We start from the raw sequence: 60,948 nt of genomic DNA, 5'->3' as shown, positions 1-60,948 counted from the left end.
AAAAGCTGGCGCTTGATATCTCCTGGTCTCTAAGAGAAGGACAGTGAGAAGCAGGGGCCCAGGGGAACTATGCAGGTGGCAGGGGTCCCTCTGCCCCTCCTTGGCCCCCTGCACAACCCAGCAGACCCCAGAGTAGCTGCTGTGCCCGAGCTAATGAAGAGCATCTCGTGAATGCTCAGCAGAAGCTCATTAAGACCATGAGCTGCGTATCAGCGGCAAAGGAAGGTCAAGACTCTCTTTATGGGAGTTAATGCTTCAGGGACCCTGTGTGCAAGATGGAGGGGCATTTACTTGTAGGCAGGTAGGCAGCCAGGTGTGTGGCCAGAGTTCCCCAGAGTTCCCAAACAGTTGCCCCGCCCTTCCCTCCAGCCTTGCCTGGGCCCCTGCACCTGGGAGGAGAGAATTACCTGCTGGGAGCTGGACCAAGCCATCACCTCACAGGGCCTAAGGGACCAGGACAGGCCAGTTTCGAGGAGGAGAGAATGTTCTGAGGTTGAGAATGCCATCTGCAGAGGGTGAGCCTGGCAGGTGGGCGGAGTGGGGCAGGAGCCCTGGGCCAGAGTCCCTGGTGGTGTGCTGTGCCAACTTGTCTGCCCCTCCGGGGGGCCCCAGGGGGCTGATCTGCAAGATGGGAGCCAGCTTGCACGAGAGTTATGAGAGTCATGCCGATGCGGGGCAGCCCTGGGGGGGGCAGGGGACAGTGACACCAGGGCCTGGCTTCTTCCGCCCTTGACCTGCTGGCCTAACAACCCCATAGCACTCCGGAAAGATCGAGGCCAAGGGGAAGGAAGGGGGAGGAAGAGGAGCCTTTCTCTGAAGCAAGGACAAGGGCTCAGTGAGGGCTCTACAAACGGGCATGGTTTGGACTGCACACAAGTGACATGCACACGCTGGTGCCTCCGCAGCGAGCCTGGGTCACTGGGAAGGTCTCAGGATGAGGACCTGGAGACAGCAGTCCTTTCCTCATCACCTCCTACAAATTTTGTCCACTTGCCAGCCCCTCCCCTTCCCCACTCCTCCCACCTGGCCACACCCATAAGCTTCCTGTACCTCCCACAAGGGTCATGGGAAGGTGCAGGGAAAAGGGAGGGGCTCCGTTTTCCCGAGATCCTCTGGTTGTGCCCCCTACCTGAGGGGGCTGCCAGAGCCCTGGGTGGGACCACCTGAACCCCTGGCCAGCCCCCAGGTCTGTCATCCTGAGCTCGACCCTGCCCCTCAGCCACCGTGCTCTTTGCCGGACCTCCCCTCTAAGGGCTCAGGTTCATGCAAGGCTGACGGGAAAATGCTGAAGTGTGAAGCAGTGTGCAAGTTCAAAGGCTTCATTCCAGATTTTCTAAGAACAGGCCTCCTGACTTCGCTACCATCCTTGAGCACTCTTGTGACCACCACCCCGCCACCAGCCTGAGTTACAACCCCCGGGAGGCTGTGCACCCCGGGGCAGGTGGGCCGGGCTCAGTCTGGCTCCCCTGTCACCTCCGGCGGGACGGCCAGTCCGTTTCTTGGAGTCTTGGTTTGTCCACGTGTGAAACCGGCATGACAGCACCTGCTCCTTCAGGTTGACAAGTGAGCTGACCCACGCTCCATCCTGTTACGGGTTGCGTTGTGTCCCCTACTCTCAGGAACGTATTTTGAGCCCTGATACCTGTGAACGTGAGCTTATCTGGAAATAGGGTCTTTGCAGGTGACTGAGTTAAGATGAGGTCATTAGGTGGGTCCTAATCCAGTATGACTGGTGTCCTAATGAAAGGGGACGTGACATGAATGGGACAGAGGGTGGAGGCAGAGGTGTGTCTGCACACCAGGGCACACCACAGACGCTGGCTGTCACCAGAAAGCAGGCATGGTATAGACGTCCTCTCCGAGCCTCCAGAAGGAACCAGTGCCGCCCACACCTTGACTTTGGACTTCCAGCCTCCAGAAGTGTGAGGGCATTTCTGTTCTTGCAAGCTGTCCAGTGTCTGGGGCTGTGTCAGGGCGGCCCAGGCCAACTAACTCAAACCCTGGCACAATCACTTGTATGTGTCGGTGTGTACCGTTAGTTGCTGGTTTGCTGTCTCACCACAGATGGTGGGTCCGAAAGCCTGATATTCCCTCAGCAAATACAGAGCCTCTACTCGGTGCCAGGCAAGCACCAGGCAGGGGACTTGGCGTTACACATCTGGTGCCCTCAGCCCCTTCATATACAGATGACCAGGTGAGCTGGCTGGAGACCACCCTTGATGTCATCTTTCCCATCCACAGGGCTCAGTCCCAGCACAGTCCGTGTCCAGCTTCCTAATGTCCAGGGGACAATGTCTGTCCCAAGGCAGGTCAGTGCCCAGTGCAATGCCAGGCACACCAATGGCATGTGAAAGTGTCCCAGTTGGGGAGCCAGATGAGCTCCTTAAAGAGAGGGGCAGCCAGTGAGCCCCCAAGGCCCCCAGTCTTGCCCTGGGCCAGCAAAGCCCCGCATGGCCCTGGGCCCCAGCGGCTCGGGCACCCTTCTCCCCACCTCCGTGTCCTTCTGGCTGGGCGGCACGTGAACACTTATCTCCATTTTAAGAATATGATAGAGCCAGCGATGCTTAAAATTCTTGTGTTAATGGCGGCGGTCTGTAGTTTCATTTCATTTTAATAGGAACCATCTGCTGTGAGCAGGCAGCAGGCTCGGCCAGCTCGCCTCCCCGGGGCTGCCCCCCCCCAAGTCCCACCCCCAGAGTCAGGTCGGGGAGATGGTGGCTCCATAAGGAAGGTTGTGCTGGGGCCCCCAAGCCCTCAGGAGAGGGTCTTAGAAGGGTCCCTTGAGGCTGCGGCAGAGGGTAGGACATGCAGAACCCCAGGCTGGTCCCTCTGTCCTCTCTGGCCAGGACCAAAAGGCCCAGGGAGGGTCATGGGACCACCTGGCAATGGCCATAGTAAAGCTGAGGGGAGGGGAGGAGGGGCAGGGGTGCGAGGCCCCTGCCCTTGAACCCACTGTGCTTGCCCATCCTGCCAAGTCCCCACGGGAGGCGTGGGGCTCAGGCAGTAAGTAGCTCTGGCTCTGCCACTGACCCAGCGACAGGCCCGTCACTTTGACCCCTGGTGCCTCAGTTTTCACATCTGTCGAACAGGCGCCCTGGAACACCCACATCAGAGAGCTGGTGTGAGCACTGCAGCAGTGTGAGAGGGACACCCTTGTCAAAGTGACCTGACCTCCATGGTGACTGGGCCCGGGAGGAGGGCAGGCCTCTTCCGCTGTTGGGGGGAACCCAGTGTGGGGTGGCCCTGGCGTCACCCCCCAGCTCTGGCTGGGCATGGTGATGAGGCCGTGCAGGCCGAGGCCACCTTCCTGCCCAGGCTTGGGAACAAAACGAGTAGGAGCCAAGCGGGAAGAGAAAGTGCTTCTGGGGTCATAGAACAAGCGTCTCGTCCCCACCTGCTGGATCAAAGTGAGCAGGTCGGGACCCAGTGCCGGGGCTATAAGGAGGTCCCGTTGGGCAGGGGGATCTTGTAGCCACTCTGGAGCAGCGCGAGGCAGGCGCCCAGCCCCAGGGCCCCCGCCAGGAGCACAGCGCCCAGGGCCTTGAGGAAGGAAGTCCTGGTGCGTGTGAAGGAGCCGGGGGCCATGATGGCGAGCAGGGCTGTGCTGACCGTGAGTGTGTACAGGATGGAGACGCCTGTGTTGAGTGCGACGATCTTGCCGAATTTGGCAAAAGGGGCGATGATGCAGAAGAAGAGGGGCACTGTGGCGATGACGGTGGTGAGGGCGCTGGAGACGATGGCCACACCCACGTGCCGCACGGCCTCCAGAGTCCGCCACTGGCGCTGGGAGTGGGCGTCCTGGGAGTGGGTGAGAGCAGAGGCTGGGGTGCAGGACCTGACACAACAGCAGGGTCCCTCCCTCCCTGGGGCTTGGGTGCTGGGTAAATATGCAGCCCCTGCCAAGGCTGGCTCTGCCTCGGGGAGCCCCCAGTTCTGCCTCAGTAAAAGTGGGATGATTCCAGCACCGGCCCCACAGGCTTGCGGGGAGATGAGATGGTTTCCCTAAAGCAGTGCACAGTGGGGTCCCTCGACCCCTGTCTGCACTAATGTTGCTATGACAACCAGGATGCGGATGATCTGCATAGTAGGTCCTCATAAATGAGAGCCCTAATTGGAACTGACTTCCTTCTTTTGACTACAAGCAGCTAAGTGTCTAAATAATTTAATTTACATATTTATGAATGTTTTCACACCAATACAATTGCAAACTAGGAGAAAACAGAATCTTTATGAGACCCAGGGCTGGTTTTGGTATTGAGCAAAGAGCATGTTCTTACTGAGCTCCTGAGGGCCAGCTGGTAGCCTCGGAGTCATGAATGAAGGGCCCAGCCCTGCTCCCCAGGCTGGAGAGTGACAGTCGGATTCAGGGGACCGGAAGCAGGAAAGGCCCTTGGGTGTCGCCTGGTCCAGCGCCTGGGGCTCACTTAGGAAGGCCGGGGAAGTGGACCCACCGGGGCCCAGAGAGCTGTTTTGGGGGAGCTGCTGTGGAATTGAGTCCCCTGGGAGATTAGCCCTGGACACCATGCTTCTAGAACACACTGTGGTTGGGGGGTCAGGCGCGAAGGTGTCTAGCTGTCCTTGGATGCCTCTCAGCTGTACTGGGGCGGGACAGGGCAGCCTGGGGGCTCACCTCGGCCTGGTGGGGGGGCAGGCTCTCCCCGGCCAGCAGGTAGCCCTCGACCAGATGGACGCAGTAGTCTACAGAGGAGCCGACGAGGATGGACAGGGAGATGGCCTCCACGGCGCCCATCTCCCAGCCGCTCCAGTACATGATGGTCACCACGAGGCAGACAATGCCTGCAGGGGCGGGGCAGCAGGGAGGCGGCTGGCACCTGGTCCTTCCGCACGGTCCCAGAGGGGTTCTGGGGGAACTCAGAAGGCCCTGGGAAATGTGGGGGGGCAGTCTAGAGTGGAGCCCCCACCTCCAGCAGCAGGAGGGTCAGGGCCAGACCCGTGGGGCACAGTCCTACGAATGACTGTCACCGAGGCAGCACCGTGCAGGGGACAGGGGGCAGCCGGAAGGCCATCACTGAGGAGATGGGACAGTGAAGGGCTGGGAGGAAGCTGCTGACGGATGGCTACCAGCGGGGCCCTTGGCCGCAGCCCACGTACCCAAGATGCTCAGGAGCACGGGCAGCAGGAGCAGCACGTGGGTGGTGAACACGGCCACCGCGGCCACGCAGATGAGCAAGGATAGGGCCAGGCCATACAGGGCGCTCTGCACCCCTGCCGGTGAGAGAAAAGGGTCCTCAGCCGGGCTGCATGGGCAGGGGCGCCCACAACCTTCCCTCACCCCACAGTTTGAAGGTCACTGGGGTCAATCAATGGGCACAGTCACAGCTGGCCGGGAAAGCCATTGACCTCTCTGCGCCTCCATTTCTTCATCTGTAAAATGGGGCAAGAGCAGTCCCCACCCCACAGGCCCTGTCTGGAGTTTAAAGAGATAACACAGGTCAGGCCCTCAGCACAGGGCCTGGCCCGGGGAAGGGCTCAGAGTGACAGCATTGCTTTTCCTTTGTAGGTGGCCAAATTCGGGATCAGAGAATGCTGATCCGTGACCAGATGCCCCTGGAGGAGAGCAGGAAGGACTCAAACTCTGGCTGCCGATCAGTGTTCCCAGCCACTGGGTCATTCCCATGTCTCTGGGGCTCTGGGCCAGGACTGAGAAGAAGACAAGTGTGGCTCAGGCAGGCCATGGCTTGCCCTCTCTGCCCATCACCTCCCAGTCCCCTGCCGCTACCATCCATCCCACGGGAGCCAGGGTGGGGGAGGGGAGGGGAGGGGAGGGGAGGGGAGGGGAGGGGAGGGGAGGGGAGGGGAGGGGAGGGCTGGCTGCTGCTTGCCTATGATCTCCATGAAGATCTGCTTCCAGTGCTCGCAGGTCTGGAAGCCTCGGCGCAGGGCGGAGCCCTCGGGGAACGTCAGCAGCTGCTGCCGCAGGAAGCCCTCCCAGCGCAGGTAGTCCGAGTAGGTTTGGAAAGAGGACTTGCCCTTGTACGTGGTCTGTGGGGACATGGGCCAGTGAGACGGGCAGGTGGCTGTGGCCCCCTTGCCCTTCCCAGGGCACGGCTGGTCTCTTCTGGGGCAGATGCAGCCAGTCCTTGGCCGCCTGTGAGTGGAGCACGTTGTGTGTGGGGAGGGAAGGGTGAGCCAGTCCAAGACAGCCACCCACCAGCTTCTGGGGACACGTTTCCAGCAGCAGCAGGTTCCAATGCAACCAAAGTCCCTGCCCCTTTCCAACAGAGCCACCTTCAGCTCCCAGAACCTCTCTGCTCTTGTGTCCCACCTTCTGCCTGCAAAGCCAGCTCCCACTCATCCTTCAAGGCTCACTACAGTTCTGTCTCCTCCAGGAAGCCTTCCTTGATGCCCCAAGATGGGCATCCTCTTGGCTCAGCAAGAAACCTATAGAGACAAACCTACTACTTTTTAAGTGGCCAAATTCAGAGAATGGCTAGATGTCCCAGAGCAGGAAGGGACCCAAACTCTGGCCTGGGAATCACAGTTGTTGTTACTGCCCAGCAACCTCTAGTCTGCTGGCCAGACTAGGAGTCCAGGAAAGCAGGGAGTGGCCCATCCAGTTTTCAGTGTCCAGCTGGAGGAGCTGTTCAGGGGGCGGCGGGGGCGGGGGGGTGCATGGCACTCATCCTGCCCTGCACCTTCCACCCAAGTTATCTCCCTGGTCCGCTCCCCGTGGGTTCAGCTCCCTGAGGGTTCTGCTCCCCGTGTCCGAGGGAGTCACAGCGTGTCTGTGTGCATGCGTGCGGTGGAGTGTGGGTGGGGTCAGCTTGGAAGCGACATCCTGTCACGCAGAGAAGCCTGAGCAGGGGCTCTTCTCGTCTCCGAAACTGTGTGTGGCATCGGCCTTACAAAGGGAGGACATTCCGACACCTGCTATGACAGGGGCCAACCTGGAGGACACCGCGCCGAGGAGATGAGCCGCACACACACACACGCTGTGTGATGCCACGCAGGGCGGCTCCCAGAGGAGTCAAAGTCATGGGAACAGAAAGAAGAGCAGTGGTTGCGGGGCCAGGGGGAGGGGACAGAGTCCCGGTTTTGCACGGTGTGAAGTGAAGAGGCAGGTGGTGGTAATGGTTGTACAACAGTGTGGACATACTCAGCGTGGCCGAACTGCACACCCCCAAATGGTCAGGACGGTCAATTCCACTATATTTTACCACAGTTACAAAACTTCTTGGGCTGTGAACGAGTGTCTGCGTTGGCCTGGGGCTCACTGAGGGTTGGGTGGGTCCCCGGGCCCCCTGGCTGGTGGCCAGTGGTTTGGCTGCCTGTGCCGTGAGTGGGCACATGAGGTGGGAAGGAAAGCGGGGCTGGGGCCACCTGTACTCTCGTCACATCACTGTCATTCCCCAGCATCCTCATGTGATCTCCTTGTGGCTTCTCAACGACCATCAGAGGGCGGACAGGGACTGGGACCCTGTTCTTTGGGGCCTGAGGGGACAAGCTCCTTGCTTGAGGCCACAGAGCATAGCAGGGTCAGGGCAGGGCTGGGCCCCGGTCGCAGCTTGGAGGCCGCAGGGACGGACTCGGTGAGCCTCAAACAGTGATGGGCCAGGGCCCCGAGACCGGCAGACGCCCAGGGCAGGGCGCGCATGCCGGTGCACACATGGACGCATGTGTGCACGCATGGACACACGTGTGTGTGGCAGAGCCTGGAGAGCATTGGGGTGAGAGCGGGAGCAGTGAGGTATGGGATGGCCAGTCCCCTGGCTTTCAAGTTCCTCTGGGGCTGGCCCAGCATGGAGGTCTGTGGCCCCACACCAGCCCCCCACAGTGGCAAAGACAGCATCCTGTTCTGTCACCAGTCCCTAACCCCAACTGCCCCTGCAGCCCAGAGGCTGCAAGAGGACGCAGACCCCAGGCAGGTGGGAGGGAGGGTTGTGGGAGTGGCTGGCAGCCTGGTGGTACCAGGGCAGAGCCCCGAGGGCTGGTTTAGCACTCCGTGCTGATGAAGCTCACTAACCAGGTGACCTTGGATGAGCAATTCCACCTCTCTGGGCCTTGTATCCCCCTCTGAAGAGCAACCCCTTTGATCTGGGACAAGGGCCAGGGGTCAGAGGTGACGCATGCGAGGCCGCCAGGGGCTCACCGACTCAAAGGCCATGGAGATCCACTGCACGCGTCCCTCCTTGACACCCACAGCCCCGTGTGACAGCTGCCCGGGGAGCAGGTTGGGCTCGGGTAGCTCCTTGCACTCAGGGTGCAGCATCTGCAGGAAGGAGGAGATGCTGTAGCCTGCGGGGAGGAGAGAGATAGTGGGGGGTTACCTGGGAGAGCGCCCTTCCCCAACATGCACGTGTGTCCACCCACCAGGGTGGGAGTGTGGGAGGGGCACGAGCCCTCCCACTAACCTCAGGTTTAAAGTGTGTGTGACCATGGCAACGCCACTGGGAATCTACAACACCCGTCTGCCGTCCGTGTGGAGAACAGCGGCTTGTGCCGTCTCAGGGAGAGAGAATCTAGGGTGCGTACGGGCTGGCCCCAATTTTGGAAAAGCTCCTCCTGCAGGTGTGCCCACACACACTGCACGTGTTGCCACACACAGGTGCCTCTGGGCCAATTCACATTCATGCCAAGCCCACTTTCTTCCAGAAGACACGCCAATGGCTGCACCCCCCGGCCCCAGCGTGGCCACTCACACGCAGAAACACACCTGCAGGTCCCCTGGCCCCCCAGCCCCTCCTGCCTCAGAGGACCTGGCTCCCCCACACACCTGAGGGCAGGCACTGGGCGCCGCCTGGCTTCACCAGCTCTGCATTCCCCGCGATGGCCTTGCAGAGGCGACACAGGTGCCCGATTTCTTTGAAGAGGTCAAAGCTGCCATCGTAGATGACGCTGCCCTTTCCCAAGGAGACACAAGCCAGCACAGGCCACTCAGTGAGTCGGAAACTCAGTCCTGGGTCCCCGCTACCATTGTCACCACCGATCTGGAGCCCTGGGCATGGTGCCCTGAGGTCCCCACCCAAGCCCACTCCCAGGGGCACTGTTTGCTCCCCTACTGCCCACCCTGCACAGGCCCCTTTGGTCTCACCTCTTGCTTTCACTCACAACCCTCTCCCCTGGGCTTCCTGCTCTCCCCTGCCTCTGCATAACCAAACCCTCTCCATTCTCCCTGGGAGGACACCTGGCCTCTCCCAGCCCCCCAGCCCTCCTCCAAACATCTGCAGACTTCCCTGTCTAGACCAAGTAGGCTGAGGTCCTCCGATCCCACCTGCCCCCGGATCACTTCATGTCTGACCCCGGGCTCCCCGCTGGACTGACTTCTCAAGGCAGCAGCACCTTCATGCCCAGTCCAGTCCCTCCCAGCACGTGCCCAGCTCCCATCACGGGTCAGGCACACCCCTTGTCACAGGCCCTCCAGTGCCTCTCCCTTACAACACCCGAAAGCCAGCATGGACCACAGACATGCACAAGGGGAGGAAGGCCCCACGGGGCGGCGCCTGCAGCAGGCAGGGCGGCGGTTTCACACACGTGTTGCCCTCACCTCCATCCCAGCTCCAAATAGGGAGGGACGGCCAGCTCAGGCCCCTGCATGTGTTCAGATTCGTGGGTGATTCTGAGAGCTCAGCTGTCTCAGTCCTCAAGAGAAATGACACCCAGGGGCCTGCGGGGGTCCTGTGGGGGTCCTGTGCAGCCTAGGGAAGGTGTGGGGGGGCCTGGGAGGGTGGCCTCCAGGCTGGTCCTTGTTTGTAAGCCTTGCTGGAGGGGACCTTTGGCATCTGCTCCAAGTGGGCCCACGTACCGGGTCCCCGATGACGTGGTTGTCCACCTGCCGCGTGCGGTTGATGCCCACAATGCCGAAGACCACGAAGACCATGGCGCCTGTGTCCACCAGCGGCCGCACTGCCGGCTTTCCGCAGCCTGTGTTCACGCAGGGGTTGAAGCCGAAGGTGGCCGAGAGGCGGGCCCTGGGCCCTGCGGGGGGAGTCGCTGTTGCAGTGGAGGTGGTGCCCAGCCCCCCAACCCCCCACCCCCAGTCCCTGCTGCTGCCTCCCCGTGTGTACCTTTCTCACTGGGCACATAGAAGAAGCCTTTGGTGGGCCCATCGGGGCTGGAGCTGAGCAGGCAGCCGGGAGGCGTGGCACACACGCGCCCGTGGAAGGGCGGCTTGTGGGACTGCGAGAAGTACAGTTTCCTGTGGAGACGCGGAGGCGGGACTGAGGTCGGGCGGCCAGGAGGACCGAGGGAGGTGAAGCAAGAGGGGTCACATGCAGGGGTGGGAAGAGTGTGGGGGACGGCCTCGGACTTGCCTAGCACGGGGGCCTGGTCTCCGGTTAGGGGCTAAGGTCTGCAGGCTGGTTCTAGTCCAGCCCCTGACAACACCCACTGTGGGGAACTGCTCAAGGCCCTCCCCATACAAGATTGTCTCCCCACTGGTGGCATGAGGGCTGGAGAGCTGCAGTTCCCAAACTGCCCTCTAGAGGTGCAAGAATTCACACAGGGGCCCCAGGGCAGCCTTGGGGGTCCCTGCTCAGAAGCTCTGCCAGGCTCCCCAACCTCAACCTCTACAGTTATGGAGACTCGAGATTCTGTTCTGAAGAAAGGGTTCTGTGGTCAGCTTGCTCACCACTGGACTTGATGGAGCTCAAGGTTCTTTCTAGAATGTTCTAAGCTCATCCAGGAAGCCTGACCCCAGTCACTGTTGTGTATGTGCAGAGCAAGCCCAGCCCTGGGCTCAGGGGAGGGTGGGCAGAGGGTGCACTGGGCTGGAAGGGCCCAGCAGGCCCATCCTGGTCATCCCTCTGCCTCCATGCCTCAGCCCTGGGCCCCCAGCATCATTCAGCCTTGTGCGGGTGCTGGTGGTCCGGAGGCCAGGCCCTGTCAGGGACCCGGCCCCAAGGGCCCACCAGTGCAGGGCCCCACACTGTCCTCGGAGCTTGTACGTAATTTGTAATGGCATTGTGGTTGACGTGCTGGCAGCTGTCTCCCGCCTGTCGGCCCGAGGGCAGTGGCAAGCTGTCTTGTCCGCTACTGTATCCCCAGCGCCGGCACACGGGCAGTGCTCAGGGTTTGTGGAATGAATAAAGGGAGGAGAGCAAAGACCCTGGGCCACTAACAGCCTCAATGGAAAAATGCACATAGGACCCTGGCCCAAGACACGGGGATGGGACCCCAGGAAAGATACCCCAGCTGGCTCGAAATGCACCGAGGCACAGAACTCAGTAAAGTACTATTCTGGGTCCTTACTTCATGCCAGGCATAGGCAGGCCTGAGCGTACCATAGAGTAGGTGCACATGACAGAGTCCCTCCTGTCACCTTACAGTCTGAGGAGGGATATTCCGTACCTTCTGAATTAATTACCTACGCTGAGAGTGAAATGAGTGCCTTGGAGAGGAAGTGCGGGGTGCGCTCGCTCACTCACTCCTTCAGCGGGTGTTTACGGAGCACCGGCTCTGAGCCAGACCCTGTGCTAGGTGCTGGGGACACTGCCGACGTGCCCAAGCTCCCGAGGGAAGACAGGCGATCCGCCGGTAGATCGGAATGCAGGTGGTGATGGGGCCAGAAAGAGGTGGTGTCGGGGAGAGACGAGGTGTGACTATTTTACATTGGGCACAGCCTCTCCTGGGGGGGACGGTGGGCCAAGGCCTGAATCTTGAGAAGTCAACCACAGGGAAAGTGGGGGAAGAACATTCTAGGCACAGGGAGCAGCAAATGCAAAGGCCCTGAGCTGAGAACTGCTGGGCATGCCGAGGAGCAGTGAGGTGGCCAGTGTGACCCAGCGAGAGAGGCAGACAGGGGAGCAGATCACTGGCCGCCATCTTTGCTGGTATCCCCACCCCTGTGTCTTGGGCAGAGAAATAGCTGAACTGACGTGTGGAAAGGGACACGGTTTATTCAAGGCACCTGCTGGCATCGGGGCAGCAGGGCGGGGGAAGGGAGGGGCCGGGCTGGAGGAAGCAGGCTTCTCAGCAGCTGTTACCGGGTGTGCTGCTGCTCCTTGGCGGCCACATAGAAGCTGAAGTCAAACTTCCAGCCCCGCTTGGTGTCGCAGGCCAAGGTCGTCACCAGCCACTTGCGGGCGGGGCTCGCCGCCTGGAGCTGCCCTACTGTAGACATACAAGCGGTCAGCTTCTTGGTGAAGTTACCAAAAGGCGCTCTATACACCTAAGCAGTGGATCGACAGAGACAAGACACGTGACTCCAGGAGGCCGCCTCCGCCAGGGCCTGGATTCAGGCGCTGTCCCCTCCCTCCGCTGCCTGTCCCACCCAGTCCCGGCCCCCAGGGTGCAGGAGAGAGCCCTGGGCAGGGGTGCAGGAGGCCTGGGTTCGAGTGGGATCATCAGGCAAACCCTTCCTCTCCTCTCTGAGCCTCAGTCTTTCCTTCACCTGAGCACCGATCTCGTGCCAGGCCCTGAGCGGGGCTCACGGCAGTGAACGAGCTGGGTTTGGTCCCTGCCCTCGTGGGCCACCAGGTACCGTGGCTTTAGATTCTTTCAGGGGCCAGGAATTAAACAGCCATGAGGATAAGACATAGGATAGATGGGCAGGGGAGAGGAGGGCCAGCCATGGAGGACGGGCTCTATGGGAGGTGACGTGTGCTGAGATCAGAGTATGACGTTGGAGGGAAAGCTTCCCTGGTGGTGGGAACAGCAACGTGAAGGCTACGAGTCAGGAAATGCCCCAGACCCCTCATCTTTCAAGTGGACAAATGTGCTGGCACACATGTTAAGTGTCACACTGGAGGCTGTGACGTGTTAAGGAAGCACAAACGATTCCCGTGAAGGAAAACCCGGAGGCCTGGTGTGGCCTTTGTGGGCCCTGCTCTGGGTGCTGGAGCAGCTGCCGGGAGCAGCGCCCTCTCGGACAGCGACCTGGGATTGAGCCAGCGTGGCCCTCAGGGGCTCTGTGATGCACAGGCCTTACCTCACGAGCCTCCCACAACCTGGCTGGTACTTTTCATAGCCCATGTCACAGAGGAGGAGGCTGAGGCTCAGAGAGACTAAGTCATCTGCCCAAAGGCACACAGGCTAGAAATGGCAGAGCTAAGACTCGAACCCAGGACTGGCTGACTTGGAAGCCCGTGCTCTCACCCCTCCGCAGGGCCCCACCACAGACCTGGCCAGGGGCGGGACAGGGCCCCCATCTGCCTGCAGCTGCTCCCACGTCACAGACCCGGCCTCCCCCTCCCCACATGGCCAGTGCCCTACAGCATGGCATTGAGGGCCCCTTCCCCTGGTCATGGTGGCTCGCTTCACAACAGCCCAGGCTTACCTGGAAGGAGGGCACCTCCCCGTCCCCAGGAGACACGACCTGCCATGGGGCAGGCAGGCTGGCGTTGAGGGAGAACCTGTAGACAGCAAGGTGGCCTCTACTCATCACCTTGGAGACGTACACGGTGCCTGGGGAGTCTGGGGGACAAACGAGGAGTGGGAGGGGGCACACAGTTACCTTGGCTGTGTCCCCTGACCCCAGGGCAGTCCCCTGACCTTGGTGGTGGTGGTCACCAGGATGGGGTGGCTGCGTGAATACTGGGGGACGAGGTGGTGGTCCCTGGTTCAGGGTGGAGGCAGGGTTTGGGGGAGTGACAGCAATAGCAACTTGCTGGTGACTGTGTCAGCACAGACTAGGGAAGTGGCAGCTGTGGGAGCAGTGTGAACAGTGGGGCTGGGGCTGGGAATGACGACAGTAGACACAGATGGGTGACCATGGTCATACAGAACTGCCCCCCCAGGGCAGTTAATTCCTACACGGGTCAAAGCACCCCACCTCTGATGGAGACCCCAGTGTCTGGACACCCCTGCCCTCCCCCCACTCAGGGTGGATCTGGCACACAGGGGAGGTTCACGGGGCACACAGGGTGGGGACAGCTGGTGGGACAGTGGTAGGGGGCCCAGTTCACCCCAAGTTCAGCAGCCATCCACCCACTCACAGTGACCCAAGAACACAGGCTCTCATCTCCCAGGAGACCTTAGCCTGCTCTCCTCACAGGGCCCCTGCACCCTGGCACCAGGCAGGGTCCCCTGATACCCCCGCCCCAGGCAGGCCACTGACCCTGCGGGGTGGTCTCGGGCCGGCCGGCCCACAGGACCCCAGAGCCCCTCTTCTTCTTCTCCAGGGATGTCCGGATGTTGTTTTGCAGGCTGTGGGGCTTCTCCTGGAACAGACCTGCCCCCCACCGAGCTGGGTCAGGGGCTGCAGGACCATCCCTGCTGGGCCTGGTGGGGGAGGGCAGAGGCTGGGACTGGGGACAACCCCAGGGACACAGTGCCCAGGGCCCTCAGCTTGAGGAGGGGGAGTGTCAGAGGTCTGAAAGAAATCAAATGGAACTGAAAAAAACACCAAATATTGAATTTACAGGGATCTTAAGCAAGAGAAAGGCATGTGCCATCCAGAGACACTCTGAAGCTTTCCCTACTCCCACTCGCAGGCCTCGCTCCCCTCCTGTCAAATGGGACACCGCCACCCATCCAGCCGGTGGCTGAGGACCGAGTGGGATGCTGCTTCTCGTGCTCGTAGCTCGTGACAGATGCTCAATTAGAGCACTGGTCAGGGCCGGTCAGAAACGGAACGTTACCAGCTAGCAGAGGTGGTCAGGGACGTTCCTCTTTTGCCCAAACATTGTGGATGTTTTGTTTTTTAATGAGAGGAATTTTACACCTTCAAAAATTTAATCCTCACAATAATCCTAGGAGGTCACTGTTGTTAACCCCATTTGACAGGGAAGACAGCAGAAGGTCAGGGAGGTCACGGGACCTGCAGAGGATGTGAGAGGCAGAGCCCCATCAGGACCGGATCTGGTCTGCCCCTTAGGCCGAAGCTCTCTTTGCCACAATCTGAAGGGGTCCCTTTAAGAGGCAGTCCAGAGTGCTAAGAGATAAAAAGAGGCTGGACTCTGACTGAGGCCCTGGCCCTTCCCCAGATGCTCCCAGGAACTTCAGGGTCACCCTGTGATTTGTCCATCTGTGAAATGGGAATGGACATGGCTTCTGGCCTCCGGGCCCTGAGGGGCAGCAGGAGCCCTTGTAGCGGCAGTGATAATGGAGTTGAATTTGTATGCCCAGGCGGGCAGGAGGGGAGCCGGGGGCGCTGCCCGGGCTGGCTCCAATTTAGGAGGGGCTCCTCGGGCACCTCTCTGAGCCGCAGTCAATTACCATGCGTTTGGCTAATGCCATTACCAAGGGGAAGGCCAAGTTAATCTGAGCACCACCCTAATTAGATGAAGGCAATTACAGCAGTCAGTGGATCTTCTCCCAGGAGCTGAGCGCATTCACCCAAGCATCTTCTCATTTGGTTTCTAACTGCCCTGGCAAAGCTGTACGACCTTGGGTCGACTTGCTTCCCTCTGTAAAATGAGGGCCCAGCCCAGGTTTCCTCTAAGGCAGGGAGACATCTTCATTTCATTTCCTTGCTCCTCCCCAACATGCCCTGTCACTAAGTTCTGGGGAATGTCTCTCGACCCCACTGCCACCACCAGTATGCTGGTCCCAGCCCCCACCATCTTCCCTCCCAGCCAGGCTAACCACTTCCCATTCTTTGAATCTCTGCTTAGACATGGCCTCTTCCAGGAAGCCTTCCATGATGCCGAGCTCCTGGGCACCCTGTTCTTCCTCCATCACAGCTCACGTCTACTATTTCAATGGCTGGTCCCTAGAAGTGGAATGAACTCCCTGAGCTTGGGAAGCCTGTCCCACCCACTGCAGTGTCCCCAGTGCCAGGCAGCAGACACCCAGTAAATATTTGTTTAACGAAATGCAGAAGCGCTGAGTGTGGGTCTCACATCTTTCAGGCCAACAGCCATTGAGACCTGGACTCCAGAGAGAGCCGGGGCCCACAGAGGACCCCCAGATGGAAACCCTCACCTGAACAGGTGATACAGGAGATGCCCTCAGCGCTCAGGTTGTACTTGAGGTCCAGCAGCACCTGAATGTTGGTATCAGGCCGGAAGAGCAGGGGGGCACGGCTGGCGGGGCGGAGCCGGCTGGCAAACACCAGGGACAGGATGAGGATGGAGACAAAGAGCCCTGTGAGGAAAGGACACCGAGCGAGACGGGGCTGGGGCCCAGGTGGTACCTCGGAGCCTTGGTGCAGAGCTGCTCCCTTGATGCGGGAGCAGGGGGGAGGGCTGCCACAGGAGTGGGCAGGCCCCAGCCTGCAAGCCTGTGGGTGAAGCTGGCTAGGGATTGGTCCAAGGGTTGAGGTTGGTTGCTGGGTGTCACTTGGGAGTCAGATAGGCTCCAAGCTCACACTTCTGGACAAGAAGCAGCCACTATCTTAGAGCGTTTAGTTTATAAAGAGCTGGCTCATTCAGTTGTTTGTACACAACCCTAAATACTGTTGCCAACAATACCAGCAGCACTTACAGTTTATGAAGCCGTGTTGCGTACTGTGCATTGGGCTAAATTCGTCACATGCGCTGTGGCATCCCTTCCACAGTCTGCCTGACTTCACCCCAATCACAGGACAGGAAACTGAGGCTCAGGCTGACAGGCACAGCCAAGGTTGCTCAGCTAGCGCCTGGTAGGGTTTGGAGTCCAAACTCAGCCAAGCTGGTCTATCCCCAGACCCCAAGCACTGAGTGCTCTGCTGTATGGCCCAGCATGATGACTGGCACGTAGTAGGTGCTCAATAAACAAAAGCTATTGTGGGCCAGCTACATTTCACAAAGGGAGGAAGTGAGGCTGAGAGCAAGGGAGGGATGCCAGCCCAGGTCTCTGACCTTCAGCTCATTTGCAGGATGGGGCGGGCTCCCAACGCCTACATGTTCTTTGGGGGAGTCTGCCCCCCCACACTCTGACACTGGAGAGAAGCTACAAGACAGAGAGGAAGGAGGGTGCAGAGCCCACTTACCCACAATTACCCAGCGGCTCTTGACGGCTGACCACAGCACCCAGTGGTGCAGCAGCTCCTGCAGGTGAGCGATGAGCTGCCCCTGGCTGCCCCTGCCGGGGGCAGGCTGCAGGCCCTCGGGGGGCACAGGCACCAGAGACACGTCACCCAGCTCCAGAGACACTGCCAGTGCAGAGCAGTGGCCTGTGAGAGGCCTGGCCCAGACCCGAGTCAAAGCCCACCCTGCTCTCCCCCGTCTCTCCACCCAGACCACCTAGTGCAGCCCCCTGCCTCAGGCCCAGCCTGTCCTCAAACCGTCTTGCCAAGAGTCATTTCCCTTGGCAGAGGCCACGCCCAGGCCTCATGGGGTGGGGGCAGGCCTGCTCTACCTCTTACCTGGCTCCTCCTCCACACTCAGCAAGGGGATATCGTCGTCCAGGTAGGGCATGGGGCCCTGGGCCGGGCTGCCCCCAGCCCGCTCAGGAGTGGCAAACATGTCCCCGGGGAAGTGCAGGGAGCTCTTGCAGCCACACTTCTGGTGGCAGCTATGGAGACAGTGGGGGGAAAGGGTGAGCCCTGATGGTCCTGGGTGTCCAGGGAGGGTGGGGCAGGGTCCCAGATCTCACACTGCAGCAGACATCTCACTTGGGACATTCCAGAAACCCGTGCCTGATTTCTTCCCAGTGCCATCTCCCCCAGTCCCAGGGCCCCCAGGAGGCACTATTCCTCTGGGGAGACAAATAATGACAGCAGTAGATCCCCACTTATCAAGGTGACCAACGCAGGGAGCCCTGCCTTTGCTGGCAGGCGGCCCCGGGGCTCCGAGCCAGGAGGAGGAGGAAGTGGGGCTGTGCTGGGCATGTCGGCTGCGGCCAAGGCCACGGCTGGAGTGAATGTGAGTGGGATGGGGCTCGCCCCAGGAACAAGAATAAGCAAGCGGCCAACATAATGAGTGCCACGTGCCAGGCAGCAGGCTACGTGTCCCTTGTGACTCTCTCAATCCTCACAGGAACCCTACACAGGAGTTACACTAGTTTTGCAGAAAAGGAAACTGAGACGCAGGGAGGTTGAGGAATAAGCCCAGGGCCCCGCAGCTGCTGGGCAGAGAGGCCAAGGCTGGAGCCCAGGCCTGGGAAGACTGTCCACTGTGTCCTCTGCGGCCGCTGCCCCAGACTGGGGTTGGGGATAGGGATGGAGTGGGGCTTATTTGCTATGCCCGTAGAGATTAGAAAAAGGCACCCTCCCCCAAGACATTTCGCCTCCATGTCACACAAATGCCCACAGGCAGGGCCCGGCTGTACCACCACCCGGTGGGGAGGGTGTGAGTGGAAGAGCCGAGAAGTCAGTCGAGGGCCCGAGTCTGAGCTCCCTGCTGGGCTTCCTGCTCCCCCCGCCGCTCCTTGGCTCACGTGATCAGATGAACATTGCTGTGGACACCTGACATTCCTGCCTTTGTGTGCTCTGTCCCGAGGCCAGAGACCCTCCATCATTCCTCAGTCCTCCCAAGCCCAGGCAGCCGCCCAGGCCGGACCCCATTTCCTTTTTCCTGTTGCCCTCCCTCCCATGACCACCTGGGCCCACGAGATCCTGACCCCTCCACCTCCAGCAGCAGCTCTGGCCTGGCCTGTTCAACTTTGCTCCTGTGTCTAAATATTGTTTCTCCACCAAGAGGAGGAACTTGAGAACGTTTCACATGGTGGCTAATAGCATAGGATTCGGAGTCAGATATTCCTCAGTTAATCCAGGCTCTGTTGCCCACTAATGGAAACTTGCTTAGCCTCCCCAAGCCCTTGTTTCCTCATCTGTAAAATGGGCAGAATGAGAGGACCCAGTTCCATGGCTCCTGGGGGGAAGGGTGTCAATATAATCGGTACCAAATTGCAGCAGGTGATCACAAATGGTAACCACCCAACAGGGTTCTCTTCCCCTTCCCTTGCCCCCTCAGTAGTGCCCAGCAGAGGACTGGCTACACAAAAGGTGTTCAATAATGAATCGACAGGGCCTGTTATAGATATTCAGGGGGAGGACATGCCCCCACCCCGGCCCCCACCGCTGCCTGCCCAGCTCACCTGGTCTGGCAGGCGCCCTCTAGTGGCGCCATGTAGAGGCTCCAGATGCCCAGGGCGGCAGGCATGGTGAAGAGCACAGCCAGCCAGCAGCAGGACACGATAAGAGACATAAACAGGCCAAAGTCGTGGACAGCCGGAATCTGGCGAGGGAGAGGTAGAAGGATGTGGGGCTGGTCAGGCCTGCAGCCCAGGGAGCCCGTGGACTCTGTAGCTAAAGGCACTCGGGGGCCCAGACCGCTCCCTAAGGCAGGACGAGGCAGCCCACGCTGCTGGGAAGACAGCCGCTGGCCCGGGAGGACACTGGAGGGCAAGGGCTGGTGTCAGGGGACATGACAGGGGAGGAAGAGCCCCACCTCCAGGGTGAAGGCTCTTGTCTGTGCTGCCGCCCACTGCCTGGAACAAGCCTGGCGCAGAGCAAGTGCTGGGTCACTGTCATCACGGCAACGGCTGGGTCAGTCATACCCAGTCAGACCAGGCTGTGTGTCCATGAGTGGGAAGGGAGGGAATGCTGCCCCGTGAGGGGACTAGGGAGCCTGTGGCCATGGGGCAATGGGCGTGCTCCAGAGGTGTGGCGGGGACCTGCACAGGCGTGTGGCCGTCAGAAGAAAACGAGTCAACAAGCAGACAGGCCTTCACTGTTTGTGAAGTACTTTCCCAACCTTCTCATTTCAGTCCCTGCATAATCCACGTATGAGGAAAGGGAGGCTCAGAGAGGTTAAACAACCTGCCTCGGGTCACACAGCCAGTAAATGGCAGAGGTGGGATTTGAACTCAGCTCTGCCTGTCTCCTGGATGTGGTTCTCTAGGAGACCTGGATAATCCTAAAGCATCCAGTGGTTTCTAGATGGGCTATTCAGCCCCGGTGATAAAATCTCTCAAAGCCTTGGGCAGGCTCATTGCCTTTCAGGTCCTATCAGCACCAACGAGCCGGCCAGACCCAGTCCTTCTGAGCCTGACTCAGAAGCCTGAAGGAGCCTGGGGTCAGCGAGTGGTGACAACGCAGAATGAAGCCGGGGGGTGGGAAGAGTGCAGGGGTCGGGAGACTTGGTCAGGCTCACCACTTACCAGCTGTGTGACTTTGGGGAAGTCACTTTACCTCTCTGGGCCTAAGTTTATGGATATCAGGAAAATAGGGATGTAATGATACCTCTTGTCATAAGTTTATCACAAGGACTAATTGCAAAAGGGCTTTGGAAACTGCCAAATGCTCTTCAGGGCAGATGCTGGGTTACTATTAATGAGCATCCCTAATAAATACTATTTGTATTATCATAATTTTTCCATTTGTTAAGTTCTGGTGATGGTGATAAGTAACAAAAATGAATCTACAGATGTGGCAAGTGTCTGAGGCAAAGGCTGTGTGGCCATAAGAGAAGGGGCGGTGGCGAGAGCAGAGGCCAGGGGCCAGGTACGTATGGGAAACACGGGGAGAACAGGACAGTATGGACAGTGGTCCCCCACCTGGGAGAAGACGTTAGCTGCATAGGCGGCGGCCGTGGTCAGGGAGGTGAAGAAGGTGGCTTTTCCTGCCGTCTGGATGGTGTGGATCATCCGAAGCTGTGGGTCTTCCAGGTGGGTGGCCTGGCGGTAGGTGTTGATGAACACAAAGACGTCGTCCACACCTGCAGGAGGGAGCCCCGGGCCAGCAGGGACAAGCTCAGGATCACTCTGTTGTGTCCAGGATCAGACCCCGGCTGGGCCTAGACCAACCCTGAGAGGATCCCTGGGTCCGAGAGTTCAGGCTCCAGGGGAACCATGCTTCTCAGAGTGGAGTTTGGGGAGACCCACCTGACATTGGCTCCACCCGCCAAGAATCCAAGCCCCATCCTCCACACTCTTTGGCCCCACCCCAGCCCCAGAACTAAGTTCCTTCTTCCAAATCTTTGCCTCCTTCCCACTTTCCCTGGATTTCCCCCCCCATTCTTAACCTCTACTCAGCATACTCACCTGCTCCTTCCACCCCGTGGGGGTTCACCATATACAGGGATCTGCCTATCACTCATACTCTACCCCTTACCATGCTCTGAGGCTCTGAGGTCTGAGAGGGACTTTCTGGAGACTCCATGGAAACCAGCTTTTGCATCTAGGGAGAAGCCCCTTTCTGGGGCAGAGTTCTCAGCCCATCACTATGGCAATGGAGGCAACTCACCAATGCCCACTATCACGAAGGCAGCCACGCCATTGAGTATGCCCAAGTACTGGACACCAAAGACCACGTGGTACAGGAAGAGGGCCACCAGGCAGCTGAGGCCAATGCTGGCGATCCCAAAGAAGGACAGAAACACTGGTGGAACAAGGGGACAGGGAAGACAGTGGGGGGACCTCTTGGAACATACATTCCCCCTTAGTGTCCCTAACCCTGCTGGTCTTGCCTCTCCCCCCGGAACTGCAGAGTACCCTTCGCCACCCTGTTTTTGTCTTCCACAGTTCACGCTCAAGAAGGAGCCAAGCCAGAGGCCTGAGTGGCAGAGGGAGCGATCTCTGAGTAAGGCAGTTTGCTCATGGCCCTTCATCTTTGCAGAACTTATTCAAGGGTGACTAGGAAATTACAAACATTATATATTCATTTAATGCCTGCCACCCCAGTAGACAAAGGTTCTGTGGGAGTAGAAAGTCTACCTGTGATGTTTATCACTGGATCCCTGGCACTTTAGAGCACAGGTGGCAAACACAAGGCCTGTGGGCTGATTCCAGTCCTCCACCTTGTTTTATCCAGCCCGGCACCTTGTTTCTACCCGGTGGCAGCACCAAGCTCCTTGCCCCTAGTTAAGGAGTAGTTACATGTATACAGTCCTAAAATTATATTTGGCCCTTTGAAGGCAACCATGAGGCTGATGTGGCCCCCAGTGAAAATGAGTTTGACACCCTGATAGAACATCAGGCACAGAGTTGGTGCCCAATTACTATTTGTTGCATGGATGAATGAGTGTCTTTTTAAAAATATTTAAAACATTTAAAAAAATATTACCAATCTTTCATTCATGTGGGCAACAGAAGGTTCCTACTGGCTATGCAGTAAGAAGCAGCTAGGGCGCTCGGGACGGCGACACTGGAAAAGTACTGTAAAACTGGCTACAGAATAATCTGTAACGAGGGTCCAATTCTCCAGACTCAGCAAGAAAAGATGGTCAAGGGGCAAAACATGAAACTGTGTGAGGTCCTAGGGGTGAGAGGGCCCTCAGGTAAGGCCCACCTACCTCTGGACCTCAGTCTACCTGCCTGAAGTCAGAAAGTGATTTCTGAGCACCCCTCCCCACCAGCTCTGACATAGTGGATTGAAGACTATTTCTGGCATTCTTGAGAAGGGGGGCTTTGTCCAGATAGGAGCACACTGGGAAGAGACAAGACCTTCAGAGAAGCCCTACCTGAGCAGGAGGTGAGGATGTAAACAAGGGCGGCAATGCAGCTGCTGCTGATAAAGGCCAGGAGCATGTCGTTGTTGAAGGTTCTGCGCACTTCATAATCAAAGAGGTCTGTCCCCCCATAAAGAACCTGGACTTTGCTGGGAGAAGGGAGGAGCATGGAGAGAGAAAGATGGAAGTGGATTAGAAATGGCTGTCAACACTTGGAGGAGGACCAGGAGCTATCCACGCAAGTGGCAGGTTAGATCCAACAGAAGACAGGTCAGTGAACTGGAATGCCAAACTACAGGAAAAAAAATAGAAAAGAAAAACCTAGAGAAGAGCATTTGAAACACGTGAAACTCAGTGAGGAGAGCTAACATTTGTGTAGTTAGCATCCTAAAAGGAAAAGGGACAGAAAGGGAGGTAGAGGCAACATTCAAAGAGACAATAGCCAGGAAATTGCTAACACTGATGAAAGCTGTCGATCCATTCAAGAAGTTCTGTGCACCCCAAGCAGAACAAAGAAAACCATGCCAACATAAATCTTAGTAAGACTGGTGAAATCAAAGATGAAGAGAAAGCTTAAAAGTAGCCACAGGGGAAAAAAAAGACAATCATTCAAAGGGGCAACAAAAAGATTGACAGCTGACTATTCCATAGAAACGACTGAAGTCGTGGCACAATGGATCAATGACTTAAAAGTATTGAAAGAAAGTAACTGCCAAATTATAATTCTATACCAGCAGAAACACTTCAAATAAAATACTTTATTTTACTTCAAAAATAGAAGTAAAATAAAGATATTTTCTAGGCAAACAAAAGAGAATTTATCACCAGCAAACCTGCACTAAAAAAAAACAAAAACAAAACTAATGAGAGTTCTTCAGGTACAAGGAAAACGATCCCAGAGGGAAACATAAAATTGTAAAGTAATGAAGAGCAACAAAAAAGGTAAACATGTGAGTAAATATAAATAAATACTGACATAGTAAAATAATACTATAATATCTTATGAGTTTAAAAATATATATAGAATTAAAATGCATGCAATAAAAATGTAAAAGGCTAAAGGGTTATAAATGCAGTGAACTGTGTTCTAAGATTCTAGTATTAACAGGAAAGTAGTAAAAGTGATAATTTGTATTATTTTGTAATAAATCCAGGTGCATGAGGCCATCTCTTAGGTAACCGATAATAGAATAATAGAAAAGATTTTATTAATGCAAAAGAAGGTACTCAGGCAAGTCTGCAAGGGGCCTGGTTGCCACCACTCCTAAGAAGCTCTGGGAACACAGAAAGGGAGAGAGAGGCTTTTCACTCAGGGTAGGGGTTTTGCCTCAGCAGCTGAACATACTAGGCAGAGGTAATTGCTGGTATCCGAAACCCTGGAGATCCTTCTACAGCCAGCCCCTCCCCGCTCTCCACCTGAGGCAAGTACCTTTCCCCAGGGCTCCTCCCTCCCTCCACACTTCCATCCATCCGTCCATCCCCCCAGACAAATCCTTTAATAGCTGTTCTTGGCACAACGCAAGGTGCTAGGCCTATAGAAATGAGCCAAGAACAATCCCAACCCTCAACGGACTTATACTCTGTTAAGACATAATTAAACCAAACTTCCTCAAACTTTAATGTGAAATCCTTTAATGTGTCACCGGGAAATCCTGTAGATCTAGGACAGGCCTGGAGATTCTGAGATTCTGCATTTCTAACAAGCCCCCAGGTGTGGCAGGTGCTGCTGATTTGAGGACTGTGCCTTGACTGACGAGGAATTTAACTATAATACAGGTGGACAAGGGCTACGATGAAACTGTAGCTCACAGGGGTGAAATAACTCACTGAAACTCCCACAGCTAAGTGGAGTCACTGGGATCTGACCCCAGAAATATCTGATTCCAGAGCCTGGGTAGGCTCTTCTCTGCCTCCCTCAGGGAGAAGGAAGGGGACTGCGGCAGTGGATAGAAAGGCAGTTAACCAGCCTCAGGGAAAAGCCTCCCAGGTTGGATCTCAGTGGATAAACAGGGCTTTTCCTGGCACAGCAGGGCTGGGGGCAGCTCCTAATGCAGCAACTGGCACAGGAAACACAAAGGGTGGGGGCTTTGTATTAGAAAACCCGGATTTTAATCCCATTCCACTTCTTCAGGGGTTTATCATTTTGAACAGCTTAATGGTGGTGTGCCTCAATTTCCTCACTTTGGAAACAGAGATAATCATAACAGCACCTACTTCATTGGGCTGGTGTGAGGATTAAATGAGGCAGTGCGTGTAAAGGGCTTAGGTCAGTGCGTGGCACAGAGCAAGCGCTCGATAAATGTTAGCTCTGATTACTACAGCAGGGGCTCAATGTACTGGGTGAGGCACGGAAAGCACGTGTGCGGGGCTAACCGGGCAGGGCAGGGTGCTGCAGGGCAGTGGAGTTGTTGGCCAGAGGGCTGACAGATGAACGATCTAATGCCCTTTGCTGGTCAAAAGCAGCCAGCTGTATTCTCAGACACGTAGCCCAAGGCTCGGAGGGTACCCAAAGCACCCACCGCCCAAAGCATCCACCGTTCAATCTCTTAGCTCATTTCCTCCTGACTCCAGAAGGGTAGCAGGACTCACCCCCTCTTTATACAAGTAGGAAAACTGAGGAGAAACCAAGTGTCTGGTCAACTACCTCCCTGGATATTAGAGGAAGAGAGGAGCTCCTTAATCCCTGGTTAACACTCTTTCCAGAAAGCCCTCAACAAGCACCATTGCAGGAGAAAATCAATACCCAAGAACTCCAGGGCAAGAGTTCCGGGACTTCCTACCTCCTCCAGAGTTATGTTCACTAACCATTAGTGATGATCAAGAAACAGGACCAGCCTGTCAGAGGGATGGCAAGGAGGTAGCTGGCTCTGCCCCTGACTTGGGAAGAAAGACTTCCCAGGAAAAAAGTTGCAGGGAAGGGGATCTGGTGCTTATGAGAAAGAAGCACCTGGAAACCAATTCCCTACCCTAGTAAAGCCCTTTACTGGTACACACGGACAGGCACACACCGGCGTGGCCGGACCGCCTACCTAGTAGACTGCTTGGCCAGCATGGCCACATAGGTGACCACGAAGCTCTGAAACTTGGCGCGCTGCTCCTCCCAGCGATCATCTACAGAGTAGTAGTTGGGCAGGGGTGCTCCAAACAGGATCTCGCTGCGCAGGAGGGAGCTCTTGAGGTTTTCTGCAGAGAGGCCCTCGTCCACATACCAGTAGAACTCGGGGTGAGTCATGGCCAGCTCCAGGGAACCTGTAGGTGCAGGGGTTGGGGAGGGGGTCAAGGAACTCAGTGGGTCAACTTCCACCAGCCCTCCATCAGGGCCATCCTACCCTCCTCCACACCTCACCCCTTCTAAGGAACTGAGAAACTCCCCCTCAAGCTGCCTTGAACTGTTCCTAACAGCACAGAGGGATGGTTTAGAGAAGTCCCAGACCTGCCCTCCCGGCAGCTCCCACTAAATTGATGTATTCATTTTTGTTTGAATCTCAGCTAATTCCAAGGCTCAATCTCTGCAGCCCCGCCTTCATCTGCCTGGAACCCCGCCCACGGCCCCCTTAAAAGGCACACCCAAGCCCCATCCCTACACCTGGCTTTGCTCCTTCCTTCAAGTCCCATCCTTAACTCACAGCCAACTAACACCACCTTGGATTTCCTTCAGCTCCAGCCACTCCCCTATCTTCCTCTGATTAGATGCCTGGCTCTCTGTAACCCCACCCAGGCTTCCTGCTAACCAACCTCAAGCCCAAACCCCATTCCAGGCTGTCTCTGATTTGTCACAGCGAAACTCCCAATATCTCTCAATCCAGGGTGTGCCCACCCAAACCTCCTTCTTCGCCTGCCTGGGATCTCATCTCACACCCAACCCTGCTACCAATCCTTCCTCACGGGACCCTCAGGCCTGCCCAGCCCTCAGTTCCAGCCTGACTCCGCTGCCCAGCCAAGTCCCTCCCCATCCTCCTACCTGCCTCTAAAGTACTGAACCGAGAGTCACATCTCCCAATTACCCCAGTGAGGCCTGTCCCCAGTCGCATTCAGGCCTCGCCCTTTACAAGCAGCTTCAAACCCCGCCCCGTGCAGGCCCCGCCCCAAGCACACCCTGCTCTACTCACCCCGGATGTCTGCCAGGTCCTGGCCCATGCCGTCGTAATAGATCTTGCCACCCCTCTCCGTGGGGAAGAAGTAAGTCATGAGTGAGCTGGGCGGGGAGCAGTAGGAGTAGGAGCCGAGTGGCAGGTCCTTGAGCACTTCATGGGGCTTCCAGCAGAACTCCCTGAAGCCTGGATGGTCCATGATTTTGCGCTCAATTTCGTGGATTGTGACCAGGCGCTCACTGGTGAAAATGTTCCGTTCTGTATCACCACGTGCCAAGAAGATAAGCTCGATGCGCCAGTGCGCGTGAGTCTGGGTGTTGGTGCTCATGTAGGAGCGAGAATAGTCCCAACGCGAGGCGCCCCGACGTGCACGGCTCTGATTGGCTATGGTGGGCGGAGTATCCACTTGGCGCCGCCCATCCCTGTCCCGCCCCTGGTCCATCGGACCTTCACTTTGGTTGGCTGCCAGGTCCACCAGGGTCGACTCTCGTCGAAGACGCCTGCCCCGATTGGTCACTGATTTCCCGGAGGCGGAGAGGTCCCACCAGTGGCCTGGGCCAGACCCTGGGACAGCAGCGACCGAACGTGGGGCCCTGGCGGCCCTTCGCGAGCGGTTGCTAAGATGCAGCTGCTGCAGCTGCTCTGAGATGAGGCGCTGGAGTGTCTCAGAGGTGAAGTCAGCCAAGTCACGCCGGTTACGCCCCCAGGACCCAAACTGGGACTTAAGTGCCAGTGCAAGGGCATCAAAACGCTGGGAGGCCTCGTGGTTTCGTATCTCAAAGGCGTTGTAGGAGATGTCAATGTCCAGCGGCGGGTAGTAGAGGAACATGAAGGCTGACAGGGCCATGGGGATGCTGCAGCCCAGGAAGAGCACTAGCCCCGCACAGCACGGATTGGTGAAGGCCCAACCCAAGGTACTCCAGAAGCCCGAGGCTGGGGGCCGGGAGGGCAAGTTCCAGTGCCGCCAGCAACACTGCCCCCCTGCCCCAGCTTGGGGCCCTGCCTTCTGGGCTCTCCTAAAGGCCTCTCCCGTTGCTTCCTCCTCTTCCTGCTCCTCCTCTAGCCACACATCCTGCAACAATGGGTCATCCTCCGAGTCCATAGCCTACAGAAGAAGGAGAGTGTCAGCAGGCTGCGAGAGGGAGAGGATGATACCAGGGCTACAGTCAGTTGCCCAGCGGTGGGCACTAACCCTGCCCAAGCATAACCAAGTACAAACACTACAATGGAATCGCATCAAGCAGGCATTTAACTCAACTGAACTCAACCACATGCACATAAAACAAAAGGGAAAATCCTGTTTGCCCAGCACTCCCCTCAACTAGATGCGGCTTTCAAGGCCACAGAAGGAGAGTCCCAGCCCAAGTGTCAACAGAAGAGATATTCCTCCCTGTGCAAGGGATATCTGAGGGAAATTTGGGCCATGCATGATTTCCCAATTTTTGCTGCATTCTGATTTTAGAACTCAAGGCCAATTTAATGACTTTTATTTGGGGAGCAACTATAAAGTAACTTCTAGAAGCATCGAGGTAGAAGGGAAAGAACATGATGTTTGGAACACGAAGGACCGTAGTTTTGGTCCTGATGGTGTGAGTGTCGGCAAGACGGCGAACCTCTCTGAACCTCAGAGTCTTTGTCTGTGAGACAGAGGTGGCCATTCCCGCCTCACACGATTGTGGGGAAGGCCGCGGTGGAAGCGCCCTGCAGCCTGTGCAGTGCATTAGTTATTTTCTGTCACATAAACCGATTTCTTTCGCTCCCCTTTGGGGATTGGGACGTGCTCAGCAACGGCCCACGCAGCTGCGCCAGGGCTAGATGCAGGCCATACTTCTCCTCAAGAACTCTCAGTGCCTCCCCACCCCTTCTGTGGGATGCTGCAGCTGTGGCCACTGTTTGTCAGGCTCGGGCCGCTTAACGTGCAGCTCTGGCAACGTCAGACCTTTGGGCACGGGCAGGGGCCGGGCGTCTGTCTCCCCAAGACTTGGGAACAAGCAGCAGGAGGGCCCAGCAGGAAAGGGCAGGGCTGGGCAGCCTGAGGACTCCAGCAGGGTGGCCTGAAGGCAGGAGGCCTTCTGGCATCGCTGGGCATGGCCTGTCCCCCTGTCCTGCCTGCCCTCTGTTTGGATGGAGAGAGACTCATTATCCAGTTAGATGCCAGGCAGCAAGAGAAGGAAGCTAATTATGCCAGCGCTGGCTAATTAATGCTGCCTTTCCTATTAACATTCTCTAGAGTGCTCCATTTCAATTAGACAGTCTGTCCAGGAAGAGAGGGGGCTGCCGTTAGCCCGGAGAAAGTGAGGAAGAGAGGGTGAGGGGAAGGAGGGAAACAGAGACAAAGAGACAAGACATGGGAGAGTACAGGGGCAGAGACAAAGAAGAGGGGAATTTGGTGCGGAAGACAGAGACCCAAATAGGGAAACAAAGAGAGATCATCAGAGTGTGCAAGGGGGTAGGGTGGTGGGAGGGGAAGGAAGAGTGCGCGGCAGATGACTGAAGGGAGAGAGGCCTGGAAGAGGCGGGCACAGCTCCTGTAATATGCACGATTCCTATCAATGAAATAATTAAACTTTACCCTTTGCGGCTCCCTAAAGCGAGCCCGATGAAGAGATAACTGCGTCGAGGCTGATTTGTATTAGCAGAGACTCCTGAGTGAGCCAGAGGTGGCTCCGACTCACTCCATCTCCAAAGAGTGAAACCAAGTCTGCACGTGGAAGTGGGAGGAGGGGGCCTGTGGGAGGCTGGGCGCCCCACTCCCAGCCTACAAAGGAAGCCAATGGTAATATAGTGGAGAGGGACAGGGGCCACTTTGGCACTTTTTCTGGGCTAAGTCCATCCACCCCATCCCCAGTCTCAGCCTGCCTTTTAGGGTGGAACAGTTTACAATGTGTTGGTGTGTTACAGGGTCAAAGGCCAAGATTCTGGGTTGGTTACAGTAGCATCCCTTGGTGATTTAGGGGCCCCTCTACCCCACTGCTACTCCACTAGGAATGCCACTCCCTTCCTTAGGTGTCCAAATCTAAAGCATCTTTAAAGGCCTTACTCAATGTCGCCTCTGCCAAGCCTTCTCAGATCTGAACACTCCATTCCCCAGCTGCTTGTCTAAGCTCCTCACCACACTTGGGGGGCGGGGGTAAAGATCGCTGAGGGACGGAGAAGGAGAGGCAGTGTAGCAGTCAGTGTTAAGAGCTTTAGAGGCAGAGAGACTAGGGTGCAAATCCCAGCTGCACGATTCAGGGCAGGCAGCGCTGCCCTATCTGAGCCTCACTCGTCCCATCTGCAAAATGGGGCTAATGAGAGTCACCAGAGGTGTCGGAAGGAAGGCGTACACAGCAGGCTGAGCATAGTGCCTGCTAGGTACACATGCTTGGGAAATGAGAGCTCCCTAAAGGCCGTGACTCCTAAAAATCCACGTGGCCCCTTGTATTTGCTAAAGGTGGCCTCAACAATGCCCCCCTTGCATGTGGACTCCTCCCCCTTAAATCTGGGTGAGCCACGGCAGAAGTGTTACTCTGTGACTGTTGAGGCTTCTACCAGGCTCTCCTGGGACGTGTCCTTGGGACCCAGCTGCCATGCTGTGAGGAAGGCCAAACTAGCCCACACAGAGAGACTACAGGTAGGAGCTCCTGCTGTTGACCCAGCTGATAGCCAGCATCCACCACCGGACCTGTGAGTGAAGATGCCTCCAGGTGATTCCAGGTCCCGGTCATGGAGCAACCCCCAGCCTTCAAGTCCTCTCAGGTGAGGCCCCCATACCATGGGGTAGAGCTAAGCCACCAGCTCCTGCTCCATCCTTGCTCAGAGTCCATGAGCATGATGCACTGGCTGTCCTACATCACTAAGCCTTAGGACGGTTGCTTACGCAGAGTAGTAACCGCACTGATGCAGCGCAGCCCTGTCTGACACATGTGACTCCGTGCCCTGGGAACAGCCTTTGCTGGACTGAAATGACCAGATGATTGGGCACAGCCATTCTGCCTTCCTGTGAGAGCCCCCTAGCTGGGTGGACATGAACATGGACAGGGACTTGGCTGTTACATTCCCTGCTGGGCTCCCATGGCCTAAGATCGGTGCTCAGCAGGGATTTGTTGAATGAAGGAAGGAAACGGCATCTCTGAAGACTCTGGGTTATGTATTAGGTAGCACTTTCCCCCAGATAGAGGACAGTCAGGCGTCAATCAACATAAGCAGATGGCAGAGTTTCTTCTGCCCAGGGGGGAAGGATCCTGTAGAGTATGAAATGGACTTAAGTTCTTTGCCTCTCATTCCACGCCCCTCTTCCCACCCAAATGCCCACCTTCTCTGTCCACTTCTGAAAAAAAGCTGCCGTGTGGTAACCACACCAGACCGGTGGTCAAGCTCCATGGCTCCAGACCTAGCTCAGCCACCAACTTTCTGCGTGGCCTTAGACATGTCCCATTCCCTCTTGGGGCCCCGCCTCCCCTTCCGGGTAAAGGCCTAGGTCCCTCCAGCTGTGATGCTCCCAGAATCTCCAAGAAGCCCCAGTCTGCAGACCAAGGAGGATAGGTAGCACCTGAGAGGCCCCACCCACACAACGAAGGCCCAGCTGGGCGGGGGGGGGGGGGGGGGGGGGTCTGGCTCTGGCGCCACAACCACCTCCATCAGGCCCCTCCATGGGGTGGGCTGCAAATCTTAAATTTGTTTTCCTTTCTCAAGTGATGGGAATTGATTAGCTTAGCAAGGAGCCCCAGCTGCTGTATGGAAAGATGCCAAGGGTGGCTCCTTCGGTTCCTGTCATTGGCTCAGACAAAGAGCCTAAAGTAGGACTGATCACGAGGGACTGTGATCACGAGGGACTGTGATCACGCCGTATGATCTCCTGTTAGGGTGGGCCCTTGGCGTAGGCTCCTGCTTAGTGACCAACACACTTCTTCTGCTGTCTGTCCCTTTGCCTCTGTCACACACACACTCAGAGGTGGTCACAATGAAACTGGGCCTCCCAGGGGCCCACGTACCAAGGTGGAGACATCCACAGAACAAGGTCCCCTCCTCTTGGGAAAAGCAGCCACGTAAAGGGGAACAGCAGGCCCTGGGGGGGCCTTGCATGGAAGAACCTGGCCCAGTTTCAAAGGCCAGGCTTGGGCAACCCAAAAGCCACGTATGTAGCATAATCCCAATTTTATAACAGAAAGACTAAACTAAATCCACCTTCATAGGTATTAAAACAAAAAACCCATTAACAGTGGTTATCTCTGGGAAGATTCTGGGTGGTTTTTATTTTCTCTTTTATACCTATCTCCAATTTTCTGCAATGACCAGGTACGTTCTCACTTTTAAGATCAGAAATAAATGTTATTTAAAAATAGAATGTGTGAATACGTGAGTGGAAGAGATTTTGCTTACCAGCCTTCAATTCTTTGAGGAGTTCCTAGAATAGGCCTGGGAGGGCAGACAAGAAGCCGGGTTGGTTCGGGTGGGGGCAGGAAGGATCCTGGTTAGAAAGCAGAAGCACCTGGGGGGTGGGGGGGAAGCTGCTGGCAGATGCCCAGCGGGTGAGTGAGAGTGGTGTCTCCCATTCCCCGGATGGAGAGAGGGGTCTTTAAAATGAGCAGGAAACAGATCACGGCCCGTCGGACCCAGAAGAGACACCGGGGCACATCCGGTCTGACTCCTTCATCTTGCAGATGGGGACACTGAGATTTGCAAGGAGGAGGGACTTGCCCAAGGTCATATTTCAGTGGCAGAGCCAGGACTCTTGGCTCCAAGGAGTATTCGACCTGCTCCATCGCCAGAATCTGGGAGGACTTTGTGGCAGCCCCAGGGAACAGCCAGACCTAGAGAAGATGACATGTGGACCCAACGAGCCAAAATAGGAAAGCTATTTTATTTCTTTTTAAAATGTTTATTGAATTTATTGGGACAATGTTGGTAAATAAAATTACAGGCTCCGGGTGTGCAATTCTATAATAACATCATCTGTATATTGTATTGTCTGTTCACCACCCCAAGGGAAGCTATTTTTAAGGTCTAAGGAAGAAGGTATTCTTCAAGTCACAAGCCAGATGGACTTCCCATCTGGACCCAATGGGGCTTTGGGAGCCGCAGTGTTGCCTCGAGCCACCCCCAGCTTCCCACCTGGCCTCGTTCTGTCCCCAGTGGCCCCCTGGGGACGTGGCCAAACACCACAGCCTGCCTGCAGCCCTGTTGACAACTTCCCTCCTGCGGAAGGCTGACAGACCCTTCCTTCTTTATTCCCCATCCCAGCCAGACTGTTAACATGTAATCAAAAAATCACATTAGACATGCAGATTCGACTTAAAATATGTACCGTATATGCATATACAATTTAATGGCAATTAGGAGCTAATCAGCTTTTTCTTCCAGTCTCCAGGCGTTTTTCCCCCTGGTTCAGCTCTGCTCCTGGGAAACATCTTGGGGTCTCTGGTTCTCGGACCCCTGGGCTGAGAGATTCGGGTAGAAGTCCACAATGCGGTATTTTTAGTTGAACAGCTCTGTTTACCCCGAACATGCTGAAGTGGGGGCATTGTGCCCTCGTCTACTTCCTGGTGACGGGTCTTTCCCGCCACTTTGGTGAGTTCAGCTCGTCTGTGGTGGAGAAGGCAGGAACGGGACGAGGAGGGCTCTGTCCTTCCTAGTCCTGAGTCCTACTGCCTGTCTTCCTAGGGTCTGCCACCACTCGGGTGCCTGGGCTATGTGTCCGCCCTCCAGAACCCCCATTTCTTCTCGGACACCTGGGCACTCTGTCTCAGGGCAGGAGGCTGCAGAGCACCAGAGACATAGTGGCAAAATTGGGGCAAATTCACACAAATGGGGTGAAGCCAAAAGTTCAACTAGCTCGATGCAGACACCCTGACACCTTTCGAGACAATCCTAACATACTAATGAGCTGCGTGTCCACCATGTGCAAGCACTCTACCCACCCTCTCTCATACTCACATAGGGCTCCTGCAAGGGAGCGCTATGAGCACCCTTGTTTTACAGAGGAATAAACAACCAGAGAGGTTAAGTGACCCCCTTGTGGTCAAACAGCAAATAGGGGTGGAACTAGCCTTTGAACCTCAGGCCCCCCTGAGGCTGAAGGCCACGCTCTTTTGCCACCCTGAGCAGCCCTTGAGTTCCCTGAGAGCTGAGATGTCGGTTGTCAGTCCTCACTGAAGAAGCCCACGGTTTGTGGGCAAGCCCGCACCAGCCCCATTAGATCCAAAATCATGCAGGTTGGCCATTCTGCTTGTAGTAGTTGACAGCTCGGGGCGTGAGGCGAAGGGGTCTCTGCCAGTCACAGAGGCCTGGCCTTCCCTTCCTGGGGGCTGTGATGGCTCACTTTGCATGTCAGCCTGACCGGGCCAGAGGTGCCCAGACATCTGACCAAACGCAACTGTGGGTGTGCAGACAAGCGAAGTGGCTTTTCCTCCCTAACGTGGGTGGGGCTCCTCCTGCCAATGAAAGACCTGAATGGAATGAAAAGGCTGAGTAAGAGGGAACTCCTTCTGCTGAGTCTGGGAGCAGGGATGTTGGTCTTTTCCGTGGGCCCTTGCTGGCTTCCCCATAGGAGCTTACGCTGTCTGCTCTCCTGGTGGACAGACCTTCGGACGCGGACTATAACTATACCTTCAGCCCTCTTGGTCCCCGACTGGCCACCTGCAGAATGTGGACGTCTTGGCCTCCACGATCATGTGAGCCAATTCCTTGTCAGCTGTCTGTCTACCTAGCTATCCACCCATTCATCCCCCCAGCTTTCTACATCTTATTGGTTGTGTTTCTGTGGAGAACTCTGACTGATACAACGGGGCACAAAGCACCCTAGAGGAAAGTGGGGGTGAAGCAGGGAGCCCCCTCCTGGCAGCTGGGTCCTAGGACCCTCCTAGGGTTTTATACCAAGAAGCTCAAAGTCCTACTTGGACAGGAAGGGGCGTGGCCAGGGGAGTGTCAGCGCAGGCCTGAGCCCTTCCCCCAGCAAGAATATCCCTTCTCCCCTACACCTCCTCCCATCAGACCTGTGGTCTCAAGACCACGTAACATTCTTGTGGCCTAAATTTGCCAGCAGAGGGCAGGAAATTCAGAGGGACGCTCCTCCTGGCCCCCAGAGAAAATCTGGGCTTACTTATTGGGAGGCCGGGTGGGGGTGGAGAGAGGAGGGAGCTGCGCAGGGGCTCTGCAGCTGTCCTGCTCAGGACCCTCATTTCTTCGGGAGGGCAGGCTGCAGGGATGGAGCGTTTGAAGGACAGCTGGCCACCCCGGGCTGACAGCTGGTGAGAAAGCTGTGGGCACTGACTCGTAAGCCCAACAGCTCCATATATATCAGGCAAACGAGCTTTGCTCCCGTCAATATATCACCCGGGGGACCGTCCCAGCCAGCACCAGAGGAACCAGCATTAATGACCACAACAGCCACTCTCACCGTCCCCTGTTCCATGTGTTCTCTGGCTGGTGGGCTCAGTGGAGCAGAACTGGTCCCTCAACACTCAGAGGGTAGCAGGTACTGAGAGCACCAGGGCCTGGTTTCTAGGGGGAGGGGGGACCTAACGTGGGTTTTGCGGTCAGACCCACCTGGGTTCAAACCCTGGCTCTGCCACTAGCTGGGAGCGTCAGGCAAGTCTCTGTTTCCTCATCTGTCAAACAGGGGTGGTGGGACCCCACCTGCTGAGTCACAGCAGCTAATGTGATCATTATGAGTGTCGCAGTTGGGAAGAGGCCCCAGCTCACAGCAGGTGTGCAGGGTGGCCAGCGCTGACTCTCATTCTCTACCACATCGGCCCTCAGGCTTGAATGTGGCTCTGTCACCTGTGTACTTGTTCAAATGCAAACACCTGGGCCAGACACCAGATCTAGCCAATCAGACCAGGGAAGGGGGGAATCTATATTTATACCATCTCCCCAGGTAACTCTGATGCAGGTGGCCCAGGACCACTCTCTGCAGTTCTCAGGGGCTTCCTCCAGTAGGCAACGGAGCCTTTGACCTCTGCCACACTGGGGCTGGCTCACACTGACTGCCCCCAGGCGCTGGGGATGGCCTCAGCCCCCTGGATCTGAGTCCAGGGCTTACTCCTTGAACTGCTTCTTCCTCTAGCCAAGGGGAGGAAGACATGATGATATCTGGGCCAGGAACAGAACTTTATGTTCTCGGGGGAGAATGGGTGGTAGACACACAAACAGGCCACCCAGCTCTGCCAACCAGCTCCTCCTAGTGGGGCCAGGCAGGGAAAGGAAATGGAAGGCAAAGGGCTCACTACCTGTCAGGCCCATGCGAGGGACTTGGGAGGGAAGCTGCCCACCCTGTGAGCCCTGCTGTGGGCCCACCTGGCACTGGGCACTTCCCTTAATGTCGCCTCCGTTCCAGTTTCAGCTCTGTGAGGCAGCCTGCAGGAGCAGGGCTGGGGTCTGAGCCTCTGCAGCCCAGAGTCGGAGCCCCCCTCCCTTTAGCCACTGTGCGCTACTGGTAAGAGGAACTCCATCCAACTGACCTGCTCTTGCCCTCCCTCCCCACCTCTTTCTGCCTGCTCAGCTCAGCTGCATGGCCCACACCTACCAGGTCTGGCTCCTGGCACCTGCCAAGCAGCCTGGCATCTTGGAGGAAAAGGCAATAAAAGCTTAATAAAACCACCAGCACTTACAGAATCTGTGAAAGACAGCCAGCTAGCTCCTCAAATACACTGCATGCCTTGGCCAGCCCATCCAGGCCGCCCTCTCCCACTCCCTCTCTCTCAGCCCTGGTTGCTCCAAGTCCCGGCTGCCGACTACAGTTCCCTGCGAGCCCAGAGGACCCACGGGGCCCAGCAGCCAATCAGCTCCTCAGCCCCCGGATCTCTGTGTTAATAAAAAATAAAAAGATCGCCGCAAAATAAGACCAATAACCATGGCCATAAAAGCCAAATTGGATTCCTTCCTGGTTGATGAGCTCAGGGCCCTCCTCTCTCTCTGAGACCCGATTAACAAATATGTAAAACAATCCCCCTGGCACCTCTGCAGCAAGACTCCAGCCAGCTCTTCCTCGGAGCTCAAGCTCAGGGGCAAGGGAGGAGGCGGAAGCAGGGGATGGTGCCTGGGGCAGCACAAGTGGCCCCTGGAGGCTGAGCACAGGAACCTGCCCTGCCACCAGTCTGCTGTGTGACCCCGAGCAAGTCACTTAACATCTCTGGATGAGTGGTCCTCCATCTCGGGAGGAGCGATGCTCTCTAAAGTGGGCTCTCCTTCACCCCTCATCAGAAGCTACTGTATAACGAGGTGGGACACACAGGAGGGTCCTGCTGCACGGGAGGGTCCTGCTGTATCGTCACTCCATCACTCCAAGTGTCGGGAACCGCTGAATAGTGTGTGCTGGAGACCATCAGCCTCTCTGGGGCACAGAGGCGGCCCCTGCCAGGTCTTCACTCAGGGGAAAGCTTGGAGACCACGATCCCTCCCCTCCCCGCAGCACACCCAAGCCGCATCTATGGGTCTGGGGTTGCTGCGGGACTCTCCTGGGTCCCAGGCGCAGAAGAGAAGCTGGGGGTAAGCCGGAAGTAAAAAGACAGACACACAATGCGAAGTGCTCATGCCCCCCCAAGGGGCCACCATGACAGGTTTGGGGTGGTGGTTTGGGAAAGGACTGTACCCTCAGCCTCACAGCCTGGAAAGATTTTAGGAAGACTTAGGACAAACCTCCTCCTCTGAGAACTCTGGGCCCCCTGAGCCCCTGCTGCCTGGGCTTGTGGGCGGGGGGGGGGGGGGGGGGGGGGGGCGGGCAGCGAAGGCAGCCAGGCCCACGGGAAAGCAGCACAGCAAGGAGGTGCTGGAGGCACCCAGGCCCTCTAGTCCCTAGGACAGGGCCGCTTCTCTCCCTGTCCTTGACCCCCACATCCTGGGGGATCGGGTGACATTGTAGGTCATTTTCCTATAGGCTTTCTAGTCTTAGGAATTATTGCCAATTTGCAAACAAGAAAACCGAAGCTAAGAGAAGTAAAGGAATTTTTTTTGAACCCAATTTCTGATAAGCTCTGTATTCTTCTCACTCGAATAAAGTAAGATTTTATTTGAATCTTGCATGCTTGAAAATTCCCAGAGTTCTAGAGCCAGCTCTCCCAAACCCTGCTGGCATGCACAGGCGTGCACACACACACATACACACTCACACTCACTCACTGTCTGCCCCCTGAGTCATCCTGGTCACATCCAGGCACAGCCCTGGAGGCACGGCAGGTTCCGGGGAAGAGAGGAGAGAAGCAGCATCGGGAACTGACACCCAACGTCAGCATCCTGGGTGTCCAGGCAGAAATGCACCTGCCCAGTGGCTCTGGAGGAGGGCTTCCTGGCCTACTGTTAACTGACAGCTCAGGTGTGAGTAATGGGAGGAGGGGGACAGGGGTCTTCAGAGGGCCCTGCCAGGGTGGGGGTTTAAGACTGGCCCTCAGCCCCAGCCTACCCTCCGTGACAGTGCAGTTGCCTATGGAAACAGAGGTGGAGGGTGGGAGCTGAGCAGCCGCAACGGAGACCCTGGAGATGGGGAGGAGACCCCCCAGGCCCACTCCCCAGCTCTGCTGCCTTTCCCATGAACTCCTTGGGAAATTCAGGACCCTGGGAACTAAGAACTGCTGTCTCTGGCCCTGGAGGCCAGGAGAGACCCAAGAAAGCTACCTGGGCCCAGGAATCCCAGGCCCCCTTGCCCCACCCCCACCCTGCTCAGTGGTGCAGCGTTATTGTAAGTCTAGTGGGAACCTCTTTAATCCTTCCACCATAATGGGGCTCTGTCTCCCATTTGTGAGTCTTTCCTCCTCCCTGGGCCTCAGTTTGCCTTTCTGTCCTATGGGAGAGCTGGATTCAAGGAGCTTTCAGGTACTTCCCAGTTCTGTCATTTGTAGTTCCCAAGGGGTCAGACACAGAAGTGTGACAAGAGGTGACTTAGGGCTATGGGAGCAGCTGAGATGGTGGAGGGTTGCAGGGGGTGGAGGCTGCAGCCTCCATTGGCCTTTCAGCCCCACCACGGCTAGGAGCCCAAGGAGCCCCGTGACCAGATGTCCCGCAGAATGGGGTGGGATTAGGTGGGGTGGGGTGCACAGTGAGGAGGCAAGGTGCAGGGATTCAGTCCATTTCTCCCTGACCCTGAGCTGAAAGACATTTGGGGGACAGGAACAGGACCCTTCCTTTTGTCAGTACTTAGAGTCAGGCCAGGCCTCACCCAATCAAGGCCCTGGCCATGAAGCTCCATCAGCCCCATTCACCAATTCATACACCTACCAATCCATTCATTCACTCAGTCATTCATTCGTAGTCTTAACTCATTCATGGTTGGTGCTTGCTATATGAAATAAGGACTTCCTGTAAAACCTTCATTAACTTAACTCTGCCATGTCTTGAACTCCTTTCCTCCCGGAGGTTCTGTGAACCTTCCCGCCCCAGATCTATTCTCATGCTCATTAATGCCCAAGAATGCCTCTTGGCTGACATGTCCCTTTTCACCACCAATTCCTGGCTCTGTTACTCTGGAACCATCTGCTCAAGGCCTCTGGAGGATGGGGTCGGGGAGGCACACACGCCTGTCTGGACGTGCAGCGGCTGCCTGCAATGCTCCTCGCTGGCCAGCTCATCCCAGCTTGCTGGGTGGAGGCAGGGAAGGGAAGGAGAGCTTCCTCCTTTACCTGCAGACACTTTCCCCAACCCGCTTTTCCTCCAGCTTAGCCTAATGTCCCTCAGGCCCGGGTCACAGAGAGGAACCCAAGTTGATATCCTGCCTTTGTGAAGTCACACGGTGATGCTTTAAGACCAGCAGATACGTTCAAGCGGGAATTTGTCACAAACAGGCATGCGTGGAGAGAGGCAAGTCCCAGCTGTGTCTACATGGAGAAGGGGAAACATCTGGATGACGGCCAGGAAGGTCCTGCCAGTCTGCCAGATGTGGCCCACATCTGGACATCTGAGAAGGGATCTGCTTGGTTGCTTGGCGGTCAAGAGGCAAATGGTCAACTCACATCACCCTGCCAACTGGGACGCAGCTCAAGTCCCTGGGTACACATTACCCAGGTTGCTGAAGGAGCCAAAAGGTATTTTGGTTTCAGTCACGCTCATCTTTAAAGACCCAAATCAAGTCCATACAAAGGTCAAAGCGGGAGCTTCGATTGTCTTATGGTGGGTGTGGTCACAGCACCCGGGCCTGCTTGCCTACGGGACTTGAGTCCTATTTCCATTGCTTGCTAGCCATCTGCGCAGTCTCCTTCTCCCATTTCTCATCCTTAAAATGAAATAATAATGGTAACTCTCTAATAGGGCCGGGATTAGGATAGAAGGGTAATATCTACAAAGCTCTAAGCCCAGTGCTTCGCAGGTAGTAAACATTCAAAATATGTTGGCAGTTATTATAATCATTATCTTTGGGAAGTCTCCCGGCAGGACTTCGCAGTTAAGGACGTGAGAACCCCCAGGACTGTGCCAAGGCCAGCATGGGAGGGGAAGCAGTGGCACTCTCCCCAAACATTGCAGGAACTCCAGTTTGCTGCAGTGGCCCCAGGCCCCGGGCCCTCCGTGCTGCCCTCCCCAGAGACAAGGAGAGCAGCATGTTCTCCTCCACGACAGGAGTGGCTTCAAGCTGGCAGTCACGTCCCCTTTATTAACGTGGTTTGGCAAAGGCTGTGTCGTCCAGTCATATGTGTGCGGGATGCTTCGGGCAGATGGCTGGGCGGGAATGAATCTTCTCTACTGCACCCCTCTCCCATCAGGACATCAAGCTGGGGAGAACCCCCGGTGTCCTGCAGGCTCCACCCATGGGAAGCTTATTTCCTGACCCTGGAATGACCACTGGCCTGGATCATGTCCTCTGAGTCTGAGGGGACACAGGGGTCTCTTGGCTACTTCTGGTGGGGGACCTGGGTGAGCCATCACCCATCATCTCTCACCTGCGCTCGGGCAGGAGGTACCGGGGTGGGGATGGGAGGCTCTGCTGAGCTCTACAAGGACAGAGACAGAGGCTGCCTCCCTTCTGCACATCTGGTGCCTGGCGCACAGTGGGGCTGCTCAGGCAGACGCCTGGGATGAGGGATGATGGAGGAGGCTTTTTAAACCTCTGGACACTGTCTCCTGGGACATCTCTCCCTGGTTCCAAAGAGTGCCCCCCCCAAAAAAAAAAACCTGTGTGTCTCCCACAGGAATCTAAATCCAAGTCAATCCTTCCCATTGTCCCCATCACCTCCTCATTCCTGACAGTCAAGCTCACTGCATACAGCAAGACCCTGATCTGCCACCCAATGGCCCTTTCCAAATTGTCCAGGTGCCCACTCTGGTTCCCTCAGAGGGAGGAACAAAGGGAAGAAGCAGATGACAGAGGCGAAAGCACGGCTGGGGTTCTGTATGCCTAGTGTGGTCCCTCCCGAGTTCAAGGAGAGATTCTCAGACCCTACGTCCCCCTGGGGCTGGCCCCAGGACCCTGCACTGGGCTTTTTCCTTCCAGGTTTTGGCAGAGACACAGCCTCTGCCGGCACAAACGCCAGCGAGCGTGCTGAGGACCGGAGGTGCGATATAAAGAGCCTGCTGCTGTCCATCAGCCCCTCCTTCCCTTGGCTTTGCTTCCAAACCTCTCTTTGCCCCCAGAGCAGACCTGCTAGTGGGGGCTCCGCACAGCCCCACCTGCCTCTTTACTAGCTGTGTGACCTTAGGCAGGTGAGCCAACCTCTCCAGCCTCAGGTCCTTCAATTGTGGAGTGGAGTAAGAACACTTCGGGCCCTGGCTTGATGTGGCTCAGCGGATTGTGTGCCGGCCTGTGAACCGAAAGCGTGCAGGTTCAATTCCCAGTCAGGGCACACGCCTGGGTTATGGGCCAGGTCCCTAGCTGGGGGCACACGAGAGGTGACTGATTGATGTTTCTGTCACACATCGATGTTTATCCCTTTTTTCTTCCCTTTCCCTCTCTTTAAAAATAAATTTTTAAGAATACTTTGGGCTGTACATCAATCAATGCACATAAAGCACTGAGCACAGCGCCCGGCACACGGTAAATGTTCTGTGTTTGCCAGTGTCGCTTGTGATGAAGATGTGGGGGCCTGAGGCCGGTCAGCAGGGTCAGGCTGGATGCTGGCGGGTGCGGAGAAGGGGACCCAGGCAGGGGAGGCTGCATCTCCCCTCTGTGCTTGGAAGGGGCGTGTTACATTGACTGCCTGCAGTGGTCCACCCCCCCCCGCCCCCACTGGAGCTGTTTCGATGCTTCTCACACACTCAGGGAAGCTGGTCTGGCTCCATGGCACGCCAGTCTGTGCTTCTGAGATTCAACCAATGTGCTGCGTGATGCCAGGCAACTCACCTGCCCTCTCTGGAATCCCTTCCCCGACTGCAGAGGCCTTGTGCAGCCCTGACCTCTTAGGGAGTTAACTGATCTGTCCTAGTCCAAGCCTCCCAGTGGGACTCCTGCCTGAGCCCACCCCCCAGGCGCACAGGTTCCCAGCTCTCAAGGTGGGGACAGAGGCTGAGATGCAGAGGGGAGGTAGCCAGTGCCGGCGCTGGCTCAGGAGCCTTGAGTGCCCACCTTGGGCCAATGAGAGATGGCCAGAGCTGACCCCAGGTGACAGTGCTGTCCTTCATCTCTGACCTAGGAGGCAGAGGGACTTCCATGCCTTGAAAACCATCACGTAAATGGTTTTCTTCACACACAATTTATTGAATGAATGAATGAACGAATGAATATGGGAAATAATACAGAATACTGGGCAAAATAGGGCTCTCGCTTCATTCAGATCAAATCTGATCCCAACTTGGCCTTCTCTAGCTCTGCGGCCTCGGGCAAGCCTCTCAACTCCTCTGAACCGTGGCCATGCCATATATTAAATAGGGGTGACCGTCCACAGGCCGAGAGATGGTTGCAAGGTTAGGTGCGATAGCACGCGGCATATCGCAGGCAACCAACAAATGCAGCTATTACTATCACAGTATTGTAACCAGCCTGCTGCTTCCATTGTAAGGCAGAGGACTGAGGCCACCAGCCTCATCTGGTGTCCGTTTCCAAGGGGCTCTGACAACTGCCCAGGTGTGCAGTAACGGAAGTCCTCCCACCCCTGTACCTTCCAGCTGGTGAGGAGCGGGAGTGTGGCCGGCTGGCTTTCCAGGGGCTGAGCAAGGAGTGAGCTGGCTGGGGGAGGCTCTGCTGCGCTCCCCCCGCCCCCAGACTGGGCCCAGAGAGGCCATGCCTCCGGTCTTTGTCAAGCAGCTGGAGCATGAGCTGCACTGTCTGCCTGTGAAATGTGACTTTTGGAAAACATGCATGTTTGTGAGTCTATTTCGGGTCAACACTGCTCTCTATTTATTTTCCCCAGGCTTTGTGTCTGGAGCCCAGCTAGGAAGGGTGTTTTGACAGACTTTGACACTGCTCCTCTGGCAGAGATGTGCTCGGGTGGGGGAGGGCGGGCAGGGAGAGGAAGACTGCAGATGGCAAGCCTTCTTCCTCAGCTGGGGCTGACCTACAACCAGAGGCCCCTTTCTCATTGTCCTAGCCTTCCACCTCCCCCTATTTGGGAGGGGGGAGGAGTATAAGAGGTTCACGTAGGGAAACAATTTCAAAGAGGGGGGAAGGGAACCAAAGAGGCCAATCACAGAACTTTCCGTGATAATGTCAACACCAATAACGCTATTATCAACCACAGCTGCCACCACTACCACGTCTGGGAGCCTATTTTACAACTACCAGGGGGCTGGCTGTTTGCCCTGAGGGAAACCACCTCATCCCTCTGCATCCCGCTTTGCTCACCTGCAAAGGTGATTTTTGCAGTGCCTGGCTCATGGGGCTGTGGGAGGGGGCTGCCTAGACAAATGGCAGACTGTCTTCTTGCCCAGCCTCTGCTCCTGGTCAGCTGCCTATGGACAGCCTACTTTGGCGTCTCAGGGACCTGGGGCTGACTGCCAAACCCCTAGCCACCAGGCAGGGCCTCCAAAGCTGCTCTCAGCTAGTCCCTTCTCTGTGGTCATTTACAGTCAGAGTTGGCCTTAAGGGAGGAAGAGTCTTAGACAACTTCATCTGCCTTTGAACGATCAGGCGAGTGGACGGAAATGGGGAGACAAGGGAAACACGTGTAAGCTACAGAGGAAAGGGTTTAAACCATGATCCCAAGACTCCGGGGGTCAAGAGATTCAGGTTTAAGACTCCATTCAGCCATGCACTCACTCATTCGTTCACTTACCAAGCATCCACCAGCAAAACCAGTGGCTCATACAGAGGACATGCTGACAGTAGAGTCAAAGCCCGCCCCAATAGAGATTGCATTTCAGCTGTGTGACCTCAAGAAAGTTACTTGACATCTCTGGTCCTATAGAGGAAATCATCTGAACACCCCTTGTTCAGGGGACAGGACGACTTCACTAGTGGTGGGTGCTCTGGAGAAGGGGAAAGGTACCCTCCCTCTGGGGTTAGAACCGTGATTACCAATCCCCCCCCCCCACACACACACACTCAGGGGACTCAGAGTCAACATTGCATTGTTAGGGCCAGAAAGAGACTCCAAAGGTCACCTCAACCAGCTCTGTTCTTGTACAGATGGGATGCCTGAGGCTCAGAGAAGGGAATTCACCCAAGGACACGGGTGGCCTGTGGCCAAGCTGAGTCTAGGTCCCAGGTCTCCCCAGGAGCACTCCAGAGCTCCTTCCACCATATCACACTGGGACTCTTCCTCCTTCAACCTAGCCTCTAGATTTTCAGGCAATAGTAGGAGAGGTGGCAAAGGGCAAGCCAGGGCATGGGTACCAGATCCATCAAGCAGCCAGATCCCCGGGGAAGTGGGAGTGGAATGAATCACTTGCTGTGGAATCCTGGCCCCCTGGGGACACTGTGGGGACTCTGGTGCATCTTTCTCTGGAAATTTTCCTGGGAAGGGGGCAGAAGCTGCTGAGGCCATAGGTGGAAAGAGGGGAGGGTGTCAGACTTCCAAAGGGGCAAGTAGGGGCTCAGAATCAGCCAGGAGAATGGAGCCAGCTCCCCCTTAGAGCCTGCTGTACCCACATGGGAGTAGCTTGACTGAAGGAAAGTTAGGGGAGAGTGAAGGCGGCTGGGAAGGAGGGTTGGAAAAGGCAGGGGGGGGGGTAGGTAAAAGATAAACATAGGGGAGGCGAACAGAGCAGGGGAGCAAAGACACAGAAAGTGCAAGTAAGGAATGATGCAGAGAGAGAGAGAGAGGGGAGCAAGGTCTAAACAAGGGAAGCTCCGCAAAATGGACTCTGAGCCTAAACCCAGATTCGGCAAGGCTGGGCTTCTGTCTGCAGCTTCCACAGGACCAGAACCTCCCCCTCCATTTGGCAAATGTCCTGGTTCCTACCCAAATCTGCACTGGGGTGAGGGGAAGGTGTGCTCTGCCACCCCCTGCTTTTCCGGAAGGAGTAGGACAGTGTGTGTGTGTGGGGGGGGGGGGGGTTGTGTGTGCACGGAGCCCCAGCGGCATTGTGAGTCACTGGGTGTCCCTGTGAGCGCCGGAGCTAGGCTGGGGAGTATTGTGTCCGGAGACAGCAGGACCTGGAGTGAGAATGCTGCTCGAATGGCTGGTGCCTGTGGGGGAATCTATGCTGGTCCACGTGCGTGTGGATCTTCCCCTCTGCGTGGACTGTGGGTGGATGCGTATTTGTGTGATTGGACTATGTGGGTGGTCCGTAGATCTCTGTGAGCGTGCAAGTGGGTTCGTGGGGGCTGAGTGTCCGGAGCTACCTAGGGCGCCCTTAGTAGTGCTGACCCAGGCCGCGGAGGGAGGGGGTCGGCACCCAGCTTCAGGAGGGATTTGGGGAGCTGGTGTCGGCTTCCACAGCAAAGAGGGGCACATGAAAGGAAGCCTCCAAGGAGGCGCCCTCCTAGCTCAGCTGTGGGCCCTCCCCCACTTCCCCCACAGGGGAGTTGGAAAAGTTCTCCCAGAGGCGGGGTTGACTCATGGGACTCGGCACCACTAGCTCCAGAAATCTTCCCCATCCTCAGCACCGCCCCTGCTTGGCTGCTCGCCCCCCCACTCCCACTCGCATTCTCGGGAGGGCCCGGGACCCTCTCGCAGTTGGCTTCCATCGCCCGCGCGGTCTACCCCAGAGCTCCGCACGCCCAGCTGGACCTGCAGCCGGGTTAATTGGGCTCTAGCAGTCGGGAAATGTCCTGCTGACAGCATAAGGGCGCTCAGGTGGGGAATGAAAGGAGACGAGGTCATTAACCTTTTTCTGTCCCTTCCCTCTGCTCTAACCCGGCGAAGAGCCGGGTCCGGGGCGGGTTCAGACTGACGCTCAACTTTTATGGAATCAGTCATTCACCTGCCGGGAGGTGCAGGGGGCCAGAGATCGGAAGCCTCAAGGTTTCTGGGCATCAAACTGGCCCGTGCAGACCGAGGCTGCTTGGGCCCGCTGGGAGTTGGTGCGGAGCTGGGGACTGGCCGTGGGAGGCAAGCTCTGCCCAGCACCAGCCGGCTTTCCCTGAGTGGTGGGTTCCGAGGCCCGCATCCCGGGCTGGCTGGAAAGCTGGAGAACTTCACACACCGCCCTGCGAGGCTGGGGTAGTGGCGGTGCAGAGGACTTGCCCCGCTCCTCCGAGCAATGCATCCCTCAGCCCAGACCGGATTCCTCCCAGCCGCAGTCGCACTCACCTCGGCTGGCCAAGCTGCTCTGGCTGAGCCACGGGCGCGGGAGGGAGGTGTGCCGGGGGGCCCGGGGACTGCGGCCACCGAGCCGTGTGGACTTGTCCCCTCGCGGGAGTAGCAGGGAAAAGCTCTTCGGAGCTGCAGGAGCCCCGGGTTTCCCCGCTCTGCTCCAGAGCGCACAGACAGCGCACACCCGGTGCGGATTCTGGTCACCAGCGCACAACCCGAAGCACTCCGCGCGCCGCCTTTTATTCGCCACCCGCCTTTGTTTGGGTCCCGGCTTCTACCACAGGATGTGGGGGTGTCCAGAGAAGGCTCTGAAGCTGCGCCCCACCCCCAGCCACTGGTGCCTCTGGCCTCCGTGCCGCCGTTCTTTGCGTCAGTGGCCGGAGAGGGCCTGAGCTCCGCCGCACACTGCTGTCGCTGGAGCCCGCCGCCAGGCGCCTCCGTGGCCGCCGCTCCCCCTGCAGGAGCGGTGCAGTGGTACAACCGGGCTGCCACTGCCCACTAACTGAGGCTGCAAGCTGCGCAGCGACCCCTGGGGGGCAGCTCCCGCCTCTGCAAAGGGCCCAGGCCTGGCCACCCGTCCCTTCTTCCAAGCATCCTGGGTTCCTCTCCCATTCCACCCAGCCTTGGCAGGCCACCAGCGTCCTGGACATTCGAGGACATCCCCGGGTCTCCTCCGGAGGGAGCTGCCAAGCCCAAGCTCCTGGCATCGGCCCTGCCTCCCTACTTCTCCATTCACCTCTTTGGCACCAGAGCCCAGAGCCATGCCAGCCCCTGGGACCCGGCATCTCTCCAGTTGTAGCACACGGGCGACCTGATACCCCTGGCTCTAGGAGCACAGGAGAAGAAGCTGGGGAGCCCTGGCCAGTGCCTGGCCCCTTTCTCTTCCTCTGGGCTCCGAGGGCATTGGCACCGCTGTTACCCAGGAGGGGCCAAGGGGGTGCCTCTAATGAGGCCCAGCTACCAGCTCTCCCTCACCAGCTGTAGTACCAAGGGAAACCAGAAAGAAGGGAGGCCACTGCCATTGTTGTGTGAGGGGTAAGCCAGGAGTGTCATACACCCGCAGGGTGTGTGCTGAGCGGGGAGCAGGGAAGACAGAGAGATGGGTGAGCCACAAACCCTGCCCTTAGGACGTTCCTAGCTCATGGGAGAAACAAGAACAGGAGAGAGTTCTTAAACAAAACCCCAAGGCCCATCCCCACAGAGAGGTGCTCAGCCCGTGTCAGGTTCCCCAGTCCTTCCTTTCAGAAAAAGGAAACACTGAGTTGGGGGGCACCTTGCACCTCAAGGTGTGCGTGGACCTCCTGCTGTCTCTCTTTGGTGCGCAGACCCCGTGAGCCACCCCATTGGCTGGCTCTAGTGCGCAGACCCCGTGAGCCACCCCATTGGCTGGCTGCCTGCTGGACACAGTAGTATGTATGACCCTGGAAACCTCGAGAGCTCATCTGTGCAGAAGCAAAGAGCCGAGCCAGGGCCCCTGCCCCAGCACTCACTCCCCCTGTGCTCGAGGTCATCAGCGGAGCCATTGCCAGGCTGGACAAGTCAGTCAGGGGACTCCTGGAACTCCAGATGGTCTGGCAAACATTAGGGCTGGGGAAGCTCCGGGCATGAAGGGTGCCACCCTAAGCTGTGAGGGTGGAGAAAGAGAGACAGGAGACCTTGCCCAAGAGCTGCAAGAGTTGCTACCCCAAGATCAGAGGCCAGATGTGACATCTGAGTGCAGAGGCAGAGACCCAGCGCCACCCCACAAACTCCCTGTCCCCTCTTGTCACACCCCAGACGGAAGGCAGAGAATGTGCAGCCATGGGACGACAGGGGTAGGAAAAACAGGAAAAGATTTGTTTTTAAGGGAGCAATCAAGGAGACGCGGAGTGTATTTCCAAGCCCAGTTGAGAGCGAAGGGTTTTGTTTGCTGGGGAAAAGGCCTACTCTTTTCAGTTGGTTTGAAGGCTGCTTCCAAGAGTCTCCTCAAAGTTCCCCAAGGCTCCTGCACTGCTCTTCTCAGTCTGACAAAGCCACAGGGAGTGCCATCCTCTGCTCACACCTGGGGACACCCCCCACTCCCCTGGAAAGCATTTTTAGTGGATTGGGGTCCCAGCTTCATGCTGCCCAGCTGGCCATAGATGTGGCCACCTTCACCACACCTTCCCCAGCACCCTCTCTGGCCTCCCAGGACCTCCAGATGATCTCCCATGGAGGCTGGGCTTGCTCTGCCCTTGATGGGGGACCTCCTGGGGACAGAGGGTGTACAGGCAGAGGCCCAGTGGTTGGGGGAGGAGGGAAGGAGTGTGGTACCCAGGAACGCTGGAAAAATGCAATTTTCCCAGGCCATCAGCAAGGTTTTAAAAATGCAAATAGAACCGGGCCTTTGAAATATGCCTGCCATAAAGTGGAACCGGTGGTGGCAGCGGGAGCTGGCGCGGGTGTGGAAAGTCATGAGACTCCTCTCCCAGGGCGGCATCCTCCGACTCCCTTCCCTCCATATCCACTCTGCCAGCAGGACGCCTGTTTATGGGGGGGCCTGGGAATGCTGGACTCGGAGATCGCTGCCCAACCTGAGGGTGCCCTGCCTGAAGCCTCCTTTACCTCCAGGTGTTAAAGATGACTCCAGTGGCCAAAACATCTGCCCAGTTCAAAGGCTGAAGAAAATAAGATTCCACATCCCCTCCGAGACCCCACTCCAGAGCTTTCTGGTCGAAGTTCTTCCTAGGCCTGATTTAAATGCCTCTTGGTGCCAATAGGCGGCTTCCCCTGTACTCTGTCTTCACAACTAATTGAAAAGCCTTCTTTTGTAGGGGGTTTGAGCTATAAAGGGCTGCTTTGTTCCTAGCTCCCATCCCTTTATTACTATTTCTGTTTTCTCTCTGACTGTGTCTGAAGCAGAGCCTCTGGGCTCAGCATGGATTCCTCCACTCCCACCAAAGCCATGTGTCTGCTCCGTCCCTTACCAGCGGTGTGACCTTGAGAAAGTGACATCACCTTGCTGAGCCCCAGTCATCTCACCTCTAAAATGGGGATGGTAACGGTACCTGTCTCATAGTAATGGTTATAAAGAGTTTATTAAATGAGATAATCTCAGTACAAAATAGCCTTCAGCACAGCACATGGCACAAACCGAGCTCTAAGTACATACTAGCTCCTTCTCCTCCTCTTTTCTTCTTACCTGCTGGGCAAGAGATGATGTAGTGGTGACCATAACACCTCTCATCCTCAGCCCCAGCCCTGCTGAGATGGACGGAATACAAATCAAGTCCTCCCACCAGATGGTTGAGCAGCAGAGGAGAAGAGTATGTGGGGAAGGCTGGGGCGTTTCTCTTAAAATACAGTAGGTTGAGACAGTTTCTCTGTTGTCCTAGCATCGGGGAACAGAGTGATTACATATATAAGTGATCCTCTCTTCCCTCTGCTGCACACCGACTTTGGCACTCTTGGCCCCAACCTCATGCCGCACCTCTGCTCCAGGAAGCCAGTGAGTGGAAGCAAGGGAACTCAGGTGTGCTGGAAAGGGCTTTAGATTTACAAGACGGAGTTTGATTTTTCTATGTGTCTTTTACTAACAGTATGACTTTGGGCAAGTCTCTTCATTTCTCTGAGTCTCAGTTTCCCCATCTGCAAAATGGGAGGATAATGACCTCTGCTTATACTATGCCTGCAATTGTGTTTCAGCTGAGGTGGAGCAGATTTATAGGTGATAATTAGTCATATATATATATGGTGATATATATAGTTATAGAGTTATAGTTATACAAAGTTGGAGAGATTATGATAGATAGAATGATCAGTCCCTGTTTCCTTGACTTTCAGGGTTGATTGCACTTCATATGATATAATAGATGCAAAAGAGCTCAGGAAACTTGCTCAAGTTTGTGGTGAATGGATTTCTAACTCAAGGTCATGTAGCAAGTTAGTGGAAGGGCTTGAGTTGGACCCAGGTCTCCCAGGCTTCAGTCCTGAGCTTTTCCCAAGGCACCATCTCTCCTCTTCCCAGCCCCGTTCTTCTGGCACTTTGATCAGGAGGGCAAGTGTGAGTTTAAGGGGAAAGAGGATGAGGAGGGGGGACCAACAACTCGAGATGAGAGAGGTCTGGGGAAAGGTGAAGGGACAGGCGGGCATGGGGTGCTGCAGATGAGGCCTGGGGGAGGCTGAACAGATGGCAGCCCTTCCCTCCTGCCTCCCCCAGAATCCTGCAGCAGCCAGGCCTCGCCTCGCACTCCTTTCCCAGCCTCGCCTGCCTCCTCCAAGGAAGCAGGCAGCCTGCGCCAGAGTGAACACAGTCCAAGTTATTAATTGCCTGCAACAATTAGCCCCAGTGCCTGGGCCTGCCGAAGCCCTGGCTCTGGAAGAGGCAGCCAATTACAGCTTCATCAATATTCACGCTGCCACATAGTCCTCTCCCAACAAGAAGGACCCCTCATCTGTCATACGGGTTTTTAGGGGCTCTGCTCTAACCGCAACATCTGGAGAAGACCAAGTATTGCTGAGGCTTTCAAGAGTAAAAATCAATGAGGGGTCAGACCCCAATGGGACTTGCACATAGTAGGGCCAAAGTGCTGGCAAGGAAGAGCAGGACCCTGTCCAAGATCCAGGCAGTGCGGCATAGCCAGAGGCTGTCCCATTATGACAGAGACAGGACAACCTCCAGGTTAAGGGCTTTAAAGTAGATTCTCTGAGGGTCTTATTATTAGGACTGGCCTGTAAGACAGAGGTCAGAAGTATCCCGTAAGCTCTGGTTTTATTCTCGGCTCAGTCACATATTAGCTTTGTGGCTTTGTGAAAACCCCTTCACATCTCTGGGCTCACTCCCTTGCCTATAAACTGGGCACAGGGACTGCCCTCCCCAAGGAGGGAGATGCTTTGCAGAAGCACAGTGAGTGGCACAGAGCAAGCTAGAAATAAATGGTAGCTCTTGTGTTCTCTACAGAAAGAGCCCTGGAAGGAGAGTCCATGTAGCCTGTGGGCCCCCCTTCCCTCAGCAGGGGAGTGGCAGTGTGGGGCAATGGGGACTGAGGTAGACGGCTAGTCAGGGGCCTGGAGGATGGCCCCCATTTGTTCTAACTTACTCGTCGTCTCAGCACGCTGCCCACCCTGGCTTCTTATTCTGACCTGACACATGAGGACATGAGGCTAGAGATCTAGCCATAATCTCTCAGGAGAGTATGAGAAGAGGGAATGAGCTTAGAATAGGTGGGAGGCCATGGGAAGATGGAATTCCCAATTTTCTAAAGGGATGAGTGGTAGCAGAGGGAACTGTTAGGAAACATCAAAAGAACATGAAACTAGTTACAAAATAGTTAAGCCTGAAATCACAAATCTGTTGATTCTGCATCAGTAAAAGAAACCACAGAGATTGGGGAGAAAGAGCATTGCCTAGGTCAGAACTCCCAGGAGAGGCTGGGCAGAAGTTCCCTGAGCAGTCCTTGTGGGTGGGGATTTTCAGGACCACGGACAGTGGCTGACTCCAGCCTCTTAACACCTAGGCGCCCCTTGAGGCAAGGCCAAAGCGATGAGAGGTGTGGAGTTGGCCGCTGAGTTGGATCCTTAGAGGTGGTGCGATGCTTGGCTGGAGCGATGCTGAGGTTGAAGATTAAGTCATTTACACCTGGTGGTGGTCTCTGAGTGCCCGAGGGGCTGCTCAAGCATTCAACAGCAGGGTCCTGTAGAGGGCCTGACTCCCAGCCCCTCCTCCCAGGAGTACCCAAGTCTCCTGGTGTACCTGCGTTTGTGCGAGCACTCCATGACTCAGCACAGAATCCCAGCCCCATATTCCCGCCCTGCCCTGCCCTGCCCCTGTGTCCCTCTGGCCTCAGCTTTCTGGCACAAGTCGGCCAGCGCCTTGCCTTGCCCCAGTCAGCCTGGCTGGCCCACTGGCGGCAGGAGCCAGGCCGGCTTCAACCCTGACCACCAGGTTCCATCTGGGCCTCTGTAGTGACAGCAAGAAAGAGCTTTTCTGGCATTCTCCCAGTTAGGAATCTGGGCAGCTCTGACGGGCTGCCCCAGTGCCAGCTCCTATTCTGGCACGTTCAATGTGGGCTGGGCAGGGCAGGGAACATTCTGTGCTAGAGGACTCCGTGGCTCGGGCCTCTGGGCTGGAATGAAGGCCTGGTCGACCGATCGCCAGTGCCCAGGCATTAGAACACCACCTAGGCAGCGAGGGATGCTGCTAGCGTCAGCATCAATAGTAATTAATGGCTAGCGTGCATTGAATGCCAGTCCCCGTGTGTATGCACGACTTCATTTAAACTCACAACAGCCCTGTGAGGTCTCATCTTATCATCCTTATGTCCAGGGGTGGAAACTGAGGCTCAGAGAGTGAGTTGCTTCAGTTCACACAGCAGACAGCTACTGAGGACTCAAACCCAGGCAGTCTGAGTCTATAGCCCAAGTTCTTTACCACACTATAACTTCCATTTTAGAGATGGAAGAATTTGAAGGTCAGAGAGCTTAAGGGACTCTGTTAGGATTACAGAAAGAGTTGGTGATGGAAAGAATTTGAACCAAGGTTTGCCTGATGTCAAAGGTACCACATTTATCAGTGCCACTGTACTGCTCCTTATTGGAATGGGTCCCTCCCTGTTGGGTGCCCACTCTCAGAGCCCCCCACTGTGGTGCCAGGTCTTGTCTTATGTCTGAAACACAAGTAAACTAACTTCCTGATTCATCCCTGGGGGAGTCGCTTCCTCTCTCTGAGCCCCAATGTATCAAGGGAAACCTAAGACAGAGCTCACATTCCGACTCAAGAATCGGTTTGTCTGATGAGATTCGTTCATGAAAACTAGAAAAGCCATCCTGCAAAGTGGCAGGACGGTCCCCAGGACGCAGGAGGGCAGGGTCACACCCATGCCTTTCAGGACAAGACGCAGGGGCCAGGGCCGCTGGCTGTGGACACACCGTGAGATCGGCACTACCTGACACAAAATGCCCCGTTGTCTCCCAGCTCCTCATGTGCCAATGCAGCAACTGAAGGCCCAGGGCAGGTGACTGCAGTGGTGGGGTGGCCGCCCCTTCAAGGCCCCTGTGTCTTTCGTGACACCTCTGGGTCCTCATTTTGCAGCTGGGCACGTCTGGGGACAGCTGTTTTCCCTGGCATCCAGGGCCATGCCTGGCAGATGTGGTGGCAGGATGTGGGAGGAATGCATGAGTAGTGACCACATGGCAGGGGAGAGAAGCCCGGGGCCAGGCCATCACAGAGTGCTGGGGAGCTGGGCTGGTGGCACGTCTGTCCGCTGTCCATCCCCTCCCCACCCGCTCCTGCTCCTCCTCTTCCTTTCTTTCCTGTTTCTGTGCCGCATTCCCAAACTCCCCCTTCCCTCCTTTACACTTATGTCTTCCCTTGCTAATGACTGCAGTAAACATTTATTGAGCTCTTCCTGTGTGGCAAGCCCCACACCCAGCGTTTTACCTGCACCCTCCTCTCTGATCCGCACAACGGCTCTCTCGGAGAATACGCAGCTCCCCATCTCCAGTTTACAAATGAGGGAAGTGTGGCTCAGAGAGCCCAGGCTTCGGAAGGCCAAGCTGACTTCCGTGTCTGTGTCTGCCCTCTCCTGTCCCTGTGCTCTGCTGGGGACGGCAGCACCTCATCACGTGTGGGGCGACGAGGCCCGAGGTGGTATGATCGGCTCTTCGTTAGCCTTGGATGGATTGCTGGGTACTTCCTTTTGATTTTTCCTTAAAACGTTATGCTGATTTTACCTGGATTGCTCTGTTCTGTTCCTTCTAGCCCTCCCACCCCCCTTGTTTGCTAGATCAGGAAAATGCAACCAGACCAGTCGGTATAGGTGGGACCAAGTGTTCCGGTCCCTGTGCGGAGGACTTCCTTAATCCCTTGAGGATTTTGTGATCATTATCATTTTAATCCACCAATCACTAAGGGGTCTGCAGGGCAGGTGGTTAATAGAATGGAGTCTGGAGTCAGACAGACCTGAGTCCATCTGTAGGTGCGTCGCTAACTGGCCAGGGGGTGCTGGCCAAGTGCCCCCAGACTCAACTCTGGGTCTCAGTTTCCTTACCTTTAAAATGGAGACAAGGCTCGCCGCGAGGGCTGGTTGTTAGGATGGCAATGCAGTGTGCCTGGCACACAGCAGTCATCGGCCACTGTCATTGTCCTGCTCCCTCTTGTTTTGGCTCAAGGGATTGAAGAAACTTCTGCCCCCAGCCTGTGGTGGACTCCCTGAAGCTCATTGCTCAGGATTCATTTTTTTCCCCCAAATCTTTTTGGTAGGATTTCAGTAACAAGGGAATACCAGCAGTTTTGTATGTGTCCTGTGTTGTGAATTGTTCATATCATCTCAGAGAGAGTATGTGGGCTCAGAGCACAAGCCCGACCACCTGGGTTCAAATCCTGGCTCTGCCACATATTAGCTGTGTGAGTTAAGGCAATTCACATAACCTTTCTGTGCTTCAGGTCCCTTATCTGTAAAGGGGGTTTGCGGTAGTACCTACTTCCCAAGGCTATGCTGAGCAGTTAGGGGGCATGGGAAGTATGGAGGTCAGTGTTCAGACATGAGAAGTGCTTAGTAAATGCTAGCTACTCTTATTTAATCTCCACACACACACACACACACACACACACACACACAATCCTAGAAAGTGGATGTTATAGGCCCTGTTTTACAAAACAGGTCACTGAGAGAGCTTAAGTCAGTAGCCCAAGGTCACACAGCTAGTAAATGGCAGAGCCAAGATTTGAACTCAGGTCTGACTGACTGCCAGGTCTAGGGGTTCCCCACTGTAGCCACCTGTGATGTACGAGGATGGGGTTGGTGACCACACCAGAGGCTCGGTCAGTCCCATCGATGCTGTGACCCAGATGAGCTCCCCTCCTCACCCTCTCCCTTCCTCTCTTCTTAGCTGGAGACTCACCCTTTCCCACCCAGTCCTTTGTTTCAGGGAGACCCCTCTTCCACTCCAACACATGCTTGCATCTTCCTGCTCCCAAACCACTCCCTTTGTAGGGCTCCCAGGGCTTGGAGCTGACCTGAATCCACACCTTGCTCTCTCCCAGGGATGGTATGAGGAGCTGAGAGAAGCCAGGAAAGCCCCCAGGGACACCTAGGAAGCTCCAATGCCTCCAGCTGTTCCCTGCAAGAGAGTCTTTGGCTCCAGGGGCTCCATGCCCCCACCCCGCCCCACAGTCCATAGCACACGGCCCCCACTGAATGTGGCACTTAAGGTCCTTTCCCCCTCAAAGGACTTTATCCAGCCCCAACGGCAGTCCCTTCCCCACTGCCAGCAGCCCGACTCAGCCCCTAGCTGCAAAGCTGGCCCATTGCTGCTCACACACACCGGGCTCCGTCACGCCTCCGCCTTCACTCACGTCACTCCATCTGCCTGAAATGCTCTTTCTTTTCTTCTCCACCAGCTGAAACATTACTCATCCTTAAGGCTCAACTCCTCGCTTCGATGATGAAGCCACCTCCCCCAACCCCACCTCCTCTCTTTCCCCCAAGGAGTCTTCAACTCTCTCTCCTCTTTGCTCCTAAAACAATTCCGCACATCTATATCTGCACCTATCAGAGTCTGACTTGTTTTCTATAGGGTCTGCTGTGTGAGGGTGCATGGAGCGTGGGGGTGCATGAGGACTCTCTGTGGGGCCAATTCCCAGGCAAGGGCTGGGAGCAGGACAGGGGGCAGGTCACACACAGCAGCAGAGCCTGGGGCTCGGGGTCCATCGGCTCCAGGACCTGGCTACTGAGGTCAGAAGTCAGGGCCAGACTCTATTCTTCCCACTTTAGAAGTGGGGCCGTTGAAGCTCATTAAATATATGACTTTTCCATGATCTTATGGCAGTTCGCAGGAAGACTCTAGAAGTTGGGCTCCCAGCTCCAACTTTGTGGGGTCCCCAAATTCCCAGATGTAGGGCTGATCCCACACTCTCTCGGTCACCCAGAGCCTCTGATCCTCCTTGCCCCCTTTATCAGTCAGCTATTGCCACAATAACCTGCATCACAAAGCACTTCAAAATCTCGGTAGCATTTCACATCCGCACTTAGATGTTTCCACAGGTCTAGAAGCTGACTGCGGGGCTCTGCTTCAGGCTGGGGGCCTGCGCATGTCTGTTCCAGGTGTCAGGTAAGTGGCCGTAGTCACCTGGTTTTCTTTCTGGCTATGGCAGATGTGCTGGAGGGCACACACAGCCCCGTAACACCCCTCAGGCCTCTTCTGTCATTATATCTGCTCCCATCCCATTGGCTGGAGCAAGTCACCTGGCCAAAGTCAAGTAGACTCGGCTCGCCATGTAGCCACGCAAGGGTATGAATGTAAAATGCCACTCCAGGGGAGTGAAGAATTGGAATCAATAATTCAATCTTTTGTGCTGTGTTTGTGCCTCTACCTTCCCTCTTACAGATTCAGACTGATAGCTGACCGCCCCCCCCCAAGCCACTAGATGGGCACCCAGCTTCCTTCCCTGCAGCCCTTATTCGAGGACCCTGAAGCTCACTCTCCACCTGCCCAACAAAAACTTGTGAAATAACAACAGCGAAGAAATGTAAAGAGAATACCCCTGCTCCCAGAGGCAAATGTAAAGGGAAAGTAAAGGGATGCATAGTTTAACTCTAGAGAGGTGGAGAGTGGGGGACACTGACCTTCACCCCCCACCTTCTGGCACTACCCATTGTCCCAAATCTGAGAGGTGAGCTTTAGGGATTCCTCAAAACCCTGTGTCAAATTCTTATAGGATCACTCCTTGATATAGCCTCGGTGTGGGGGTACCTTTTCTTTTTGCTTCCTGAATCTGTACAACATTCTTTTGATAGCAGCCCACCAACTTTCAGTAGAGAACCACAGTTCCCCTTCAGGGCATGTGATTTGGATGGGGGCAATGGACATGTGACTCAGGTCTAAGCCAATTACAGAGTATCCCATTGTTCCCGGGCTACAGTGATAGGTTCAGGGATAGGCTCATGGCCATTCCAGACCAATGAGAATTCAGTCCTGGACTTTTTGGCAAATTGTTGGGCCTGATAGAGTCTCTTCCTGGCTTCCTCTAACTCTATTTGTCCTGCAGGACTTGAAACTGAGGGGATAGAAAGGTTACCAGCAGCCACCATGCCGCCATGTCTATTCCAAGAATAAAATGTGCCGACCTGACCATGAACTGAAGGACAGGAAGAGACTTGACTTGAGCTTCTGGACCAAGCCATGCCTGAAATCCATTCTACTTTTGGACTCTGCAGCTTTGAGATCAGGTGGAACAGGCTTTCTGTCACTTGCAACTGAGAGTCTTGATTAAAGAAAACTGGAACCCTATCATCATAGAATGTTGGATCCCGAGAGCCAATGATACTTAGTGATAAATTTGTTGGATCTCATGGGGGAGGGGCCCAAAGCTATGGGTGTGGGGGGGGTGGCCAAGGTGCCCGCACATCTGTCCTCTACAGGGAGCCCCTGCGGCACCATACATCAGACGGTAGCTTGGCCTGGGTGAGCTGGGCACAATAAGATACATATTCCCAGCTTCCTGGTCTCTGCAATGGCACTGACCTGGAGCCCTTCATATTTGTGTTTCTTCATGGCACCCTCTCCTCCCTCTGTGCGAGGGGACGGGGTCTGACTGGCCTGGGACGGTGCAGCACTGTTGCTAGGAGACCACTGCACACCAGAGTCTGGAAAGCACCAGCAATGCTTAGAGGGAGAGGGGCACGGAGACGGTGGCTTTTGGAAGGGCTGCGTCTGGCTAGACCGAGAAGGTTGCCCCAGACTGGACTCCTCTGAGCCAGGTGCCTGGACCCACGTGCCACTTCCAGCTTGGCATCAGGGCCCACTTTTGCTGGCTGACCTTTCTGAGCAGATATTTCAGGAAAGGGGAGAAAGGCTCCTACCTCTCCCTGGCTTCTCTGCCTGCTGAGCCAAGCTTCAAAGGGCCCGTGGCTGACCTGGCTCCTGGGCCACTCCCTGTGCCAGGCCTGAGGCCACCGCTGGCTTAGTTCCTCTCTGGCCACAGGGCCCTCTGCCTGTCCACCCCTCCTGGACCCAGCTTCACTTCTGGTCCAGTCACTCTTCCTTGGGAGACTAACGGCTCTTTTGCCCTGAATGGAGGTTCGTGAGCGCAATAGACTTGGGTTCTAGTTCAACTTTCTCCAGTGACTTGTTACTTGCCCATCCTGCCCTCGGTTTATCCACCTGCAAACTGGAGCCCCTACCCCCAATAATGATAAGCCTCATTACATTCTATGAAATAGGCCTTTCTACAGGCAAGATACTAAGGCCCTGAGAGGCCCTGACTTCATCCATCCATCCGCATTTATTTAACAAATACTGGTTGAACACTGTCTCTTACCAGGTACTGTACTATGCCCTGGGGACACTAAGGTGACCTAAACAAGTTCCCAATCCATAAGCTGCTCAGTGGGGGTGAGTAACAGACTTGCTCAAGGTCATAGAGCAAACTGTTACCCCACCCCCTCTGCACACAGTAGGTGTTCAGTCAGTGCATGAATTGGCTGAAATACCTTGTGGGCAAATGGCAAGGAAGAATCGGGGCAAAAAGACATCAGGGAACAAAGGATGCAACCGGAGAGCGGGAGGTGTTGGCTTCCAGCCTTGAGGCTGGGTTTGCAAACAAAAAATCTATCATACCTGATGCAGTTCGCCAAGAACCAGAGTGGAGATGAAGGAAGTGAGCGGAGGTGGGTGGTGCGCTTGGCTCCCACCTGACAAGCAGCGTAGGGCGCGCAGGGGCTGCGCTCGGGCAATGGGCTCTGGAGGGGTGCTCGGGTCCCCCCAGCCAGGACTGCAGAGAGGACGGAAATGGAGCACATAGGATGGCATGCTGCTAACACTGCTAACAGGGAGGGAGGGCTTGCAAACCTGAGGGCGAACCCTTACCTGCCTCCTGAGAGTCTCTTGAAGGGTGCCCAGACTCAGAGGTGATAACAGCGGGTTCTCTCTCACCTGGTTCAGAGCTTCTCCCTATTAGGTCCGTGACCAGTAGCATTGGCAACACCTGGGCATTTGCTTAACAGGCAGACCCTCCGTCACCCCCCGCCACTGCCCCCGCCCCAGACCTACTGAATGTGAATCTGTCGTTCCAACAAGGCCCCTCACTGTGTTCTCCAGGCTGTCTGCTCATTGGCCTCGCCCAGCGAGGTTTGGAAAACATCGCTGCCTGGATCTACCCGAGATTCTGATTGAATTCGCCTGGGCTCTGGCCTGGGCAGCAGGACTCGATTAAGATATAATTGACGTATACCATTGTATAAGTTTCAGGTAATCAATGTGCTGATTTGATGCACTTGAATGTTGCAGAACGATTACCCCTGTAGCATAACTAACCTCTACCACGTCACGTAAGTACTATTTCTTTTCAAACAGGCCTTTAAACGTGCAGCAGGTGATCTTAACGTGCAGCTGAGGTTGAGGACCCTGCTTTCACTCTGCTGAGTGCAAAACCTGACCTCATGCGCCCTTTCCTCCAACTCTAGCTCAGGAGGGAATGCTTAGCCCCATTTTTCATAAGTGGGGTTTACCCCAATTTTCAACCTAGCTGGTTGGTGTAGAGCAGCGGTTCTCCAGGTGAGGTCCTGGACCAGCAGCGCGACCTGGGAGCTCATTAAAAATGCAGATTTCAGAATCAGAAGCTCTGGGGGTGAGGTCCAGGCTCTGTGCTTCTCCACATGATTCTGCCTCCTGCTCAAGTTTGAGGATCGCTGGTGTAATGGAAAGAGCCCTGGGCTCTTGGGAGAGGAGCTCTGGCATCTCTCCTCGGGTCTGATGTGTCCTTGGGTTTCAGCTTCCACATGTGTAAACTGAGGGGACTGGACCAGATCAGGGCTGCCCCCTCCCACGGTGTTCCCCTGGCAGACGTTGCTAATCCATCGAAGCACCACACCCAGGTTTGCCTGAGAGCTTTTCTCAGCACACCTCCCTAGGCAGCCCTCCCAGGTGTGCTGAGATTAGGCTCGCTTTGCTCTCCCAGGTGCTAGATGACCTGTGAGAACCCCTCCAACCCGATGCTTGTGGCAGGTGTAGGCCTCAGACCTTGGAACTATGCTTGTTCTCTCCTCCCCTTCCTCCCGCTCAAAGAAATGGGGAAGCTGGTGCACCCACATAGGCCAGAAAGACACGACAGGGAGCAGGTGACTCTGTCCCCACCTTCATACCCTTTCACACCTCCACATGTTGCGCAGTCTGTTCCCAGTTCCTGATGGGTACTTTACCTCCCCTGGACTAATTGTATGCAGCTACCAAGGCCCAACTCAAATATCACCTTCTCACTGAGGCCTCCCCGCTCCTTCTGCCACAATGCCTCCAGGTAGGGACAGCCGAGCTTCTTGGGAGACAGGAGTGCTTCTTGGGAGACAGGATTACTTCCTGTCTGCACCGTGCGTCTCCATTATAATTGGCCTCCCCCAGGGGACTGCGGCTCCTAGAGACTAGGGACCGTCAGGACCCCTAGCACCGAGCCCTGGGCTTGGCAGGGACCAATGCTCAGGACAATGTGATTGAATGAGGCACCCAGATCCCCAGTGTCGGGGGCCCCAGGGCCCTCCTGGCCCTGGTGCCTTCTGTGCCTCCTTCTAATGCCACATTGGCTGACTTCCCACTTGCCAGTCTTCTGTCACTCAGAGTCCAGCACGGGCCCTGGCAAGGTGCTGAGAGGTGTCCTGCACAGCCGGTGTGGTCTGGCTCTTCCCAGAAGAGTGGGAGGAAGGGAGAGAGGGAGGCAGAGCCGTGGTAACGGCCGATCCACGGTCCCCAGCAAGGAGTCAGCGGGTAGGTTAGTGAGACAGTGTCTGCAGTCACATTACTGACCCCAGAGTTGGGCAAGTAGGCACCGGGGCAGTCATCACACTCACACCTAGTTGAGTTCCAAGGACCCAGAGGAGCTTCCCCCTCTCAGCTCGCCTTGCTTCGCTCTGGGAGGGAGGCGGGAGAGAGCTGTTCCGTCCTCATTGCTGAGCACCCACCATGCATTCAGTCCTGGGCGAGAGGCAGTGTGACGACAAGAAGACACAGCCCCTGCTGTTGCAGAGGGTGAGAGGGAGAAAGAGAGACGCTGGCAGTGTTGAACATGGCTGCATGCCATGTCATGTGTGAGGGCAGCGTGCACCGAACACCTCCCATGGGCCAGTCCCGGAGGGAATGTGCCTCAAGCACCCACTGTGTGCCCATCCATGT

At 56.2% G+C, this 60,948-nt stretch overlaps 1 protein-coding gene across 1 annotated transcript; it reads right to left on the bottom strand.

The window, feature by feature from the left end:
• Positions 1 to 1,994: 1,994 nt before the first annotated feature.
• Positions 1,995 to 46,013, bottom strand: DISP3 (dispatched RND transporter family member 3). Its single transcript, XM_024554824.4, has 21 exons — positions 45,829 to 46,013; positions 26,321 to 27,407; positions 25,241 to 25,460; positions 22,224 to 22,360; positions 21,008 to 21,142; positions 20,320 to 20,480; positions 18,859 to 18,998; positions 17,186 to 17,334; positions 16,811 to 16,972; positions 15,823 to 15,984; positions 14,015 to 14,128; positions 13,235 to 13,371; positions 11,943 to 12,127; positions 10,026 to 10,156; positions 9,764 to 9,936; positions 8,735 to 8,861; positions 8,111 to 8,256; positions 5,844 to 6,003; positions 5,113 to 5,226; positions 4,631 to 4,797; positions 1,995 to 3,798 (listed from the first exon to the last, which is right to left on the bottom strand). The coding sequence occupies exons 2-21, from the start codon at positions 27,402 to 27,404 to the stop codon at positions 3,436 to 3,438; spliced, it is 4,167 nt and encodes a 1,388-aa protein (XP_024410592.2). The 5' UTR covers positions 27,405 to 27,407; positions 45,829 to 46,013; the 3' UTR covers positions 1,995 to 3,435.
• Positions 46,014 to 60,948: the final 14,935 nt, after the last annotated feature.

Source organism: Desmodus rotundus, chromosome 3 (genome assembly GCF_022682495.2).
Source record: "Desmodus rotundus isolate HL8 chromosome 3, HLdesRot8A.1, whole genome shotgun sequence".
Taxonomy (NCBI): domain Eukaryota; kingdom Metazoa; phylum Chordata; class Mammalia; order Chiroptera; family Phyllostomidae; genus Desmodus; species Desmodus rotundus.
The sequence above is the reverse complement of the archived record's forward strand: the minus strand, read 5'-3'. Positions and strand labels throughout refer to the sequence as shown.

What these genes read in the sequence shown, in the direction of transcription:
- DISP3 (XM_024554824.4), bottom strand. Translation starts at nt 27,404, where the DNA reads ATGGACTCGGAGGATGACCCATTGTTGCAGGATGTGTGGCTAGAGGAG. An exon ending in CTTCGTGATAGTGGGCATTG is followed by an intron (nt 20,481 to 21,007) that starts GTGAGTTGCCTC and finishes TCCCTCCTGCAG; the next exon opens with GTGTGGACGACGTCTTTGTG. An exon ending in CAGCTAACGTCTTCTCCCAG is followed by an intron (nt 18,999 to 20,319) that starts GTGGGGGACCAC and finishes CTCCCTCGCCAG; the next exon opens with ATTCCGGCTGTCCACGACTT.